Below are 71,034 nucleotides of genomic sequence, written 5' to 3' on the forward strand. Positions count from 1 at the left end.
CTAATATCAAAATGATTTAACCAAGGTCAAATAGACCCAACCCTTTTCGTAAAAACCTTAGAAAACGACATTTTTATAGCCCAAATTTACATCGATGATATTATTTTCGGTTCCACAAACTCTAAATTTCTAAAAGAATTCACCAAACTAATGGAAAATGAATTCGAAATAAGTCTGGTAGGAGAACTTAATTTCTTCTTTGGTTTACAAATTAAGCAAACTAAAGATGGAATTTATATTTATCAAACTAAATATGCTAAGGAATTAGTTAGAAAATTTGGCATGGAGAACTCAAAAATAATTAATACACCAATGGCTACAAATCCTAAAATTGACTCAGACTTAGAAGGTAAATCAGTAGATTTGAAATACTATCGAAGTGCGATAGGAAGTCTACTGTACCTAACTGCGAGTCCACCAGACATTATTTTCACAGTAGGTATGTGTGCACGATACCAATCTTGTGCAAAAGAGTCTCACTTAACCCTTGTCAAAAGAATCCTTAGGTATGTTAAGGGAACCCTAAATGTAGGACTATGGTACCCCAGATCTGTCACCCTTGACCTAACCGGCTACTCTGACTCAGACTATGCCAGATGCAAGCTAGATAGAAAAAGCACAAGTGGTAGCTGTCAATTTCTAGGGCAATGCCTAGTAAGTTGGTCAAGTAGAAAGCAACACTGTGTTGCTTTATCTACCACTTAAGCTGAATATATAGCCTTAGGTGAATGCACATCTCAGTTGCTATGGATGATGCATACCCTTAAAGACTATCAACTGGAGTATCATAAAACAAAAATCTCAATTGATAATATAAACTCAATAAATTTAACAAAAAACTCAATTCATCACTCAAGGACTAAACATATAGAAGTAAAGCACCATTTTGTAAGGGATCACAGAGCTAAGGGTGATATTGAACTCAACTATGTTGAGTCAAAATCAAACCTAGCTGACATCTTCACAAAGCCCTTACCTGAACTTGAGTTCAGCTCACTTAGAAGACAAATAGGAATGTGTTGGGTAGAATAGGTGTTGATTTTCAAATTCGTGGTCTTACTTCAAAACTCTTATTTAATCATCCTGTTCCTTTTAAAAATTCTAGGAAAATATTGGTTTTAAAATTCCAGCTTTTACTAGATTTTCAAAATGTGGATTTAGCCTAGGCTCAACCTTAGAAATCATGCTCCCCTAAGTTTAAGCCAGAGCATCTCACAAACACCTAGGCTTACCTTGCTTGTGTTTAAAAAAAAAAACATACAACGGCGTGAGATGCATAGGGTACAGTCTAGACTCAAGAATGCTTATATCTGTGCATCAATATGAGTCTGGGCGTTAAACACTAAGTCAACAGTAATCAAGTTAAGTTTTCCAGCACTAGTCAAATCTAACTGGATTTAGTGACTTAACTTGACTAACCAAGTGAAAGTTGTTGCCCTCTAGGTAATCAGCTAGTAGCTAAATGGTTAGACATGTGGCCGCAAAACAACGTGTTTGATATTTAAACCAGTTTGAGTTCACTCAGGCATGAACTTTAGGGCTCTGATACCTCTCAATAGTAAATAGTCTGAAACATATTGACTCATGCTTGGACCAACTGAATTTGAATGAATAACCTTACTTAAAGTTATTAAGGCATTAATTAAGGGGGGGTGATTTTGGGTTGGTCTTAAAGTTAGTTTTTCCAAGTTAGTTGTTCATTAAAGTAATTTTTTTTCTTCTTGGTTTTTAAAATAAAATTATCTTTGACTTGACTTAAAATTTAAAAATTAATTTTTCCTTATCTTCAAAAATTCAGGTTATTTTTTAACTTAGCTTTAAAATTAAAATTATTCATGCCTGACTTTTAAATTATAACTCCTCTAGAAGCTAAGCTAAGTACTTAATTAAGTTTTCTCTAACTAAACTGAGTTAAATTATTTTCTAAACTTAGCAACTTGGCAAGATACTTTCTCAACTCAATCATTTTTAAGCTGAAAACATAGTTAAGCATTTCAAATTTAGCTAAGTGGTTTTCAAAACATTTTTTTTTTTAAAAAAAAAGTCTTTTTAAGAAAACTATTATTTTCAAAAGCCTTTCAAATAAAGCTAAAGTACTTAACCAAATTTTTATCAAAGTCCAAGTACTTAAACTATGCTACTCTTTAGGGGGAGCTTAAAATTAAAGAGACGATTTCTCTCTTGTGTTAATTCCTTTTTGATTTATGTCAAAGGGGGAGTGAAAAGTCAAAGGGGAAACATAAACTTTAAATCGCATTCATGCTCATGGTTAACTTCCATTATTTATTCCTTTATTTAATGTTTTACTTAACGTTGACCCGAGGTTGCCATAATCAAAAAGGGGGAGATTGTTGGTGCTGTAAGCACCAGATGATCGAACCTGAGTTTTGATTATGGCAAAGGGCTCAAAGTTAAGCTGTGGTGTTATCTAACAAGGCTCATGGAGATTGCAGGAAAGTCCTAAGTGATACTTAGGCAAAAGTCCTAGCTGCGGCTAGACAGGTGAAAACCCTAGGGGGTGGTAACCCTAGGTCCTAGGGGGAGGTAACCCTAGGTGGAGGAAAACCCTAAGGGGTGGTAACCTTAGGTCCTAAGGGGAGATAACCCTAGGTGGAGGAAAACCCTAAGGGGCGGTAACCCTAGGTCCTAGGGGGTGGTAACCCTAGGCGGAAAGTCCAGTTGGTCTAGAGGACCGGACTGGCATCAGGTAAATCTCCTGAGTGGAGTAGGTGAGGGTGTGTTCCCCGTAGAGGGAACAGTAGGCGTCGGGTCAACCTAGGGTTTCCGGTCGGAAACCAGAAGTTAGACTCGGACAGTCCGAAGGCTGTCAATTCATTTGTTTACATATTATCCATTTTGCTCTAACTCTGTTTTGCAGGAGACTAACCTTTTTGTGCAGGGTTAGAAGTGACCGGGATCGATCGACCGAACCTTGGGATATGTCGACCGAACCCACAAGCCAGCAGATCAGATCTCCAGAGGTTGGACCGGGCTCGACCAGGGGATCGGTCGACCGGACCTCGTGATCGATTGACCGAACATGAGTTTGGTGTCGACTGGATCAAGCTGACTGGGCTGAGTCAGAACAGCTGATCGATCGACCGAACCTCAGATAGAGTTTGACCAGCGAAGCGAGAGGATCAGGAAGGATTGGATGGGAGAAGATCGCCTGATCGGTCGACCGAATATTGGGATCGGTCGACCGATCCGCGTCGGGTCAAACTTGATCCCGAAGCTTGGGGATCTGGATCAGACTTTGCAGAGCTATAAAAGGAGGCGTCGAGGTGCAGCTCAGATCATCGATTTCGAACAGAAAACTGCACCCTTCCGTGTGCTGCTGCTAACGCCTCAACAACGCTCTGCTACTCCAACGAATCACTCCAAAGTTCTCTGTTCTCTTTTTCGTTGGTATAGTTCCTTTATTGCACTTAATTGTACTCCAACTTGTAATCATCTTTCCAACATATAGTTGTTGCCCACCGAAAGTGGTCAAGGACCGCGGGCCTTCAAGTAGGAGTCGAGATAGGCTCCGAACGAAGTAAACCACTTGCGTCTCTGTGTGTTTGCATTTACTTTCCGCTGCGTTTCTACTCTTAGTTTTAAATCGCTAAAATAGTCACGAGCGTTATTCACCCCCCCCCCCTCTAGCGCTTTTGATCCTTCAAGAAAGTCAACAAAATGTTGATTTTCTGAATTCGGGTGCCCAAAATAGGATTTTATCCGAAACACGACGTGGCACATTCCGTTGCAATGGGGATAAAAGTTTATCCCTTCCAGATGCCTGGAACCCTTCCAGGTGCCCTGACTAGGACTATAAATACAGCCTTGGTCCTAGAATCTTAAAAAAAACACTTGTAATTGATTTCTTTTCAGTCTTGTTTTGTAATTGAGTGCTTCAACTATTGTAAGAGGCTTCTCCACCTGAAGGAGACAATAGTGAGTTTTTCATCTTTCTTGGATTAACAACCTCCCCGGTTGTAACCAAGGAAATCTTTTGTGTCCCTTCCTTTTTTTATTTAGTCTCTTATTTCTTTTATGCAAGTGTTGATTCTTATAAATCTACAAAGTTCGAGGAAGGTTCGTTTTCCTTTACAGGGCTATCACCTCCCTCTAGCCGGCCGCTTAGGGTCCTACAACTGCTGGATAAGGCCCAATCTAGAAGAAAGGAAAGAAGTATGAAAAGAAACCTCAAAATAAGCTGACTTTCTTTAACTGTGATAAGGATAGTCACTTTGCTCAGGAATGTACTAAGCCAAAAAAGATAGATCCATGTTTATCTTCTTTCCATGAGGATTATGTTGCTAAATCAATATTGTTAGCTAATTCTTATCATTGTGGATTATAAATTCATGAGCAACAAATCATGTATCTCGTGATCGAACTACATACGTGGAGTACCATTAGATACCAGCTGACAATAAATAGATATGTGGGAAATAATGCAAGGATTAAAGTCAAAGAAGTTGATACTTATAAACTCAACCTACGTGGTGAACATACCTTATTTCTACATGATGTCTTGTATGCTCCTAAGTTTCGACAAAATCTGATTTTCGTTAATAGTCTTCTTGATTTAGGTTATTGTATCAACTTTTATTGTCGTTGTGTGGAACTAAGAATTAACTCTGTATTAATAAGGCTTGGTTATATATCAAATGATTTTATGGTTATCGATGTAGAACCAAATATTAATTATGGTAATAATGGTTATTTTTTAAATATTGCTCTTACTAGCGATGTTGATGTAAATGATAGAAGTGTCACCTATGCGAGTGTAAAGACAGGTCGTTTCAATGAAACACTCATGAATCCAAGATGGTGTCCATGGCTGAAACGGAACCAACCATGAGAACCAAAAGTGGGTGAGAGAAGTCTCTATGTGGGTGTTATTGTCTTAGTATACACCAACAGCTGAGCAGTTCAAGACATCACGTTCACTGCGTAGCCTAGTATGCTCGATTGCATTCCACTACGGAAGGTTTAAAGCCACAAGCTACCTTTCTCGATGCATTGACTTATCGATTGGACTCTTGTAAAGTGTCAGCATGCATACATGCACTATATGCATTAATTTCCATTCATGTGGGGGATTGTTGGATACGATTTTGTAACTAAAATTTGTTGGAGTATATACTAAAAGACTAGCTTTTGTATAAACATTTATAAGAATCACATTGGTCAAGTGTCTATATTTATATATACCAAATGTAGATGTTCAATTAATTTATATTGTAGATAACATAGTCTGTGGTGTCACACACAGAAAATCGTGTTATCGGTTCTTTATAAATTATAAACTATAGCTCACGACTAAGATGGAAAGGAATAAACCATTGGAATAGTCGTAGTGTAATTAGGTATTATTTTATCTTGACAAATAGATTACACTAGTACACTCTAAGTGTATTGAGTAGGATCATTTAAGGTAAGTTCTTTTTATACTAATTTAATAAAAAAAACTATACCTTAGTTATTATGGAAGTGTGTGCTCTTAATCCTAATATAATAACAAGCACATATATTTAATATTTATTTCTTTGACTTATCAAAGGGTGAGATTTATCTCGATAAATCAAAATACCCGATAAGTTGGGAAATGATGTTACTTATAGTGTGACTTGTTGATTATAGAAGAAAACTATGTCCTAGTAATCTAGGTTGATAATGTCCCCAAGAGGAGCTCATCAAGATTGTCATGTTAAACCTTGCAGGTGGACTTAGTCCGACATGACGATAAGGTTGAGTGGTACTACTCTTGGACTAAGATATTAATTAAATGAGTTGTCAGTAACTCACTTAATTAGTGGATATTCGACATCTTAAACACAGGGAGACTAACACACTCATAATAAGAAGGAGCCCAAAAATGTAGTTTGAGATTGGTGCGGTAGTTCAATAATAATTCTTTAGTGGTATAAATTATTATTGATGAAGTTAAGTTGTGTGTTCGGGGCGAACACGGGAAGCTTAATTTCAGCGGGAGACCAAAACTAATTCCTCCTCTCGGTCCCTATCGTAGCCTATTATATATAGAGATTTATACCCACCACATACTCACCTTCTTACCCATCCTAATGGGGTCAGCCAAGCTATCTTGGAACCCAAGCTAGGGTCGGCCAAGACCAAGAGGATGAGCCAAGTTGGTGGCCGGCCAAAGCTTGGGTCCCAAGTTTAGGTGGCCGACCACTAGAATATTTAAAAGGATTTTTATTAAAATTATTTCTTATGTGGATATCATGGTTTTAAAAGAGAGTTTAAAATTTAAAATTTTCCTTTTATAGCTTTCTACAAAAGATTAAGAAAAGATTTGAAATTTTGCTTATTTGTAGATTGAAAGGAGATTTTAATTTTGAGAAAACTTTATTTTTTAACCATGATCATAATTTAAAAGAGAATTTTAAAAATTAAATATTCTTTTTTATTAGTTTCTACAAAAAATTAAGAAAAGATTTGATATCTTTCCTTATTTGTAGATTGAAAAGATATTTTAATTTTTAGAGATAACTTTCCTTTTTGGAAATTATCCACATGTTTAAAAGAAAGATTTTAATTTATAAAATTTCCTTTTTATAACCCACCATGAAGGGAAAAATTATTGGAGAATTTTTTTTAAAATTTCCGGAAACAAATTAGGAAGTTTTAATTTTTGTTTTAATTAAAACTCTCCTTGTTTTGGGGAAATAAGTGGCCAACCATTGATATTAAGAAAAGAAAATTATTTTTAATTAAATAATTTTTTCTTTTTCATGGCAAAGGAATTAAGGAAGTTTTTATTAAAATTTCCTTATTTGCCAAGACCAAGGAATATAAAAGAGGGGGTAAAGGTGCCTTCATGGTGAACAACTCTATTCTTTTCTTCCTCTCTTTTTCTCCTTGGTGTGGCCGGCCCTTAAAGGTTCTCCCTCTCCTCTTCTCTTCTTCTCTAGTGGCCGATTTTTTCCCCTCTTGGAGCTCTTGATGGTGGCCGGTTCAAGCTAGGAGAAGAAGGAGAGAAAGGAGGTTTTGTTTCTTGCATCCCTTGGAGCTTGGTGGTGGTGGCGGGACCTCTACTTCTCATGGAGAATTCTTGGTGGCCGAATCTAGCTTGGAGAAGAAGGAGCTTGGTGGTTCTCATCTCGGAAGATCATTGCCCACACAACGTCCGAGATAAGAAGAGGAATACGGTAGAAGATCAAGAGGTTATTTTGCTTACAAAGAAAGGTATAACTAGTAATTGTTTTCCGCATCATACTAGTTTTCTTTGTATAGTTATTTATGGAAATACCAAACACAAGAGGCATATGATTCTAGAGTTTTCGAAATAATTTTTTTGAGTTTGTGTTTTCTTCTTTTTCGAATTTGTGATTCGATTGTTCTTTTTGGTTAACCTAGAGTTATTTAAGGAAATAAATATTAACTTTCCTTAAAAGGCTTTGTCTAGGCGGTGGTGGTTGCTCCCATATCCAAGAAAGCCATGTGCCTCGCCATGCAGTCCTGGAAGCCAATTTTGGAAATTAATATTTATGGAATTAATAACTTAGGTAGATTTGAATCAATAGTGTTAAGTTACGCTTGCGATTCAAATCTAAACCATTAAGAATAGATAAGTTAAATTTGCAATCAAAGATGTTAAATTCCGTCTACGATTCCTAATTTAACTTCTAAAGAACACAATAGGTTATTTAAGGAAAGGTTCGACACTTGTATAAAATTTTTTGTAAAGTGGAACCGGTACGATTTTCTTAGGACTAACCAACAATTGGTATTAGAGCTAGGGTTTGCCTCTGTGTGTTTGGTTTTCAAATAGGTTATGCACATGTCATACATAATTTAGGCAGGATAATAGTAGGATGTGCTGACTTTATGGTTGCAGGCTCCAACTATTATGACATATTTTTATTGCGTGTGATTGAACCCTTGGACATGTCAAGGGCATTTAATTGTGTGTGCATGATTGTAAAATTAAATACAGCAGGAGCTGTATTAGTTATTAGGATTTTACATTTTTTGTTCGATCTAGAATATATATACATTCCTTTATGGAATATAGGATCGATGTATGTAAAATTCTATATTTATCGCGGATCGTATCCTTGCGGGCGTGGTGCTATTGGAGGACTAGAGGCGTAGCGGAATAAGACGCAAGATAGATGCGACAACTCGACCCGATGTCGGTGGCTAAAGATGGCAGCAGCTAGGGTTGGAGCACACGAAGGACAGTGATGTAAAAGGTCATAATAGTTGGAAAATTAATTTCCATATTTATTGCTTATATTTACTGTGATGTGTGTGCATATGATATATGCTAGCATAGGTTAAAATTCTTCACCTTAAATAACTAAGTGGGAGAGGGATTAGTATATTAATCTCACGGTCTCCATTACTGGTTTGTAAGTGATGCAACAAGCTTGCGTGTTGGCTCTGAGTGCCTCCCTCTACAACGGATGAGTTTGTTTGCGGATCACTAGATCAAACTTCCTTAATGGATGGTTATATGAAGTTATTTAGGATGTGTGTGATCTTCTCCAACTGAATGGGCACAATTCTATTTAATGGACTTAGTATCAAGTAATGGTATACACTTAGACACATTTAATAGTATCTTCCCCAACGGAGTCACTGCTATCACTTGTGTGACCAAAGGAAAATCAACTATTAATTTGTCATAAAACTAGGGTGACAAGATAATAAAATTAATGGGTTAAAATCCCTCTTACAAATGATTGATTTTGTATACATCCACACTAACGTGGCATACAAAATTAACTGTGTTTGAGATAATTTTATTTGTCATAAAGTTAGGTTGACAAGATAGTTAATGGGTAAAACCCTCCTCTTACAAATGATAATTTTGTGTACGTCCACACTAACGTGGCATGCAAAATTCACGGTGTTTTGAGGTGTTGGTAAATTTAAATAGTATTGTTAGAGGAATCAATATTATTTTAAATTTAGAGTCTTGACCAAATATTTGATCAAAGACAGATCAACTATTAATTTTATTTGTCATAGGTTGACAAGATAATAAAATTAATGGATAAAATCTCTTTTTAGAATTTGTATACGTCCACACTAACGTGGCATACAAAATTCACAGGGATTTTGAAATGTTGGTCTTGACCAAATAATCTTGTGATTCTTAGGTTTTCAAATGTTAGTCAATCCCCTAGTTGTTATACTATAGAATAGACTTAGTAGTCCCAATTGTAATGATTAGAAAACTTGGACATTAAGGTAGACTGTCTTCACAAAACTGAGAACAATAACGGTGTATTTTATTAGTTGTTGAAACATTTTTAGTGGTGTTATCTACCAGTACCTGGTGTGTAGATACAGGAACCACTGATTATGTCTGCAATTCATTGCAGGGGTTCCAGGAAATCTGACAACTATATAAATCACCGTCCACATGGGCACTGCTATAAAAGTAGCAGCTGTTGTAGTGGGAGACATAATTTGTAGAATCGCGATCCTACGCAGGATCGATTTAGGGTCAGGATCGGATCGGTCAGGATCGGATCGGTCATGATCGGATCGTAGAATCGTGTGATCCTACCAAAAACCCTTAAATTTTATCATACATGATTAATAATTAGAAAAAATACCTAAAAAACTCATTTACATATAAATAAATAACTAATTTTGTATATATATGCAATTATTTACACTCAACACATCAAATTACATTACTACATGTACAAATTTAAATTAACTTGTAATTCAACTATCATTCTCGCATAGTAATAATATTTATATTTTCATATCATAAAATGAAAGAATATAAAATATCTATTAACACAATAATAATAACACATACAATGTCAAAAATATTTCCTTGATTTATAAGATAATTCAATTTAAATGTCAACAAAGCATTTAACGTATATAACAGAAGTTATTGAATCTTTTGATTCAAATATGAATGTCAAAAATAATCTTCTAAACACTGGTTGATGCCACACAATACTAGACAATAGACTTCCAAAAACTTATTATTTTGAGAAAAATAAATGATAGAATATTATTGATAAAAAACTAACTCAAAAATAATTAAACATATATTTAAATAATTTAAAACTCTAATAAGATGAAAAAAAGATAATGGTTAAGGATAAACTTTGAAATTTATTAAAGATCTCTGAACGAGCTTTAATTTGATATATTATAGGCCTCGTGGTTAAATCCGAGTCAAAAGTTATGACCTCACAAAGCTTCCACCGATCCTGCTCCGATTCTGCTCCGATCCTACTTCGATTCTACCGATTCTGCTCCGATCCTACCGATCCTGCTGCGATCCTACTGCAAAAACGATTCTGCACGATCCTGGATCGATTTTGGGTTTCCGGATCGTAGGATCGTACGATCCTACGATCCGGATCGCGATTTTGCAAACTATGGTGGGAGATGTTTATCCTTTGATAGAAATAAAATATGGATTATTAGAAATTGTCTTTACGTACTAAGTTTAGAAAGAACCTGATTTCAGTTTCTAAACTATTAAAGAATAGATATTCTGTCTATTTTGATAACAAACTTGTTATCAAGAAAAATAGGGAAGTTATCTGTTCTAGTACGTTGGTTGACAATTTATAATACAATAACTCCCACGATGCAATAAATGGAAATTAATAACACATTTTCTAACTTTAAGAGAAAGTAACGTTTGGAAATAAACCAATTATATCTTTGTCATCTAAGGTTAGGTTATATTAACTTGAGTAGGATTCATTGGTAGCCGATGAACTTTTGGGTTCATTAGTGGTGGAAATTTTTCCAACCTGCGAGTCTTACTTGGAAGGAAAGATAACCAAGAAGCTTTTGAAACTAAGGGGTATAGAGTCAAAGATATGTTGAAATTGGTTCATTCTGATTTGTGTGGTCCTATGACTGTCCAGACAAGAGGTAGTTTCGAATATTTCGTCTATTTTATAGACAACTATTCGAGATACAGATGCATTTACCTGATGCACCGCAAGTCTAAGTGTTTTGATTAGTTCAAAGTGTATGAGACTGATGCGGAGAAATGTCAAGGTAAAAGTATCAAGTCACTATGGTGAGATCGTAGTGGCGAGCACCTCTTAGAAAAGTTAAGGAGTCACTTATCAGAAGTCGGGACTCAATCCCAAGCAACTGCACCTGGTACACCCCAACAGAATGGTGTAGAAGAAAGAAGGTATATGACTCTTTTGGAAATGATTAGATTGATAAGGGGTTATTCAGAAAATTATCAAAATCATTTTAAGGATATACACTGGAAACGGAAGTAAACATAGTACCTGTTGGGATCTTAGATGGCTAGAGGGGGGTGAATAGCCTCTTTGAAAAACACTAAACAGAAATTTCTTCAAGAACTTTGTTAGCACAGCACAGCGGAAGTAGAAAAACTAAAACGAAAGAAAACAAACACACAGCAAACACAAGGATATACGAGGTTCGGGGATAACTTGCCCCTACTCCTCGGCGTGTCCGTAAGGAGGACGACTCCTTGATCTTTCGGTAGATCACACCCCGGACAAGATCCGGCTAAAGATGTCTCCTTCTCGGTGGAGCAACCTCTCAACAAAGTCTCAGTTGATTATAGATTTAAGCACAAGACTTACAGTGGCTGAGAAAAATATTAAGATGAGCTTACAGCCACGCGGAGAAGAGAACAGAGCAGAGAGCGCACAATCAACCTTCACAGCAAGGAGCTCACAGCTTCACCAACTTGCTCTCTCGAAGGCTTGATCACAAAAGACAGAGAATTCAGAATACTCTTTCTGAACTCCTCTTCTTCCTACTTATGTCTCTCTGCTCGTATCACCGCCGTCTGCAGAATCGCTGCTGCCAGCAAGGCGTAGCCAATCACCTCTCCTCCTCTTCTGATTCTCTGAACACATGCCAATGGAAATCACTGGCGTCTCTGGATACCAACCAATGGGTAGAAGTCAAACTGAGCAGCCCAATCGTAATCGGATTTCGCCAGTGAACGTTGATGCCCCAAACGTATCTGTTGCAGCAAATTACAGTGAAAAGGGTACTTGTCTCCTTCTATTAATGAAGCTTAATTTGAATCCAAACATGAGAATGTGACCTGCAACCTGCAAGCTAGAAAGACTCACAGCAGATGGTTAAAAACAGATGGTGAAGACAAATACGGCAATCAGAAAAAGTACATGCAAAACAAACAATACTGTGGATCGGTCTGCAGACCGATCCATGCTTTCTGGATCATCTCTGATCGGTCTGCGGACCGATCAGGAACTAATCTGATCGGTCCCCATCGATCATATAGCGTGTTTGAAAATACGCGGCTCACGATCGGTGCGGACCGATCAGAAAATCTGATCGGTCCCGGCCGATCGGATAGCGTTCTTCCCAAACGTTTACGGCTTCGATCGGTCTCGACCGATCAAGAATATGATGAGGCTGCGATCGATTTACGATCGGCCGTCGATGGCGTTCGATAGCTGCGATCAATTCGATCGGTCGGCGGGCCGATCAGGTATAAAGTTTCCTTTGGATGGTGCGGCCGATCCGGTGTCAAGTTTCCTGGATCGGTCCGCGGCCGATCCACTCTGACTTCGGTCGGTCGAGCCCTCTCGACCTAGTGGGAAAGCGAGCTCCCTAGCTCTCTCGACTTCAGTCCTAGAGAACGAGCTATCGAGCCCTCTCGACTTCGCATGCCAAGCTTCCTTCTTGGACTTTTCAACACCAGATGTCCGATCACCCTTGATCCATCTGGATTTTCCCTTGCCTGGCTTCACTCACCAGGACTTGCACCTAGCTTCACTCACTAGGGTTTTCACCTGGCTTCACTCACCAGGATTTCCAATCTGGCTTCACTCACCAGGACTTTCCAACTGCCTAACATCCCAGTTAGGACTTTCTCAATCAGGTCAACCTAGTCAACCTAGATTAGTAATTAATCTGAGTTAAATATCTGATACAAACTTAAATCAGTGTCAACAGCAAAACAACATCCAGGTCAGACTGTATCAACAATCTCCCCCTTTTTGTTGTTTGACAACACGATTTAAGTTTAGATCAGAAATGCTCATTTACCCATAATTTTAGGGAAATCGGGATCCTCCCCCTAAGACGGATATACCACCAAGTCAATGACGGGAATCAAGATCCTTCCCGTTATCCTCTCCCCTAAAATCAAGCTTCCATACATTTCTAAACTTAGGTATCCTCTCCCCCTTTGTCAAACACCGAAAAGGTGCAAATGAGGTGACAAAAACTCAAAAGGCTCCCCCTTAATCCATACTGCCTTCTCTTAACCTACCCAGAGTTCCCTCTAAGGTCTCAATATGACAGTAAGAAAGACAAAAGATACAATCAAATCATGGCATAGGAACAGCATAAAAAAATACAGAAAATGAAGCATAATAAGAAGCAAGCAAATATAAAACCGAGTAGCATACATATATGAGTAGCATCAGAAGTGCAAACATCCAGGTCCGACATAAAGACTAAAAAATAACATCCAAAATACAGACAGCCAACAAACAAACTGTATCAATCAACATCCTCACACTGAGGAACACCACCATCATCGGCAGGAGGGGTGAAATCCTGAGGCGGCACGCTGGAGGATGAATAGCCTGGGTAAGACTGCGGAGGCGGGTAGCGTGCCATCCATCCCAGTAGCAACTGCTGTGTCACCACCTGATGACTACGCATATCATCGAAGCGCTGGTCAATATGCCCGCGCAGGTCATCGTAGCGCTGGTCTATCCGAATACGTAGTCCATCGAACTCAGCAGCCACCATCTCCTCGTGTCGATCAAAGCGACTCTCCAGCTCGGCGATCTGCCAGCGCAGATCAGGAGCAACCTGTCGTGGAGGTCCCGTGGTAACTCACCTAAAGCTCTCCCATCCTTCCACTGAACATCCCCATTTCGCCCTATGATTCCAGACTTGGAAAATGCCCGTTTCCCAAGTCGGCAATCCTGCCTGACCATTTTGATTATTCTACCCTTAGAGACATCAACCTGAAGAGTCTCAAGCCAATCAGTAATTATATGCCCATAAGGCATATAAATAGTGAAGCCGCTAGGCTGAGAATATGATATGATCGAGGAGTAGATACTCGACATGATATCAAAATCGAGACGCCGACGCAAACCATAGAGCATAAGACAATGATATGATCGGATCTCAGATAAGGGTTTAGATGTGATAGGTAGAAGGCAGTTCGTGACAATTTTAAAAAGAATGTAATCTTGAGGAGATAATCTCAAGGCTGCAAAAGTAGGGAAGTCAACATCTAGCTCATCTAGCCCTTGTCTAGGCTGTCTGAAGAAGTACTCATATATGTCGTCAGGTGAGATATCAAACGGTGGAAGTAATTGTTCTGGTAAGTCAGGAAATATCGAAAAAACATCACCGGAACACCTCCGACAATCGAGATACTCAAAGAAAGATGAGATACTGAAATCAAGAGTCCGCTTAGCAACTCTTGTTTTAAAACCTTGATCACTAGTCTCATGAAGGTTATTATAGAACTCAGAGACCAGGTCATAGTTGATATCTCGTTCCAAGTAGACTAGTGAATCGAGTTTGTAGTATGCTATGATTTCGGACACTTGTGGGCAAAATTCGTCCATGAATTTTCTATCCACGGACCTACAAGGGAGTAATTTGAAAGTCCTTTGTTGAAAAGCTTGCTCAGACTGGCGGTTTGGGAATCTACTGGAACTAGCTGGTTGGGGTCGAGAGGGAGCAGGAGAAGTTTTGGATTTGGATTTCTTGGTTGGTTCCTTAGAGGTTCCCTCACCATCAGTGGGTTTCTTCCTAAGGGGATACAATGTGGTAAAATGGGGCAATGAGTGAGCACCGGAGCCACCAACAAATAAGAACCGAGACAACAATAACAGAAGATCCAGTGAGAAATGAAAACACAATGCCAAGTTTTAGAGAGGTAGGAGTTACCTTGGAGCCATTGAACTCTCGGCTAGGGCTTCCGAGGGCTGGAGCTTCGGCGTGCAAGGAGAAGAGAAAGGGTGGGCTGGTGGGAAGAGTCGGCTAGGGTTCGCGTGAACGAGGGAAAGAAGGGATCAGGAGGTTTTAAGGGTTAAGATGGGTGTACAGTAAAGAAATGATCGGACGGTTGTCCGATCAGAAGGCATCCGAAGCCCCTGATCGGTCACCAGACCGATCAGGGAACCTCCTGACCGGTCTGCCGTCGGTATCGGTTCCGTCCCTGATCGGTCCACGGACCGATCAGGGAACCTTCTGATCGGTCCGTAGACCGATCGGGCTTCCCATCACTGCTAGTTAGCCACTGAACTCCTTCTGATTGGTCTATGGACCGATCAGATAACCATCAGTAGCATACTGATCGGTCACTGATCGGTCACCAGACCAATCAGATGACCCATGTATCATTGGATCGATCTGCAGCCCTGATCGGGCTGTAGCCCGATCGGTGTCTGATATTGAAATTTTCAGTGATTTCAGTAACCGAAATCCTTAGATATGTTTGATAGTTCGTAGAAGTTTCTCCAGTAAAACTTTCAAAATCAATATCTAGAACCCTGAGAATCTACAAGCATAACTATGTCCTAACGATGGGCTCTTATGGTGTGAATTTGTTTATAATTTGAGACTTTCAAATTCGACTACAAACACTGAGATTTCAGACAAGTTTCAAGTTTGTCAAAATAGACAACTTGTCCTAATTTGCAATCAAGGCATGAAAGCTGAAATTCTTGATTCTTGTTATGTTTAGTTTCAAGTTTGTCAAAATATATCCAATTTATTATTATTTCCTTTAATAACCTATCGTTTTATCAATCAAAAGTCATGACATGAACCAAACAACAATACCAATCAACACATCAACCATCAACCATGATTAGAAAAATTTCTAGGCAAAAGTCCAACCAAGATTCCTTGGTTGGAATATATGAGTAAGATCTAGGAGCCAAATACACATGAATTATGTAATGGCCTTCCCCATACTCAATTAATGTCTCCTCAACCTAATTATTCAAGGGATGCATGATACATTTTGAATAATTAGGTTGATCCTAGCATCTCACCCCATTTCTAGCAAACAAAAATATTTTGTTAAACCTTATAGTTTGTGTGAGATGTTCCCAAGTTGCCCAAATTATTGTCCCAATTACTCTTGTCATTTTAATAGTCCTTATTGATCATGGTGAAGTTCTAATGACCTAAGGAGCCAAACACATTCCCAACTCCCTCCTTAAATGACTAAATTCATTTTCCGGAAGGGGTTTGGTGAAAATGTCGGCTAGGTTTGACTTTGACTCCACATATGTGAGCACAATGTCACCCCTAGCTACGTGATCTCTAATGAAGTGATGACGCACTTCAATGTGCTTGGTCCTTGAATGATGGACTGGATTTTTAGTTAGGTTGATCGTGCTAATGTTGTCACATAGCACTTGTACACCCTTATAAGAAAGTCCATAATCCTCTAGGGTGTGGATCATCCACAACAACTGTGATACACTCTCTCCCATGGCAATATATTCGGCCTCGGTCGTGGAGAGAGCAACACAATGTTGCTTCCGACTTGACCAACTAACTAATGATGAACCTAAGAATTGGCAACCCCCACTAGTGCTTTTCCGATCCAATTTGCACCCAGCATAATCGGAATCGGTATAGCCTATCAAGTCAAAAGACTCTGTACGAGGGTACCATAGACCTACTCGAATTGTGCCTTTAAGGTATCTCAATATTCTCTTAACTGCAATTAAATGAGATTCCTTGGCACAGACTTGATATCTAGCGCACATGCCCACAGCAAAAAGTATGTCTGGTCGACTAGCTGTGAGATATAGAAGACTACCAATCATGCTTCTATATTGCGTTAGATCAATTGGTTTTCGACTCTCATCATTATCAAGGCGAGTGCTTGTCGCCATTGGAGTGGACACTTCCTTAGAGTCACTCATATTGAATTTTCTAAGCATCTCTTGAGTGTATTTTGCCTGATGGACATAAATTCCATCTCGAGTTTGTTTGATTTCAAGTCCAAGGAAGAATGTCAATTCTCCTACTAGACTCATCTCAAACTCACTTTCCATGTGAGAAATAAATTCATTCAAATAGCCCTTGTTATTTGATCCACAAATTATGTCATCAACATATACTTGGGCTACAAAAATGTTTTCACCATCTCTACGTAGAAATAGTGTTGGGTCTATTTGGCCTCTTACAAAACCCTTCTCTAGTAAATATGTTGACAACCTCTCGTACCAAGCTCGTGGTGCTTGTTTAAGCCCATAAAGTGCTTTCTTGAGCTTGTATACGTGGTTTGGAGCTTCGGTACTCACAAACCCCGGTGGTTGTTCAACATATACCTCTTCTTTGATGAGACCGTTTAAGAAAGCTGATTTGACATCCATTTGATAGAGCTTGAAACCTCTATGTGCAGCAAAAGCTAGCATCAGGCGAATGGACTCTAATCGGGCCACGGGAGCATAAGTCTCATCATAATCGAGACCTTCGACTTGACTATAGCCTTTGGCTACAAGTCTTGCCTTGTTTCTTACAACTTCTCCCTTTTGATTTAACTTATTTTTGAAGACTCATTTAGTTCCAATAATGGTGGTCTTCTTAGGTCTAGGAACTAAGTCCCACACTTGGCTCCTTTCAAATTGACCTAACTCATCTTGCATAGCTATGATCCAATCAGGATCGTGCAATGCCTCATCAACTAATTTTGGTTCAATCTCTGAAATCAATGCAACTTCATTAGACTCATTTCTGAAGAATGACCTAGTCCTAACCCCTTGTTGAATGTCTCCGACAATTTGGTCTTGGGGATGACTAGAGGCTATCCTAGATTGTCTTGGTGTTGATGGTGCCTCATGAATGGTCTCACTAGCCACAGGCAAGGACTCAATATCTGGCAAAGGATCAGATTGAGTTCTTTGCTGCCTTTGCTCATCAACATCAGAGTCAACTTCGACTCGTTCTTCATTTTGATCATTCAAACTTAGATTTCTAAGTTCAAATTGAATTTCTCCTATAGCCCTTGATTGATCATTTGAGTTAGGGATTTCTTCAAAAGCTACATCAGAGGACTCTTCAATCAATTTAGTCCTATTGTTGTAGACTCGATAGGCTTTGCTGGTGAGCGAGTACCCAACCAGTATCCCCTCATCAGCCTTGGCCGAAAATTTTCCAAGATGGTCCTTGGTATTTAAAATAAACACCTTACAACCAAACACCCTAAGATGTTTAATTGTAGGTGGTTTCCCAAACCAAAGTTCATGGGGAGTCTTTCCTAAAAACCTATGTATCAGGATTCGGTTTTGCACATAGCAAGCTGTATTCACAGCTTCAGCCCACAAGTAACTCGGTAGTGAGTACTCATTGAGCATGCTTCGTGCAGCCTCTTGTAAGACTCGGTTCTTTCTCTCCACAACCCCATTTTGCTGTGGGGTCCTTGGAGTTGAGAACTCATGTCTATACCCTTTTTCTTGACAAAATTCTAAAAACCTATGGTTTTGGAATTCACCACCATGATCACTTCTAATGGTTTTAATTGTTGTTGATTTTTCATTTTCAGTTCTTCTACAAAAAGAAATAAAAATATCTATGGTTTTATCCTTAGTTTTCAAAAAGAAAGTCCATGTATATCTAGTAAAATCATCAATAATTACTAAACAATATCTACTACCATTCAATGAAATAACATTGTTACAATCAAACAAGTCCATATGTAATAAGTCTAAGGCAGTAGATGTACTTACAATGCTTTTACCTTTATGAACACCTTTTGTTTGCTTACCCTTTTGACATGCATCACATAGTTTGGTCTTGTGGTACTTGATGCTGGGTAAGTCTCGCACTAATCCTTGGTTGGCCAACTTCCGGATGTTCTTCATATTGACATGTGCCAACCTTCTATGCCATAGCCAAGACTCTTCTTCTTTTGACATGAAACACTTAATCAAAGCATTAGTAGCACTTTTAAATGATACTTGATAAATATTATCAACCCTTGTGCCTACTAGTACCGTGTCAAGTGTGTCAATGTGTTTAACCAAACATTGACTTGAATGAAATTCAATTGTGTAACCCGTATCACACAATTGACTGACACTTAGGAGATTAAAAGTCATCCCCTTGACTAGAAGGACATTCTTGATATGGAGACATTCGGATATATGAATGTCTCCAACTCCTACAACCTTAAGACTACCATTGTTACCAAATGACACATTACCTCTATTTTTATTTTGAATGGTAGAAAATAGTGACTTGTCCCCGGTCATGTGCTTGGAGCATCCACTATCAACAAACCAAGTTGATAGACGCTCCCCCTTTACCAATGCCTACAAGACACGAAAGATAGATGTTTTAGGTACCCAAATCTTGGGACCTAATGCATCTACAATGAAAGACTTAGGCACCCATGCCTTTGTTACCTTCTTCCTAGTCTCATGAACCCTAGAAACATGCGATCTATGAAATTGGGTTCTTGACACTAAAGAAATAAAACTAGACTCCTTAGGTTGGTATCCTAATCCAGCCTTGTTGTAGACCGCCCTTTGGGCATTTAGAATCATGTCTAAGGTCTTAGAGCTGGTTGAGAATTTCTCAAGCATTTTCTTGAGCTTCTCAATTTCACCCTTCAAGGTTTTGTTTTCATCCTCTAGGGCCTCTTGATAAAGGTCATCGACCTCATCTTCCCTAAGGGCCCTTAATTTCTCTATTTCATCTTTTAGCAGTTTAGTTTCTGTTTTTGATTTTTTAAGGGAAGTAGACAAATGTGCAATTGTTTTATAACACTTTTCTAAATGGGGAGATGTTACCTCTTCATCATCCGAAGATGATGAAGTCGCGGCTGAAGAGCTTGAGTCCTCACTCTCGGACTCGGACTCCTCTCTTGCCATGAGGGCTAACTGCCGTGTACTCTTCTCCCTCTTCTCTTCCTCAGATGAACTTGAAGAAGACTCATCCCATGTAGCTTTTAGAGCCTTCTTCTTCTTGACTCTTTCCTCCTTCTTTTTGGCTCGTTCCTCCTTCCTTTTTAATTTCGGACACTCGCTCCGATAATGTCCCTTTTGCTGCACTCATAACATGTAACATTAGTTTTGTCAATATTTTGTTCACTAGGTTTACCTTTCCCTTTGTATCTTCTGCTCCTTCTCATGATTCTTCTCACGAAGTTGGCCATCTCGCTTGATGATGATTCACCTTCATCATCGGACTCGGAGGAGGATGAAGATGAAACAATTTCTTTCTCCTTCTTCTTTTCTTTCTTCCTTCTGCCCTCCTTGCTCTTTTCTTCTGCAACCAAAGCAATACCTTTCTCTTTTTGCCCTTTCTTAGCAAGTTCATGTAATTCCATTTCACAAAAAAATTCATCTAACTTAACAATGGAAAGATCCTTGGATACCTTGTAGGCATCCACCATAGATGACCACAAGGCATTCCTAGGAAAAGCTTTTAGAGCATACCTTACGAGGTCACGGTTTTCTACTCGTTTATCCACCGAATGGAGACCATTGATGATCTCCTTGAACCTTCCATGTATCTCACTTACAGTTTCATTTTCCTTCATGACAAGGTTCTGTAGTTGGTTTAGGAACAAATCCCTCTTGGCGATCCGAGAGTCTCGAGTCCCTTCTTGGAGCTCGATGAGCTTGTTCCATAGATCATTCGCACTTGTGAAAGGACCAACCTTGACAAGTTGATCCTTGGCTATCCCACATTGCAAAGTGACAACCGCCTTGGCATCGGCTTGTCCCTTGCGAGTTTGCTCGGTTGACCATCTCGATGAGTCAAGTTCCTTACCTTCTTCATCCTTTGGAGGTGAGAATCCCTCCTTGACGGAGAACCACATGGAGATATCGGTCTTGAGGTAATACTCCATGCGACTCTTCCAATACTGGAAATCTGCTCCATCGAAGAACGGTGGTCTGTTGGTGCTGAATCCTTCCTTCATGGCCATCTTGTTGCTCCTTGGAATGTTAGTCCAGATGAAGAGCAGCTCGTTCTCTAGGACCTTAGATAAAGTCGGAAAAGGCTAGGGAGCTCATTTCTTCAAGAACTTTGTTAGAGAGGACTAGAAAAACTAAAACGAAAGAAAACAAACACACAGCAAACACAAGGATATACGAGGTTCGGGGATAACTTGCCCCTACTCCTCGGCGTGTCCGTAAGGAGGATGACTCCTTGATCTTTCGGTAGATCACACCCCGGACAAGATCCGGCTAAAGATGTCTCCTTCTCGGTGGAGCAACCTCTCAACAAAGTCTCAGTTGATTATAGATTTAAGCACAAGACTTACAATGGCTGAGAAAATATTAAGATGAGCTTACGACCACGCGGAGAAGAGAACAGAGCGAGGCGCACAATCAACCTTCACGAAGGAGCTCACTTCACCAACTTGCTCTCTCAAGGCTTGATCACAAAGAGAGAATTGAATACTCTTTCGAACTCCTCTTCTTCCTACTTATGTCTCTCTGTCGTATCACCGCCGTCTGCTGCCAACAAGGCGTAGCCAATCACCTCTCCTCCTCTTCGATTTTCTGAACACATGCCAATGGAAATCACTGGCGTCTCTGGATACCAACCAATGGGTAGAAGTCAAACTGAGCAGCCCAATCGTAATCGGATTTCGCCAGTGAACGTTGATGCCCCAAACGTATCTGTTGCAGCAAATTACAGTGAAAAGGGTACTTGTCTCCTTCTATTAATGAAGCTTAATTTGAATCCAAACATGAGAATGTGACTGCAACCTGCAAGCTAGAAAGACTCACAGCGGATGGTTAAAAGCAGATGGTGAAGACAAATACGGCAATCGGAAAAAGTACATGCAAACAAACAATCGTGGATCGGTGCGACCGATCCATGCTGGATCATCTCGATCGCGGACCGATCGAGAATTAATCGATCGGTCCCGGACCGATCGAGATAGCGTTGTTTGAAAATACGCGCAGCTCTGGTCTGCGGACCGATCAGGAACTAATCTGATCGGTCCCGGCACCGATCGGATAGAGTTCTTCCCAAAGCGTTTACGACTTCGATCGGTCTCCGACCGATCGGAACATCCGATGAGGCTGCGATCGATTTCGATCGGTGCGCACCGATCGATGGCGTTCAAAGCTGCGATCAATTCGATCGGTCGGCACCGATCAGGTATAAGATTTCGGATCGGTCGCCGACCGATCCGGTGTCAAGTTTCCGATCGGTCTGCAGGCCGATCCGACTTCTGACTCGATCCGGTCGAGCCCTCTCGACCTAGTCCGGAGAAACGAGCTCCCTAGCTCTCTCCGACTTCATCTGGTCCTAGAGAACGAGCTACCGAGCCCTCTCTGACTTCGCATGCCAAGCTTCCTTCTTGGACTTTTCAACACCAGATGTCCGATCACCCTTGATCCATCTGGATTTTCCCTTACCTGGCTTCACTCACCAGGACTTGCACCTAGCTTCACTCACTAGGGTTTTCACCTGGCTTCACTCACCAGGATTTCCAATCTGCCTGGCTTCACTCACCAGGACTTTCCAACTGCCTAACATCCCAGTTAGGACTTTCTCAATCAGGTCAACCTAGTCAACCTAGATTAGTAATTAATCTGAGTTAAATATCTGATACAAACTTAAATCAGTGTCAACAGCAAAACAACATCCAGGTCAGACTGTATCAACAGTACCTTCTAAGTCAGAACTCCCTACACCCATAGAATTGCAGAATGGGCGTAAGCCTAGTCTGAGACATATTCGGATTTGGGTGGTCTAGCACATGAGAGACACTGATAAGATTGGACATGAGTTCACTTGTTTGTGAGTTATCCTAGAAAAATGAAAAGAGGTTTATAGACCTTAAAATCGGAAGGTCATTATTGGCACCAATGCTCGATTTTAGAAAAGGACTATACTATGAACCACAAGTCCATGAATAAAAAAATTGTTCTTAAGGAAATTGAAGGACACGTCTAATCTAGTACCAACTGTACAAGATGAAATATCACAAGAAACTGCAACGCGTATCACAAATGATACACAATTACAGAAAGTGTCTCGTCATAGTGGGAGGGTTGTTAGGCAACCTAAGAGATTCATGTTTTGGGAGAGTCTTTAAACCTGATCCCTGGTGAACATGAACCTGATTCCCAGACATATGACGAAGCACTCCAAGATAAAGATACAACATCTTTGTAAAAGGCAATGAATACAGAATTAGAATATATGTATTCTAATAAAATTTGGGAGCTTATAGAACCACCAAATGGTGTAAAAGCTATTTGGTGTAAATAGGTCTACAATAGGAAAAGAGGGATAGACAGGAAGGTGGAAACTTTCAAAGCAAGGCTTGTTGAAAAAGGAAATTTTTTCGCCGGTAGCCATGCTTAAGTCTATCCGAATTCTTTTATCTATTACTTCTCATATGGGCTATGAGATTTAGCAAGTGGATGTCAAGACAGCTTTCCTTAATGGAAGTCTTGAAGAAAACATCCATATAAAGCAACCAGAAGGGTTCATTGCAAAGAGCAAAGAACATCTTGTGTGTAAGCTCAAACAGTCTATGGACTGAAGTAAAGCTTCAAGGACTTGGTACATTCGGTTTAATAAAGTAATCCAGACCTATGGATTTATTTTATAACTGAATGAGTTTTGTGAAAAATATGATGGAAACGTGATGGTATTTTTTGTACTATACATAGATAACATTTTTGGTAGTTGGAAACAATATCAAAGTGTTGTCATAAGTAAGGGTATAGTTGTCCAAACAATTTGATATGAAGGACTTGGGAGAATGCATATATTCTTGGGATCAAAGGGATCGCAAGAAAAGAATATATTTTACTTATCCCAAGCTTCATATAACGAAACAATCTTAGCTCATTTTGGCATGTATAACTCCAAAAAAGGTTTCTTACCTTTTAGGCATGGAGTAGCTTTATCTAAAGAGATGTCTCAGAAGACATCAAAGGAAATAAAGGACATGAAGGTAGTTCCTTATGCTTCGGCTGTAGGAAGTCTAATGTATGCAATGCTGTGTATGAGACTGGATATCTCTTTTGTCGTGGGCATGGTTAGCAGATATCAAAGTAACTCTGGACAAGGACATTTCTCTGTGGTAAAGCATATATTGAAGTACCTTAGAGGCACTAGAGATTATATGCTAGCTTACAAGGCAGATAATTTGGTCCCTGTGGGTTACATGGATTTTAACATCCAATCGGAAAGGGACAATAGTAAGTCAACCTCAGGGTTTTGTGTTTACTTTAGGAGGTAAAGCCATAACTATGGAGGAGTGTTAAGCATAGGTGCTTTTCAGACTCCACTATGGAAGTTGAGTATGTGGCAGCCTCAGAGGCAGCCATAGAAGCTGAGTGACTCAGTAACCTCAAGACGGACTTAGATATGATTTCTGGTTTGTCCAAAAAAAAATTATTACAATTTATTATAATAATAGTGGTGCAGTAGCAAACTCGAAGAAACCATAAGTCCATAAAGCAAGTAAACACAATAGAACGCAAGTACCACCCAATACGAGACATCGTATAATGAGAAGAAGTTGTTGCCGCCTATATTGCATCGGATGATAACCTGGAAGATCTTGTCACTAAGGTCCTTGAGGCAAGAGCTTTTGATGGGCATGATAAAGATTTGGGAATCAGATGTATGGCAGCATTTATGGCAGGATAGTCTTTTAGTATAAGTGGGAGATTGTTGGAGTGTATACTAAAAGTCTAGCTTTTGTATAAACATTTATAAGAATCACATTGGTCAAGTGTCTACATTTATATATACCAAATGTAGATGTTCAATTAATTTATATAGTAGATAACATTGTGTGTGGTGTCACACACAGAAGATCGTGTTATCGGTTCTTTATAAATTATAAACTATAGCTCACGACTAAGATGGAAAGGAACAAACCATTGAAATAGTCGTAATATAATTAGGTATTAGTTTATCTTGACTAATAGATTATACTAGTACACTCTAAGTGTATTGAATATGATCATTTAAGGTAAGTTCTTTTTATACTGATTTAATAAAAGAACTAGACCTTAGTTATTATGGAAGTGTGTGCTCTTAATCCTAATATAATAACAAGCATATATATTTAATATTTATTTCTTTGACTTATCAAAGGGTGCGATTTAGCTCGATAAATCAAAATGCCCGATAAGTTGGGAAATGATGTTACTTATAGTGTGACTTGTTGATTATATAAGGAAACTGTGTCCTAGTAATCTAGGTTGATAATGTCCCCAAGAGGAGCTCATAAAGATTGTCATGTTAAACCCTGCAGGTGGACTTAGTCCGACATGATGATAAGGTTGAGTGGTACTACTCTTGGACTAAAATATTAATTAAATGAGTTGTCAGTAACTCACTTAATTAGTGGATATTCGACAACTTAAACACAGAGAGACTAACACACTCATAATAAGAAGGAATCCAAAAATGTAATTTGGGATTGGTGTGGTAGTTCAATAATAATTCTTTAGTGGTATGAATTATTATTGATGAAGTTAAGTTGTGTGTTCGGGGCGAACACGGGAAGCTTAATTTCATCGGGAGACAAAAACTAATTTCTCCTCTCGGTCCCTATCGTAGTCTCTTGTATATAGAGATTTATACCCACCACATACCCACCTTCTTACCCATCCTAATGGGGCCGGCCAAGCTAGCTTGGAACCCAAGCTAGGGCCGGCCAAGACCAAGAGGATGAGCCAAGTTGGTGGTCGGCCAAAGCGTGGGTCCCAAGCTTAGGTGGCCGACCACTAGAATATTTAAAAGGATTTTTATTAAAATTATTTCTTATGTGGATATCATGGTTTTAAAAGAGAGTTTAAAATTTAAAATTTTCCTTTTATAGCTTTCTACAAAAGATTAAAAAAGATTTGAAATTTTGCTTATTTATAGATTGAAAGGAGATTTTAATTTTGAGAAAACTTTCCTTTTTAACCATGGTCATAATTTAAAAGAGAATTTTAAAAATTAAATATTCTCTTTTATTAGTTTCTACAAAAGATTAAGAAAAGATTTGATATCTTTCCTTATTTGTAGATTGAAAAGAGATTTTAATTTTTAGAGATAACTTTCCTTTTTGGAAATTATCCACATGTTTAAAAGAAAGATTTTAATTTATAAAATTTCCTTTTTATAACCCACCATGAAGGAAAAAATTATTAGAGAATTTTTTTTAAAATTTTCGGAAACAAATTAGGAAGTTTTAATTTTTGTTTTAATTAAAACTCTCATTGTTTTGGGGAAATAAGTGGTCGGCCATTGATATTAAGAAAAGAAAATTATTTTTAATTAAATAATTTTTTCTTTTTCATGGCAAAGGAATTAAGGAAGTTTTTATTAAAATTTCCTTATTTGCCAAGACCAAGGAATATAAAAGAGGGGGTAGAGGTGCCTTCATGGTGAACAACTCTACTCTTTTCTTCCTCTCTTTTTCTCCTTGGTGTGGTCGGCCCTTAGAGGTTCTCCCTCTCCTCTTCTCTTCTTCTCTAGTGGCCGGTTTTATCCCCTCTTGGAGCTCTTGATGGTGGCCGGTTCAAGCTAGGAGAAAAAGGAGAGAAAGAAGGTTTTGTTTCTTGCATCCCTTGGAGCTTGGTGGTGGTGGCCGGACCTCTACTTCTCATGGAGAATTCTTGGTGGCCGAATCTAGCTTGGAGAAGAAGGAGCTTGGTGGTTCTCGTCTCGGAAGATCGTTGCCCACACAACGTCCGAGATAAGAAGAGAAATATGGTAGAAGATAAAGATGTTATTTTGCTTACAAAGAAAGGTATAACTAGTAATTGTTTTCCGCATCATACTAGTTTTCTTTGTATAGTTATTTATGGAAATACCAAACACAAGAGACATATGATTCTAGAGTTTTCGAAATAGTTTTTTTGAGTTTGTGTTTTCTTCTTTTTCGAATTTGTGATTCGATTGTTCTTTTTGGTTAACCTAGAGTTATTTAAGGAAATAAATATTAGCTTTCCTTAAAAGGCTTTACCTAGACGATGGTGGTTGCTCCCATATCCAAGAAAGTCATGTGCCTCGCCATGCAGTCCTGGAAGCCAATTTTAGAAATTAATATTTATGAAATTAATAACTTAGGTAGATTTGAATCAATAATGTTAAGTTCCGCTTGCGATTCAAATGTAAACCATTAAGATCAGATAAGTTAAATTTGGAATCAATGATGTTAAGTTCCATCTGTGATTCCTAATTTAACTTCTAAAGAACATAATAGGTTATTTAAGGAAAGGTTCGACACTTGTACAAAAAATTTTGTAAAGTGGAACCGGTACGATTTTCTTAGGACTAACCAACAAAATCTTGGTGCCATCAATCGTTGAAAGTCAAGTTTGACTTCAAAATCGAAATCTACATTTCACGTAGATAAATCTGGACTATTAATTTGCTCAAAACCGATTAAGAGTGAATGAGAAATTAATTGTTTAAAGATGTGCTCAAATTAACATTAAGGAAAAAGATGTGGTTTTAGTCCTACATCGTTAACCGGCGAGAGTCAGCATTTCCTTATATGTGTTGTTATGTTAATGTTATTAATACAAAAGCACAAGTGCTCTCTACCCTTGGGCGAGCAGGTGCTCGCACCTGCGAGCCGGCCACCCGCGCAATGGGCACTTTGTTGGCGCACGACTGGATTGGGCGAACAGATGGTGACCGTCGGATCAAAGATGAGGACAGATCGCAAGTAGATGCGATCTGGAGCATCGAATTCTAATCTGGTGTTGAAGAGGAAGGCTTTATCTGAAGCGTCGGATTAAATGTTGTAATCTGACGGCTGAGATCAAGATGAGATATGAAGAGTTATAACTCTTCAGATCAAGGGACGAGATCATATCAGAATCTGAAGAGTTATATCTTTTCAGATCTGATGGTTGAGATTAAAAGTCATCAGAAGAGTTATATCTCTTCAGATATGATGGTTGAGATTAAAAGTCATTTGAAGAGTTATATCTCTTCACATATGATGGTTGAGATTAAAAGTCATTTGAAGAGTTATATCTCTTCACATATGATGGTTGAGATTAAAAGTCATTTGAAGAGTTATATCTCTTCAGATCTGATGGCTGAAATCAAAGGACCTTTAAAGAGTTATACCCTTTCAAAATGAGCGATCCAGATTAGTCCAAACCAAGGGTTACTTACCTCTTCACCCAATATAAATAGATCCCTCTCCTTCTTGGAAATCATTCATTCGAAAAGCATTTGCATCCAAACCATTCGTCCATCTCTTGCATAAGAAGAGTCCAAAAAGCCTACGAGAAGGTTCGTCGGTCTCGAAATTTGAAGTGCTACTATTTTGAGACATCGTCGTTGTATCTTGGGAACGAATTGCTGCTATCCGTGAGCACCGTAGCGGAGCAATATCGTTTTACGGAGATAGTGTCGAATACTAGCCTCGACGACAACTCAGTTTGTTTCCTCCCGACAACAATCTCTCGAAAGTCCCGACAGTCGACTAAAATCGACTATGTCAAATACCGAGGAGCAAATCCAGAGGTTCGAGGACCTCACATAATATTATTTGTCCATGCATTTTACAAAAAAGATGGAAGAAAGTTTTGCAATTATAATAGTATATGTCGATGATTTAAATTTGTCTTGATTGCAAATTAAACATTTACCATAAGTAATATTTGTCCATTAATCCTCGTACACACAAAGAAAACTAAAGTACTTTTATAAGGATAATGCACATGCATTGCCTTCCCCAATATTTATTCGATCACTTGACATTAAAAAAAATGATCTTTTTTGTCCACTCAAAGATGGAGAAAATATTATTAGTCCAAAAGTATCATATCTTAATACAATTGGTGCATTATCATATCTACCAATTACACTCGCCCAGATATTGCATTTTCTGTTACCCTTCTAGCAAGATGTAACTCTTCTCTAATTGGAAGACATTGGAATGGTGTAAAACATATATTTTATTTTCTTCATAGTATAACATACATGAGATTATTTTATTCAATAAAATCATATTTATCTTTAATAATATATGTAGATGTAGGTTATCTTTCAAATCCACATCAAGCTAGATCCCAAACAAGTTATGTGTTTACACAAGGAGACATTGCTATATCATGGAAGTCAACAAACAAGTTTTAACAGGGGCATCGTCAAATTACTCTAAAATTATTACAATGCATGAACCAAGTCGAGGATGTATATGGTTGAGATCTATGACTCTATATATTCAAAAATCATGCAAACTAACAACAACTAAAGGGAGGTTATATTAAAGGAGATAGAATAAACATATTTTATCAAAGTTCTTCTACACACATGAACTCCAAAAGAAAGGTGATATTAATGTCAAGTAAATTCATTCTAGTGACAATATAATTGATTTATTCACAAAAGCATTGGTGACGTAGATACTCAAGTAATTGGTGCACAGATAGGAATGCATCAAATAAAAGATTTTTTGTGATTAAAATCAAGGGGAGTATCTACTTTTGTATTCTTTTTCGTTCGTTCAAGCTTTTTCCATTGGGTTTTACTACAAGGTTTTAATGAGGAAGCGTCGTATTCTCTGTTAATCATCTAAGGAAGAGTGTTATAATAGATGATTGATTTGATTTGATTGTTGATTGAAATATCATTATATTTTTTATTACAGTACTATTCTACCAATCTTAGACCGATTGAATAAAATAATTCTCTCTTCTTCTAACTATAACTAAATTAATCTACTTTAATATTAATTAAATCACAGAGGATTATTTTTAGGTTAATTAAAATATATTTTAAAGCACCCATATTTAATGTAATCTTAATGGTAATTTATTAAAAACACTCAACTTTAAAAGAGTCAAAATATGTACCTAACTTTGATAAATGACCATCCGACTTAATCTATTTTTTTAAATAATAATTAAAACAACAAAATAATATTTTTTTATAAAAAACACCTTAATATATTTTATTTTAAAAATATATTTACTCTAATATTATCATAATAATTATAATCATAATTATTATAATATTTTTAATAATAATTGATACAAATATTTTAATAATAATAATTTTAATTAAATTAAAATATTTTTATTTTATATTATAATAGTTGTTGAAATTGTGTCCATTATTATTTTATTGGGATTAGAGTATTTTTTAAATGAGAAATATATTATATTATTTTCTATAAAAATGAATTCAAAATAGGTTAATTTTTATTATTTAAAAAATATTTAATAAAGTTAGATGCAGTATGATCGTAAATGAATCGAACGTTCATGCTTGTATATATTCGTTCAATATACATAAAATCTTTAAATTAAACAAATAAATTTGAACACAAATATGTTTAATTTGTTAGTGTTTATAAATAATATTCATAAATAATATTTCTATATAATGTTCATAAAAATTTTCCACATGTAATTAGAATAAATAAAAAATACTTATAATAAATAATTCATCAATTCAACATTCTTAGATAAAAATTTTCCACATGTAATTAGAATAAATTAAAAAATACTTATAATAAATAATTCATCAAATCAACATTCTCAGATTGATTCTATTAAAAAAAATTTATCTATTAATTTATAGAAATTGAGATTGAATTTTTAAATGCTAAAGAAATTGAGATGGTGCCCTATTTTCCTCCTGGGCAATAGGGAGTAGAAGATCAAATTGTCGATGGATCGATATACATTCATTTATAATCCACACAAAATTTCGACTTCAGAAATGCTTATATTATCACCAAACAAATGTAAGTTTTTGCTTCAAAAAGTATTTATATTATCACAACAAAATATTATATATTATCACCAAACAAATGTAAGCTTTTGCTATATTATCACAAAAAAATAATGTAAACTTTAGCTACTAAAATATTAATGTTATCACAAGAAAACATTTTATTTTACACGTACATACATCACAACATATTTTCTTATCGACTTTAAAATTGTAAAATTTATACAAATTAGCATGAAAAATTTATGTTATAAATTTCTAATTAATCTGCAAAAATTATACATATTTACATGATGAAGTTGTTCTATTACATTAACTACCAAACAGACTACATATGAACAACTTTGGACGTCCATTTACAAAATATCAGCCAACACAATATACATCAAAATGAGACAATCACTTCTCGATTCTAAATGAATGACATAATTTTCATTCTCATCTAACTCTTCAGCGTAAGAAGTGATTGCTTGAGCTTACAAATTTACCGATATCCCCATCTCCAATCCTCTCGATCTTCCTCTTCACTTTGATAATTAGAATCTTCAAAGTCAGACTCTTCATCACGATAATCATTCCATGGATTGTTCTCAGCTGCAAATAAACAAGTATTAATATTAACCAATTTTAATGAGTCAAATTAAAAGGAAAGAAAATATATAGTTATACCATTTGAATCATCACTTTCATAATCAGATTGTGACGGACCATCATAATAATCGTCCTCTACATAAACTTGCAAACTGTAGCAATCATACATAAACATAATGATCAAAACTAAATTTTAATTGTTAGTTCAAATTAATCAAATGTCCAAACTCATACAATGGATACTCATCAATATTACCCGTATCTATGTCCACACCAACGCCCATAGTATATATGTCGTAAACAAAGTTATCTGTTCAAAAGAAATAAAAGGGACAATTTAGCAGCAGATCATAAAGAATCTCATGGAAGATCTTAAACTACATATAAAGTTAATCATAGTATGTAAATTGGATTTCTTGTTTCCAAGCATAAAATATAACATAAGTTGTCATTGGAAGATTTAAAGATGGGAGAGAAGATGGAACCTTCCGTAGTTGCTTTGTCATGTTCAATCTCTTCAGCTGCTTGTGGAAGGAATTCCCATAGAAGTGGTAAATACTTATCCAAACTTGTACCACCAACCTCAGGAGCAACTCTGCAATATTCAGAAAAAAATTTATATAAACAAGAAAGATACACTAAAGAAGCAATAGAAACACTGAATATTAAACATACTTGGGATTTGGCACCCTTTGGTGAGTTTCATCCTCGACATCAACTCGAACAACATCATACAGATGACATTTTTCATGCAAAGAGCATTCTTCTGCATCTATGCTTTCCCTCTTATTCCATATTTGTTCAAATCGAGCACTTCTAGCAAGATCCTATAAGATTTAATAGGACTTAGCCACATTATCTTAGGAATAAAATCATCCAGATTCAATGTTGCATAATTTTAGCAATGAATTGACAATGAAACATCTCTTGATAAAACCAATATAAATGTGCAAACAAACAACTAATAGTCAAAATCATTCCAATGATCTTGTAATATTCAAGTGGGTCCTATATATCGAAAAGAATAAAAAATTTATGATACTAATTGAGCAGTTGATTTGGCTGGGAGGAAATTAATCCACCAACTTTCAAAAATAACAATTAGACATATGATAATAAAATGTGAAAGTATATAAGAGTAAAACTGTGTTTACATTTACTCACTATAACAATGAAAAACTCTTTTTTATCGCAAGCACATTATTGATCTTGTCATGTGTATAACTGGTGCATCTACATAAAATTATTTAGGTTGCATACTTCTAATAGACTGAATCTAAATGTGTAAAATGATAAAACCTAAGTCTAAGATATGTAAAATAAATATTACATTAGAAGATATTTAAGACAAAAATTCAGATGTGCATATTTCATGCATCGGAAAAATTACAATAACAAATCAATGACATGAAAGAGTAATAATCTACCTCATGCTCTTTTATAGCCTTGGCCCGCAATTGATCATGTTTCTGTTGGCACAGAAAGTGCAACAAGAATGAATATATTATTTGAGGCAAAAAAAAATGCTGAATATTCTAAGATTAAGTATAGTTATTAAACTAGAAAAAATAATAATGGAATCAAAGTAGCCAAATCAAGAGCCAAAAATCTGAAAGGCCAGGAATGATAATAAAAAAGAGTCCAATAATTTGTTTTTGCATGTGATTTTAGAAAACATGCTCAATATCATTTGATAAAATAATTTTCTCAGCTCTTTGTAATGTGAATTTTACAAAAGATTAATAACCAATTCTATGTGAGAATTATGTGCTGGCAAAAACATCCTTTAGGCGATTTTTATAATTAAGGTAGGAATCATAATACAATACATGGCAGAAATTACATAAAATTGTGTGTCATTTTAGCAGTGTCGATAATAGCAGATATAAATCAAAGGAAAAATGCAGCAGTGAAATGGTAAACAATTCTGCAAGATTAGGTTAGGGTAACATCTTTTCATGGATAAAGTAACATAAGAAATTGAAGTGATAACATTACCTTATCAGGTTTATACAAACTTCTACGCTCCTTGGATCTCTCCTTAAATTCTTTTATATTTCTGGAAGGTTGATGCTGGTTGAAAAGAGAGAGAGAAAAAGAGAATATTACTAACAGATTCAACAGATGAAATCTAAACTAATGAATTACAATGGCAGATTAGATGTTCAAATGGCAGAATATGTTATATCATATACCTCTATAACACACAGATAAAGGGAAGATGATAGTAAATATCCTGTCGATGGAACAATAAATATCCTAGGAAATATTTGGCTGGCAAACAAAATCAATTTTTTTTTAATAAAGAGAGAATAATTGTGGGAATAAAATAGACACAGGAAAGCCTCAAAAATTTGGACCTTCTTCAGCTACTTTTGTTTCAAAAACATCATTTTTTAGCAGGCAAAATAGCATTCATATTTCTAAAAAAGAAAAAAGTTATTACAAGTTAAAATGAATTACAGATTATCTGACTCACTGCAAGTAGGAGCATCATAAACAGTTAATATAAACAAGTGGAAGAAAGAGGAGCGTGTTAAAGATAACCACCTATCATATCAAATGACATAGGAGTATACAAAGAGTAACAGAGATTAGGTGTTAACCAGAAAAGAATGCAGCACATCTTTGACAGACTGGGAGTGCCCAACTGTCTCAAGACGCTGAACTAACATCTTCTTACTTGCAAGCTCATTGAGAACTGCATTTTAGAAGCATCGTTGATGAGAAATTTTCAGTCATATATGTTCACAGAATAAGCAGCCAATCAAAGCTACTTATCAGAAATTACAAAGCTAAACACAGAACATGAGGGGCTATCATTTTTAAAACTTAGTCAATTACAAACTTAGAAGAAGGAATTCCTCAGGCCTTTCGAGTAGCGTTATATTTAAATCATCAGACATTATACAAGAGTTCATGATTCCCTTTCACCAAAACAGAAAAAGTCAACCCATGTGATTCAGGAATTACAATTTACAAGAAGAAAAGTTGAAACATGAAGACAAAAGGAACTTAATAATGCTATACAAAGATCACTTTCTTTTAACAATGACATGATATCTTCATGGGTAAAACCTAATGAACAAAACATTCACAAAAATCCATCACCCTAACTTTTCTGTCCGAATCAAATTTCTGTCATTTATCTAATGTTCAAGTGTACGAAGTGCACCCGATTCAAAGTTCTCAATTAGTCATTTCAGCATCATGATTACAAAATTCATAATTATATTCAATATCATTTATAAATTAATATAAGCTACAAGCAGACAACTATATCATTTATAAATTAATATAAGCTAATAGCAGACCATTGATGTATGCTACCCCATTTCAGTTTGACTCATTGTTTCCATGTCCCTAGCATACAAAGAACATAGATTATATCTGGAAACCATTTTCGAGTTCCTCCATTTTCAAGTAGCAACAACTCAATAAATGCATGCATTGAAATAATGATAATCCCATTAAAAACAGCAAAAAAGAAAAGTGAAGGTTATACCTTTTCCTGTGCCGCAATCAGATATGGAGAGATTTCCAAGACCCAAGAATGGTTTTTTATGTGGCCTTTCATTAATCTCCAACCCTGAGGGCATAAAAACAAAAAACAAAACCACCTTTATCTCCCATTCTAATATTATCCAAAGAGAGAAAAAAGAAGACAAATAACATACAGAAGGAATCAAGTTTTGCTTGGGAGGCCTTCCGCTTAACCCTTACGATCACCGGCTTTCCAGTGATCGAACTCAGTGGAAGAGGCTTTCCTGTGAACAAACTCAGCGGAGGAGGGTTTCCTGTGATCAAACTCAGGGGAGGAGGGTTTCCTGTGATCAAACTCAGGGGAGGAGGGTTTCCTGTGATCAAACTCTGGGGAGGAGGGTTTCTTGTCATCAAACTCAGCGAAGGAGGGTTTCCTGTAATCAAACTCAGCGGAGGAGGGTTTCCTGTGTTCAAACTCAGCGGAGGAGGGTTTCCTGTGTTCAAACTCAGCGGAGGAGACTTTCTAGTGATGGAACTCAGAGGAGAAGGCTTTCCGGTGATGGACGGAGGAGACATCGAACCCAGAGCAGTATGCTTTCCGGTGATGGAACTCAGCGGAGGAGGCTTTCCGTTGATCGACGGAGGAGACATCGAAGGTTAACGCCCGGAGAATAAGAAACGACCGGAGAACAAGAATCGCCCAGAGAATCGCCTCCGGAGAACAAGAATCGCCCGGAGAACAAAAATCGCCGGAAGAAAAGAATCGAGGTTTCGGTGAATAGGTTTGTGAGAAAAAAGACTCCCTGTTATGCTTATTTATCGGCTAGGCCACCCGTAACCGGGTCCCATTTACCCGTTGACACGGTTACATGGGCCCCAACCGGAACTCACCTATTGACTGAGGGGACAAATGAAAAGGCCAGATAAGTTGCAGCAGGGTCCATTTATTCTGAAGTATCTCTCGTTAGCTTTCGAATGAGAGGTCCTTGAATCCCTTAGCTGAGATTTTATCAATTTAAATTAGTTTAAGGGTGATTTTCAAAAATGCTTCCAATAATTATTAGTTATCGTTAAAATATCACTAATAACGTATTTTTATTCTTTAATTATCAAGAAATACGGGAGGAAAATAGGAAATATTTTAATAATAAAATAAAATTTATTATGCATTTTATTATTCTACTATTTAACCCGCTTCTTATATTATTATTTTTTGTACATGCCTCGAGTATCGGGGTATTAAGGACCAAGGTAAACCGGTCATTGTCTACAGATAGCATTGACTAGAGACATTCTAAAGACTTGGTCGATACAGAAGATAGCTCAATACACCCCCTCCGAGTCGTGGCAACTCAGTCAATATTCCAGCCACATCATTCCGGTCGTTCCGTCTTATCAACTTCCAGGCGGGATCACTCACTGTTACAACTTGCATATTGTCGAGAACCAATGTTTCTCACCTCCGAGTATTTGGTTATGCAGTATAGGTCGTTATCACGCCTACACGAAGAACCAAAATGGATCTACAATGTAGATTTGGAATTTACGTGGGATATAATTCACCATCTATTATTAATATTTGGAGTTTTTGATAGGTGACTTGTTTACTATAAGATTTGCAAATTGCTACTTTGATGAAATGAACTTTCCAAGGTTGAGGGAGGAAAATTGTATACTAAAAAAAATGGAAAAAAAAAATTATTAGAATGAAAGAAATATTACCTCATTTTGATCCCCGCAACAATCAATATGAGTAAGAAGTGGAAAAAATCATTCATTTGCAAAAAATTACAAATAAATTGTCTGATGCTTTTGTTAATACAAAAAATATAACAAAGTCATACATACAAATATAGAATACTCCAGTAAACATTAATGTCCTAGGACCATCAATTACTCTACCTGTAAATATATCTAGAATACGCTAGAAACGTGGTCAACCAATTAGTTTGAAAGACACTGTATCTCAAAAAATAAAGATACAAGAAAGGAAAAATCAAAAACTCCAGAAGAAGCAATTCTAGATGATAAAGTAAGAGAAATCAGCAATTCTAGATGATAAAGTAAGAGAAATCAATGAATCAGATGCGTATAATGTTGTTTTCAAAGAACCATGGAAACAATAAGGTTTCAATAAAATATGACCTTTGACATCATGCAAAATAATAAAGATCCGGAACCACAATTTATCAAAGATGGTAAAGAAAGAAATAACTGACTAAAATGAAAAGTCACTATACAGACTGAACTAGAATCTCTAAAAATGTAAAGTCTTTAGGTTTGTAATTCAAACACCTAAATATGGCCTTTCTGCTTTTTGATTAGTTTGGTTGTATCAGAAAGACTAGACATGCAACTTATGGATGTAGTCACTACATATAGATATAGTTCACTCAATAGCGATATATACATGAAAACCCCTGTAGGATTTAAATCACCAGAAACAAATGATGTAACCCCCCAAGACCATATTCTCAATAAAATTACAAAAATTATTATATAGATTAAAGTAATCAGGGTGCATGTGGTACAATCGTCTAAGTGAATAATTATTATAAGAAAGGTATACAAATAATATTATTTGTCCGTGCATTTTACAAAAAAGATGAAGAAAATTTTGCAATTATAACAGTTTATATCGATGATTTAAATTTGTCTTGATTGTAAATTAAATATTTACCATAAGTAATATTTGTTCATTAATCCTCATACACACAAAGAAAACTAAAGTACTTTTATAAGGATAATGCACATGCATTGCCTTCCCTAATAGTTGTTTGATTACTTGACATTAAAAAAAAATGATCTTTTTTGTCCACTCAAAGATGGAGAAAATATTATTAGTCCAAAACTACCATATCTTAATGCAATTGGTGCATTATCATATCTACCAATTATACTCGCCCAGATATTACATTTACATTTTCTGTTACCCTTCTAGCAAGTAACTCTTCTCTAATTGGAAGACATTGGAATGATGTAAAATATATATTTTGTTTCCTTCATGGTATAACATACATGAGATTATTTTATTCAATAAGATCATATTTATCTTTAAAAATATATGCAGATGTAGTTATCTTTCAAATCCACATCAAGCTAGATCCCAAACACGTTATGTGTTTACACAAGGAGGCATTGCTATATCATGGAAGTCAACAAACAAGTTTTAACAGGGGCATCGTCAAATTACTCTGAAATTATTACAATGCATTGTGGCAAAAGGCGAATACACTCGCCCCCAGCGCCCCCACCAACCCGTCACAGGGTCAACACGGAGGAGGTAAATCACAGGCGGCTACTAGCCTTTGAAATAGTGACTACTACATAAAGGAGGTATTTACCTCGGCTTTGTCGAGATTTGAATCCCAGACCTTATTGTGGCAACACCTCATGCGCTAGCCACTAGACCCATCCGAGGGGACGAAATTATTACAATGCATGAACCAAGTCGAGGATGTATATGGTTGAGATCTATGTCTCTATATATTCAAAAATCATGCAAACTAATAACAACTAAAGGGAGGTTATATTAAAGGGGATAGAACAAACATATTTTATCAAAGTTCTTCTACACACATGAACTCCAAAAGAAATGTGATATTAATGTCCAGTAAATTCATTCTAGTGACAATGTAGCTGATTTATTCACAAAAGTATTAGTGGCGTCGATACTCAAGTAATTAGTGCACAAGATAGGGATGTATCAAATAAAGGATTTTTAGTGATTAAAATCAAGGGGAGTAGCATTCTTTTTCGTTCGTTCAAGTTTTTTTCAATGGGTTTTACTATAAGGTTTTAACGAGAAGGCGTCGTATTCTCTGTCAATCATCAAAGGAAAAGTGTTATAATAAATGATTGATTTGATTTTATTGTTAATTGAAATATCATTGTATTCTTTTATTTATGTACTATTTTACATATCTTATTAATATGGGTGTTTACTAGACCGATTGAATAAAATAATTCTCTCTTCTTCTAACTGTAACAAAATTAATTTACTTTAATATTAATTAAATCACAGAGGATTATTTTAAAGTTAATTAAAATATGTTTTAAAGCACCCATATTTAATGTAATCTTAATGGTAATTTATTAAAAACACACACTCAACTTTAAAAGAGTCAAAATATGTACCTAACTTTGATAAATGACCATCCGACTTAATCTATTTTTTTTAATAATAATTAAAACAACAAAATAATATTTTTTTTTATAAAAAACACCTTAATATATATTTATTTTAAAAATATATTTACTCTAATATTATTATAATATTTTTAATAATAATTGATACAAATGTTTTAATAATAATAATTTTAATTAAATTAAAATATTTTTATTTTATATTATAATAGTTGTTGAAATTGTATCCATTATAATTTTATTGGAATTAGAGTATTTTTAAAATGAGAAATATATTATATTATTTTCTATAAAAAAGAATTCAAAATAGGTTAATTTTTATTATTTAAAAAATATTTAATAAAGTTATATGTAATAGGATCATAATAAAGTTTGAATACAAATGTGTTTAACTCGTTAGTATTTATGAAAAATGTTCATAAACAATATTTGTATATAATGTTCACAAAAATTGTAATTAAAATAAATTGAAAAACGTATATGATAATTCAACAATTTAATGTTGTTAGGTTGATTCCATTAAAATAAATTATCAGTTAATTTATAAAAACTGAGATTGAATTCTTAAATGCTAAAAAAAAAAAAAAAATTTGAGATGGTGCCCTACTTTCCTCCTGGGCAAAAGGGAGTAGAAGATCAAATCGACGGTGGATTGATATACATTCATTTGTAATCCACACAAAATTTCGACATCAGAAATGCTTATCTTATCACCAAATAAAAATGTTAAGTCTTTGCTTCAAAAAGTATTTATATTATCACAAACAAAAATATTATATATCATCACCAAACAAATGTAAGCTTTCGCTATGTTATCACAAAAAAAATAATGTAAAATTTAGCTTCAAATATATGAATGTTATCACAAGAAAATATTTTATTTTACATGTACATACATTACAACATATTTTCTTACGACTTTTAAATTGTAAAATTTATACAAATTAGTATGAAAAAATTATTTTATAAATTTCTAATTAATTTGCAAAAAATATACATATTTACATGATGAAGTTGTTCTATTACATTAACTACCAAACAGACCAACTTTGGATGTCCAGTTACAAAATATCAGCCAACACAAAATATACATCAAAATGAGACAATCACTGTCTCGATTTAATACATGCACAATAAACTAATTGACATTTCCATCTCCAATACTCTCGATCTTCCTTTACTCTTCACTGGTAAGTGATAACTTTTGTCGTTTATAATCTTAATCTGAGTCAGAAATCTTCTAAATGAATGACAGAATTTTCATTCTCATCTAACTCTTCAGCATCAGAAGTGATTGCTTGAGCTTACAAATTTACCGATATCCCCATATCGAGTCCTCTCGATCTTCCTCTTCACTTTGATCATAATCCGAGTTAGAATCTTCAAAGTCAGACTCTTCATCGCGATAATCATTCCATGGATTGTTCTCAGCTGCAAATAAACAAGTATTAATATTAACCAATTTTAATATGAGTCAAATTAAAAGGAAAGAAAATATAGTCATACCATTTGAATCATCACTTTCATAACCAGATTGTAACGGACCATCATAATAATCGTCCTCTACATAAACTTGCACACTGTAACAATCATACATAAACATAATGAATATCAAAACTAAATTCCAATTGTTAGTTCAAATTAATCAAATGTCCAAATTCATACAACGGATACTCATCAATGTTATCCGTATCTGTGTCCACACCAACGCCCATAGTATATATGTCGTAAACAAAGTTATCTGTTCAAAAGAAATAAAAGGGACAATTTAGCAAGGAGCAGATCATAAAGAATCTCATGGAAAATCTTAAACTACATATAAAGTTAATCATAGTATGTAAATTGGATTTCTTGTTTCCAAGCATAAAATATAACAAAAATTGTCATTGGAAGATTTAAAGATCGGAGAGAAGATGGAACCTTCCGTAGTTGCTTTGTCATGTTCAATCTCTTCAGCTGCTTGTGGAAGGAATTCTCATAGAAGTGGTAAATACTTATCCAAACTTGTACCACCAACCTCAATAGCAACTCTGTAGCATTCAGGAATCTTTTATATAAACCAGAAAAATACACTAAAGAAGCAATAAAAACACTGAATATTAAACATACTTGGGATTTGGCACCCTTTGGTGAGTTTCATCCTCGGCATCAACTCGAACAACATCATACAAATGACATTTTTCATGCAAAGAGCATTCTTCTGCATCTATGCTTCCCCTCTTCTTCCATATTTGTTCAAATCGAGCACTTCTAGCAAGATCCTATAAGATTCAATAGGACTTAGCCACATTATCTTAGGAATAAAATCATCCAGATTCAATGTTGCATAATTTTAGCAATGAATTGACAATGAAGCATCTCTTGATAAAACCAATATAAATGTGCAAACAAACAACTAATAGTCCAAATCATTCCAATGATCTTGTAATATTCAAGTGGGTCCTATATATCGAAAAGAATAAAAAAAAATTATGATACTAATTGAGCAATTGATTTGGCTGGGAGGAAATTAATCCACCAACTTTCAAAAATAACAATTAGACATATGATAATAAAATGTGAAAGTATATAAGAGTAAAACTGTGTTTACATTTACTCACTATAACAATGAAAAACTCTTTTTTATCGCAAGCACATTATTGATCTTGTCATGTGTATAACTGGTGCATCTACATAAAATTATTTAGATTGCATACTTCTAATAGACTGAATCTAAATGTGTAAAATGATAAAACCTAAGTCTAAGATATGTAAAATAAATATTACATTAGAAGACATCTAACACAAAATTCAGATGTGCATATTTCATGCATCGGAAAAATTACAATAACAATTCAATGACATGAAAGAGTAAAAATCTACCTCATGCTCTTTTATAGCCTTGGCCCGCAATTGATCATGTTTCTGTTGGCACAGAAAGTGCAACAAGAATGAATATATTATTTGAGGCAAAAAAATGCTGAATATTCTAGGATTAAGTAAAGTTATTAAACTAGAAAAAATAATAATGGAATCAAAGTAGCCAAATCAAAAGCCAAAAATCTGAAAGGCCAGGGATGATAATAAAAAAGAGTCCAATAATTTGTTTTTGCAAGTGATTTTAGAAAACATGCTCAATATCATTTGATAGAATAATTTTCTCAGCTCTTTGTAATGTGAATTTTACAAAAGATTAATAACCAATTCTATATGAGAATTATGTGCTGGCAAAAACATCCTTTAGGCGATTTTTATAATTAAGGTAGGAATCATAATACAATACATGGCAGAAATTACATAAAATTGTGTGCCATTTTAGCAGTGTCGATAATAGCAGATACAAATCAAAGGAAAAATGCAGCAGTGAAATGGTAAACAATTCTGCAAGATTAGGTTAGGGTAACATCTTTTCATGGATAAAGTAACATAAGAAATTGAAGTAATAACATTACCTTATCAGGTTTATACAAACTTCTACGCTCCTTAGATCTCTCCTTGAATTCTTTTATATTTCTGGAAGCTTGCTGCTGGTTGAAAAGAGAGAGAGAAAAAGAGAATATTACTAACAGATTCAACAGATGAAATCTAAACTAATGAATTACAATGGCAGATTAGATGTTCAAATGGCAGAATATGTTATATCATATACCTCTATAACACACAGATAAAGGGAAGATGATAGTAAATATCCTGTCGATGGAACAATAAATATCCTAGGAAATATTTGGCTGGCTAACAAAATCAATTTTTTTAATAAAGAGAGAATAATTGTGGGAATAAAATAGACACAGGAAAGCCTTAAAAATTTGGACCTTCATCAGCTACTTTTGTTTAAAAAACATCATTTTTTAGCAGGCAAAATAGCATTCATATTTCTAAAAAAGAAATAAGTTATTACAAGTTAAAATGAATTACAGATTATCTGACTCACTGAAAGCAGGAGCATCATAAACTGTTAATATAAACAAGTGGAAGAAAGAGGAACGTGTTAAAGATAACCACCTATCATATCAAATGACATAGGAGTATACAGAGAGTAACAGAGATTAGGTGTTAACCAGAAAAGAATGCAGCACATCTTTGACAGACTGGGAGTGCCCAACTGTCTCAAGACGCTGAACTAACATCTTCTTACTTGCAAGCTCATTGAGAACTGCATTTTAGAAGCATCGTTGATGAGAAATTTTCAGTCATATATGTTCACAGAATAGGCAGCCAATCAAAGCTACTTATCATAAATTACAAAGCTAAACACAGAACATGAGGGGCTATCATTTTTAAAACTTAGTCAATTACAAACTTATAAGAAGGAACTCCTCAGGCCTTTCCAGTAGCGTTATATTTAAATCATTGGACATTATACAAGAGTTCATGATTCCCTTTCACCAAAACAGAAAAAGTCAACCCATGTGATTCAGGAATTACAATTTACAAGAAGAAAAGTTGAAACATGAAGACAAAAGGAACTTAATAATGCTATACAAAGATCACTTTCTTTTAACAATGACATGATATCTTCATGGGTAAAACCTAGTGAACAAAACATTCACAAAAATCCATCACCCTAACTTTTCTGTCCGAATCAAGTTTCTGTCATTTATCTAATGTTCAAGTGTACGAAGTGCACCCGATTCAAAGTTCTCAATTAGTCATTTCAGTATCATGATTACAAAATTCATAATTATATTCAATATCATTTATAAATTAATATAAGCTACAAGCAGACAACTATATCATTTATAAATTAATATAAGCTAATAGCAGACCATTGATGTATGCTACCCCATTTCAGTTTGACTCATTGTTTCCATGTCCCTAGCATATAAAGAACATAGATTATATCTGGAAACCATTTTCGAGTTCCTCCATTTTCAAGTAGCAACAACTCAATAAATGCATGCATTGAAATTATGATAATCCCATTAAAAACAGCAAAAAAGAAAAGTGAAGGATATACCTTTTCCTGTGCCGCAATCAGATATGGAGAGATTTCCAAGACCCAAGAATGCTTTTTTACGTGGCCTTTCATTAATCTCCAACCCTGAGGGCATAAAAACAAAAAACAAAACCACCTTTATCTCCCATTCTAATATTATCCAAAGAGGGAAAAAAGAAGAAGACAAATAACATACAGAAGGAATCAAGTTTTGCTTGGGAGGCCTTCCGCTTAACCCTTACAATCACCGGCTTTCCAGTGATCGAACTCAGTGGAAGAGGTTTTCCTGTGAACAAACTCAGCGGAGGAGGGTTTCCTGTGATCAAACTCTGGGGAGGAGGGTTTCTTGTCATCAAACTCAGCGAAGGAGGGTTTCCTGTAATCAAACTCAGCGGAGGAGGGTTTCCTGTGTTCAAACTCAGCGGAGGAGGCATGGAACTCAGCGGAGGAGACTTTCCAGTGATGGAACTCAGAGGAGGAGGCTTTCTGGTGATGGACGGAGGAGACATCGAACTCAGAGCAGTATGCTTTCCGGTGATGGAACTCAGCGGAGGAGGCTTTCCGTTGATCGACGGAGGAGACATCGAAGGTTAACGCCCGGAGAATAAGAATCGACCGGAGAACAAGAATCGCCCAGAGAATCGCCTCCGGAGAACAAGAATCGCCCGGAGAACAAAAATCGCCGGGAGAAAAGAATCGAGGGTTTCGGTGAATAGGTTTGTGAGAGAAAAAGACTCCCTGATATGCGTATTTATAGGCAAAGCCATCCGTAACCGGGTCCCATTTAACCGTTGACATGGGTCCGACCTGGAGCTCACCTATTGACTGAGGGGATAAATGAAAAGGCCCAAATAAGTTACAGCAGGGTCCATTTATTCTGAAGTATCTCTCGTTAGCCTTCGAATGGGAGGTAATTTTCAAAAATGCTTCCAATATTTATTAGTTGTTGTTAAAATATCACTAAAAACGTATTTTACTATTTAATTATCACGAATTACCAGAGAAAAACAGGGAATATTTTAATAATAAATAAATTTTTGTTATAATAGATAATTGTATTTAAAACACGGAATATTTTAATAAATTTTATTAAAAATAAATATAATTATATTCTTCCATTTATATACATTCCATCTATCTTATAAATAGAGGTATTTAATAAAATAATTTAATAAGATAATTTTCTCTTGTTCTACTATTAAATTATAATAAGTTATCGAGTGCTATTATACTTTGAAGTAACACAAATTTTAAATTTATATTATGCTCTCTTTGGAAAAGCACAAATTTTAATTTTATATTAATGCTCCTAAAATAACATATTATTTAATTAGATTTAATATTAATTCTCTTGAAGTAGTATCATCCTAATTTATATTAATACTCTGAAAAAAAAACATAATTTTTAATTTAGGTTGATGCTCTTCATGTAATACAATACGAATTTATGTTGATTTATTAAGATATCTATAATTTAAAAATATAAAGATATAAAATTTATCAATATTCCTGAAAATATTGATTTAAGATATAAGTTTTATCAATGTTGCGATGAATATTGATAACCTAACATATATCAATATTCCTAAAAAATATTGAAATATATATTAGTTTTGATTATATTATCACATACTTTTTTTAATTTTTGTTTCCTTTTAATTTTTGTTCCTATAATATTTTTGTGTAGAAATAAATATTTGATTACTTAATATAATGTGTTTTGATCCTATTATAACATGCTTGTTTAATATTTTTTTCCTTTAAATTTTTATAATATTTTGTGTTAAAATAAATATTTGATTGCTTCAAATATTAACACATTTTGTTTTAGAAATTATTTTATTCTATTTTTTTTTTAATTTTCTTTTATGGTTGTTATGATAAATATCACAAAGTTTGAATTTGAAACACTTAATTAGAAAAAAAAAAATATTTGTCATAGATTTTGCATACTAAGATCCCACCTTGTCTCTAAGAGGGTAGGATACATTAAAAAAAAAACAACTAATCCTTATAGGATCATGCAAAAACACTTATTTTCTTTCGTCACTATCTTGATGATAGATTGAAAATTTATTGTCTCATTGTAAAAAAAAAAATCACAAGAACTTTGAAAAAACATGAAAGAAAGGCATCAGAGAATTATAATTCGCCCAAAACCCCGTTATGAATGGATGCATCTTCCTCTGCATGATTTTAAATATGTAAGCTATTATAACTCGCATTATTCAAGATTAACTCCAAACTCACAATTTACAGAGAGAAAATTATTATCAAAATTTATTTTAAAAAAACTTTCTCTACTTTTTATGCACAAATGTGATCCTACAGCAGCAACATCGTGATCGTGGATTTTAAAAATATTATGAGTTTATCTCATGCCTACTAGTTGTCGAACGAAATAATAAGCTACTCATAAAAAATCATTAATTGCATCCAACTGCATCTACACCGTTTCCGAAAGCAAATGGAATATCATTCCCCGAAGTGAATGATAACTCATTTCAAAATTATAAAATTGGGATAAGTCATGGGTGTGACCGTGGGCGTGGCCAAAAAAAATTATCAGCAATAAAATCATAAAAGACTTAAAATAAGCCACTAGTAGTGGATATCTAACAATGAAGAAAACAAGGCAAAAACACAAAAGAATATGAAGATGAATGTTTTAAATGTAGGATGAAGGGGAATTAGTCTCGTACCTATCGTACAACAATACATCTTGTGGATCTATACTAAAATTGGTCAAAGGAAAAGGAAAAATAGAGAAAATTTTTGTTGATGATTATGATTCAATTGGCATAGCCCATTTGGATGTCTCTATTTTTTTTTTTACCCAAAGATGACAATACTAATCCTTTGATTGGTGGTAGTGTGCTAGAAAATATAGAATGATTGTCCTTCCGTTGCAATGTATTTTCTATTTGAAAATTTAATTTTCTTTTAAATTGTCCATATAAGTTACTGTTGTGCCCAAAGGATGCTCATATATCTGTACAATGGTATGATATTGTCCACTTTGAACCTAGGCCCTCATGGCTTTGCTCTTGGCCTCTTCTCAAAAGATCTCATGTCAATGGAGATATTTTACGTCCTTTTAAACCCATGATCTTTATCAAATCTTTCCAATGTGGGACTTTAATTGAACCCCAACAATCCTCCCCTCAAACAAAGGACCACAATTATTCTCATAATCTGCCCCCCCCAATGAGCATTCAGTCATCCAGACCTGTTCTAGGTCTCCTTGCAAGCAGCTGGATCCGGTCAATCTTGACCTGCTTAGAGACTATCCGCGAGCATCCGGTCACCCTGATCTGCTTCGGCCCTCCTTGTGAGCATCCGATCACCCTGACCGGCTTCGGGCCTCCCTGTGAGCATCCGATCACCCTGACCTGCTTCGGGCCTCCCTGTGAGCATCCGATCACCCTGACCTGCTTCGGGCCTCCCTGTGAGCATCCGATCACCCTGACCTGCTTCGGGCCTCCCTGTGAGCATTTGGTCACCCTGCCCTACTTGCCTCCCTGCAAGTATCTGATCACCCTGACCTGCTCCAGGCCTCTCCACAAGCATCTGGTCACCTTAACCTACTCCGGGTTCCCCGCGAACATCTGGTCACTGTGACCTACTTCGAGCCTCCTCGCAAGCATTCAGTCACTCTGACTTACTCCGAGCCTCCTCGCTCATCCGGTCACCCTGACTTACTCCGGGCCCACCCTCAACTTTGTTCAAGGTCACCCCATATTGCATCAGGTCTAGACCATGGCTCTGATACCATTTGTTGGATCGTGAAGAACGTTAGAGGGGGGGTGAATAGCGATCGTCAAAAATCAAGAATTAAATTGAATACGCAGCGGAAAGATAACAATGGAAACAATGCTAACAAATTAAGTTTTACTTGGTTCGGAGCCTTTATCGACTCCTACTCCAAGGTCCGCATGTGAGAGTGCTTCCGGTCGACAATTCACTAATAATTCACAAATATTTTACAAGAGAAATACAATGAATGTATAATTTAAGTGCAGAAATAAACAAGTATACCAACAACTTCTTAGAAATCTGGAATGTTGTGCTTTCAGTTGTTGGAGTTGCGTCACTCTATCGTTAGAGTTGTGTTGCTCAATCATCGGAGTAGCGTCACTCGACCGTGAGAGTCGCGTCATGGAGTCGTAGGAACTTCTTTGGAGCAGCGCGTAAGAAGGCAATCACAGAAGAAAGTTGTGCGTTGTGCTCTTGGTAGAAGGCTGCTTATATAGGCAGTTCCAAGCACCTAGATCCCTTTCGAGTGCCTGGACCGTGACGTCAGTCAACCAATCAACGTGCTCCAAGCTGGCGAGTAGATAAGCCTTGAGCATTTCGGGCGCCCGAACCAGTTCCAGGCGCCCAAATCCCTTTTGGGCGCCCAGACCACCTTTTCCAGCAAACCTATTTCCTGTCATAAAAAGTTAGTTTGAGGCAAATAAAATTTATACTGCCCTGTAAAACAAAGTTAGCACAATATATAACAAGTAGAGTAGTAGTTAGATTCTGTCTCCTCGAGACCAGAATCTAGTCAAGATCTCAACTTAGATTTCCAAAATGGATCTAAGTTGGATCGACGCCCACTGTTCCCTTAAACGAGGAACGCGTCCTCACCAGGTCACTCCCCTCCAGTGACTTACCTTAACTTATCTCTTTGCCAGACATCCGGTCAGGCCGTCGACCTGTCTGGATTTCGTGCCAACTATCCGGTCGACCTGTTGACCTAGCTGGACTTCGTGTCAGATATCTGGTCAGCCCGTCGACCTATCTAGACTTCGTGCTAGCTATCTGATCGGCCCGTTGATCTAGCTGGACTTCGTGCCAGATATCCGATCAGTCCATCGACCTATCTGGACTTCTCTTGCACACTTAGTTAACTCGTTAGATCACAATAAACCTAACTTAATATTGTGATTTGGTATTTTGCTAACTTAATCCACCTAACTCTCCCCCTTTGACATTCATCAAAAATAGAAATAGACAATTCATGGAAAAAATTGTTAAGTAAATTAATAAAAAAATCTTGACAATAGAAAATGTTCAAGATTACTTGGGAAGCTAACTTATAAAATAAGTTAATTTACTTGAGGAAAATTTTTAGAGATATCTTATAAAGTGATTCTCAAAAGTAAAAACTTTATGTCAGGATTTTCAGAAATAAGTTGATTGTGGAATTATTTTCCAAATCTATAAAGTTTTCAAAATATAATATTTTCAAAAGGTATAGAAATTTGATAATTCTAAATATTTGTAAAAATAGCTTTAAATGTTAGAAATTTTGAAATTATTTTCAAAATCTACTACTTTTTCATAAGATTTTCAAAAGAAAAGTTTTTACAAAAATAACTTTAAGGTTAGAAAATTCAAAAAAAATTAAAATAAAAACAAGAAATATTTTGAAAATAGCTAGGTTTTTTAAGATAACATTTGAAAAAAAAATTCAAAATTGGAATTTTGAAAAAGATATGAGGGATGTTTTTTTTAAAAAAAAATGAATAAAATAGTAAAACTGAAGTAAGATGTTTTCAAAACTATCTTTTAAGGCAACATTTTAAAAACTTAAATAGTTGTCAAACTGATTTTTGAAATCTATCTTTTAAAACACTTTTAAAATTTGAAAGGCCAAAAAAAACTTTACAGCGTTGAAAATGCTAGTAGTTAAAAAAAATGAAGCAATTTTCAAAGAAAAATTTATCCATTTAGTGCTTGACTAAGATGAAAAACTTAATCTATTACTGTTAGTTTAGTTTTTAACGCCCAGACTTGTATTAATGTCCTGATATCAGCATCTTAAGTCTAGGCAATCTGCCTATGCATCTCATCCCTTTCTAAGTTTAGCAATACACAAACAAGGTAACCCTAGTATGTTGGTGAGATGCTCAAGTCCAAGATCTATAGGAGCATGGTTTCTAAGGGTTTGATCTAGACTAAGGCTAAAAGTAATTTTGAAAATTCTAAAAATAAGGAAAGTTTTGAGAAAAATAAATAAAGAATTTTACCTTAGAATTTTAAAGAATATTTTTGAAAATAATTTTGAAAGTAATAGTCCTAATCTATTAATCATAATATGACAAGTCAATATCTGAAGTAAAACATAAATAAGTCAATATACAAGGACAACGGTCAAGGCCAAATACACGTAGATAACAGCAACCTAATCTACTGTGATGATGAGGAGGGTGGTCTAGAACCTAAAGAGTGTAACATCTCTATTAGTTCAGTGTGATGAGTCCGGTTATCCTCTCTAGAGCTGGATATGTCCCGTCAAAGATCGGAGACATCCTGGCGCATGTCTCGTCCAAGATCGAAAATCTCCTGTTGCATGTCCCGTCGAAAATCAGAGACCTCCTGTCGAAGACTAGTCACAACTGTCTCAAGGCCGGTAACTCGGTCAGCTAGAGTGCGAGGGGCGGGACATGGTGCTCGAGTTGGAGGCAGTGCTGGAGTAGGGGGATCGCCAAAAAGTGCATCCATGAACTCATCCACCCCTACCTCCTCCCCCTCAGCATCTGGCTGTTTCTTGACGTCCGGATCAGGCTGGTGTTGGGCCCTCCTCCGCCAGGACAAGACACCCTCATCATCTATATGAATACCACCTAAAGAAAAGTTCCTAGATCCTACCATGTCAAACTCAGCTAAGGCTCTGGCATCACCTCTGGTGACATCAATATTTAAAGAGACAATGTATACAGTCAAGATGTGATAGTAGAGCATGTGAACCCGTATGTGGTGATAAGTCCAGATGAGTAAAGAATGACATGAAAAATATGTAAACTAATATCTATATCTAGTCTATGACAGAAAGCATATAGTAGAAATGAGTGAAAGGGACGCATCATCGCGACATCGCGAGTGGTTAACGACAAAATGCAAGAGACTAAGACCCTATAAAGGGCATAGTCCTGGACTCTAAGGGAGACCAACCTAAATAGGGTAACTGTGGGTACTCGCTCACCCCCAAAAAAATATGAGTAGATCATGTCAAGTGTAATATGTGAGTAAGGATCCAAATAGTGGATCCCTGGGGGGATAGCACTGAAAAGTGCATGCAAATGGACGTAAACCTAAAAAGGTCCGAATGATAGTAGGGGATAGCTTGATATCAGTACTAGCTACCCTAGTGGTGTATGTAAGGTCATCTACTCTAACTAGGTTGTTGTACAGTTCATCACATAAACCTTTGTTAACTGAACTGGTACAGTAAATCAGACGCTGCAAGTTGTAGTAGTCAATGACCTCTACAACAGGAATGCATGAACGCATAAAAAACTATTTATCTAAACACCTAGTCCATATAGGCATGTATATAGTAGTAGTAAACCTAATCCTAAGTTCCTCAGTAGGAAACCTAGGGTCAGTACTAGCAGCAGAAGGCCTAGCACCCGGATTAGAACGTTTCCTAATTTATTAAAGAAAGCTGGACTAAGCATAAAATAGTAAAATAAAACAAAGTTTTATTCCTTTTGCGTTAAAGCCCGGTGAAGGCCTTTGCAAAAGAAAAAGGTGGAGATGCAAGTCTTTGGGGGTGCCCTTGCTGCCCCTTTTATAGGGCGGTCCGGGCACCTGAAGCAGGGTGGCGTGGCGGGGTGGAGCGCTTGGAGCATGTTCCGGGCGCCCAAAGTCAAATACCAGGGGCGCCCACCCCTGGTTTCTGACTTTTGACCTTTTTTTAATTTTAATTTTAATTTAATTTAAGTTAATTTAATTTAAAAGTTAAAATTTAAGTCAATTTAAATTTTAAGTTGATTTATTTTAATTTTATTGTTAAGTAAATTTTAAGTTAATTTGAATTTTAAGTTAATTTAAATGTTAAGTTAATTTTAAGTTAGTTTGAATTCTAAATTTGAATGTTAAGTTAATTTAAATTTTAAGTTTATTAATTTAAGTTTTTTAAATTTAATCTTAATTTAATTTAATTTTAATGTTAATTTAATTTAATTTAAATTTAAATTTAATTTAATTTTTACTCTTGGGCTCTTCCCAAAAGGTCTCATGCCAATGTAAATATTCTACATCCTTTTAAAGCCATGATCTTTAACCAAATCTTTCCAATGTGAGACTTTAATTGAACCCCAACAATCCTTCCCTCAAACGAAGGACCACAAATTACTCTCATGGTCTGGCCCCCCGTGAGCATTCAGTCATCCTGACCTGCTCCGGGCTTCTCCACAAGCAGTTGGATCTGATCAATCTTGACATGCTTCGGGCCTATCCACGAGCATCCGGTCAACCTGACCTGCTTCGGGCCTCCCTGCGAGCATCCGTCACCCTGACCTACTTGCCTCCCTGCAAGTATTCGATCACCCTGACCTGCTCCAAGCCTCCCCGTAAGCATTTGGTCACCTTAACCTACTCCATCTTCCCCGTGAACATCCGGTCACCCTGACATACTTTGAGTCTCCTCGCAAGCATTTAGTCACCCTGATTTACACCGGGTCTCCTCGCAAGCATCCAGTCACCTTGACCTACTCCGGGCCCACCCTCAACTTCGTTCAAGGTCACCCCACATTGCATCGGGTCTGGACCATGGCTCTGATACCATTTATTGGATCGTGAAGAACGTTAGAGGGAGGTGAATATCGATCGTCGGAAATCGAGAATTAAATCGAGTACGCAGCGGAAAGATAACAATGGAAACAATGCTAACAAATGAAATTTTACTTGGTTCGGAGCCTTCGTCGACTCCTACTCTAAGGCCCACACGTGAGAGTGCTTTCGATGGATAATTCACTAATAATTTGCAAATCTTTTATAAGAGAAATACAATGAATGTATAATTTAAGTGCAGAAATAAACAAGTATACCAACAACTTCTTAGATATATGGAATGTTGTGCTTTCAGTTGTTGGAGTCACGTCACTCTGTCGTCGGAGTTGTGTTGCTCGGTCGTCAGAGTAGCATCACTCACCTGTCGGAGTCGTGTCGTGGAGTCGCAGGAACTTCTTTGGAGCAGCGCGCAAGAAGGCAATCGCAGAAGAAAGCTGTGTGTTGTGCTCTTGGTGAAAGGCTGCTTATATAGGCAGTTCTGGGCATCTGGATCCCTTTCGGGCGCCTAGACCGTGATGTCATCCAACCAATCAGCATGCTCCAAGCTGGCGAGAAGATAAGCCTTGGGCATTTATGGCGCCCGGACCAGTTCCGGGTGCCCGGACCAGTTCCGGGTGCCCGGACCAGTTCCGGGTGCCCGGACCAGTTCCGGGTGCCCGGACCACTCCGGGCACCCGGACCACCTTTTCCAGCAAACTATTTTCCTGCAAGAAAAAGTTAGTCCGAGGTAAATAAAAATTATACTGCTCTGCAAAACAAAGTTAGCACAATATATAATAAGTAGAGTAGTAATTAGATTTTGTCTCATCGAGACCGGAATCTAGTCAAGATCTCAACTTAGATTTCCAAAATGGATCTAAGTTGGATCGACGCCTACTGTTCCCTCAAATGGGGAACGCGTCCTTGCCAGATCACTCCCCTCCAATAACTTACCTTAACTTACTTCTTTCCCAGACATCCGGTCAGTCCGTCGACCTGTCTGGACTTCGTGCTAGCTATCCGGTCGACCCATTGACCTTGCTGGATTTCATGCCAGATATCCAGCCAGCCCGTTGACCTATCTGGACTTTGTGCCAGCTATCCGGTTGGCCGGTTGATCTAGTTGAACTTCGTGCCAAATATCTGGTCAGTCTGTCAACCTATCTGGACTTTGAACCAGCTATCTGGTCGGCTAGTTGACCTAGTTGGACTTCATACCAGATATCAGATCAGTCCGTCTACCTATCTGGACTTTTCCTGCACACTTAGTTAACTCGTTAGATCACAATAAAACTAACTTAACTTACTTTGTCATTCATTAAAACCTGAGTTAGACTGTTAGTGCAACCTGCACCAACAAATACTATTTTAGGTCTTTATTTAATAGGGTCTTTATTTAATAAAGTGTTTATTTATAAATCTTGCATGAAATTGTATTGGAATTATAACTCTTTTACTTATACATTTGCTCTTTAAGATTAATGATGGAATATCAAGATGAATGTCTAGCAGATAGTGGTATAATCCACATCATCCTTCAAAGCAAAAGGTTTTTTTAGTTAACATTAGCTAAAAATAATGTTATAATAATATTTTGTGTATCAAAAAATATTGAAGGTCATGGAAAAGAAAATATCATTTTACAAAATGATACATCCTATATATTTAAAATGTACTCTATACTAACAAATCCAATAGAAATTTGCTTAGTTTTAAATGGAAATAATATTGAATACCTTGTATGATATTTATTATATCTGACCAGAAGAAAGAAAGATGGTGTGCACTTCCTTTTGTAATGTATTGTATAACAATGAAAGCAGTTGAGACAAACATAATAACAAACCATAAGTTTGTTGATAAGCACTGTTTTATATTATAACACAACTAACTAAATCATCCTGGGGCAACAATGATGCGAAGAATAATAAATAATTCACGCGAACATCCTTTAAAGTGTAGAATTGATGGCACGTGAGAGAGGGGGGGGGGGGGGGGGGGGGAATCACGTGTATTTAAAAACTTTTATTTCCTTTTTGAAACCAAGTTCACAACAGAAGAATTAAACTAAGTAAGCCAGAAAACAATGCGAGAAAGCCAACGTAAATATTTTACTTAGTTCAGAGCCTTCGACAACTCCTACTTCAAGACTCAGACCCCTCTGACCTATGGACGGATAATCCACTAAATTCTCTACCGGTAAACTCTCGATAGAGTAATCAAGTATAATAAGAATAAAGGATAGTGTAACACTCTACACTTCCTTTAAGTAAGTATATTAAAATAAACAACAATAAATTTGTTACCAACACGAACAATGGAGATCCGGGTGCATTTGCGTGTTAGTGTCAGTCTCAAAGCAGCACGCCAGTATGAAAGTCAGAGCGAATGATATTATGAAGCTTCTGGTTGAAGTCCTTTTTATAGTCCTTTTCCAGGTGTTCGAACCACCTTAGGTCACCTCCAATAAGGCCTATTCAATCTTGAGACTTGGTTGATTTATCCATTCCTGGGCGTCCGGACTCTGTCTGAGCGCCCGAACCCTGTCTGGGCGCCCGGACCATTGATGTGTCCACCCTTCGTCAAAGCTCTATCTTTGAAAGTTCATCCATCTCCGGGTTCCTGAACTGGTCTGGGCACTTGGACTAACGTATGTTGGCCAATCAAAGTATGCCACCTCAGCTAGCTAGTCACCTAGTTTGACCCCTTTCCAAGCTCTTGGACCAACTTTAGGCGCCCTTGGGTGCCTGAACTATATCCGAGCACTTGGAGCCCTTTTCTATCCATTTGATTTCCTGCATCACAAGATTAGCACAACAAAATATAACCTGCAAAACAGAGTTATCATAATATTAAATGATATTATTAATCAGATCCTATCTTCTCAAGATCAGGATCTAGTCATAGTCTCAGCTTAGACTACCTAAATTGCTCTAAGCTGGACCATCACCTATAATCTCACTAGGACTTATTTTCACTGGATTGCTCTCCTCCAGTTACTTACCTCCACTTACCTGTCAAATATCTGGTCATCCAGACTTGTTTGGACTTTTTCTGGTTCTACTTAATCAATCTGATCTACTAATACTTACCTACAATATTAAGTTAGCACAATAGATATAAACCAATATTAAGAATTTACTGGTCTGGTCGACCGTGCGTGGTCGACTGGAACTAGTCAGTCACACATGCTTGGAGTTTACTCCTTCAAGATTTCTCATTACCTAGAAAAAGCTTCATTCACTAGAACTTCCTATTGGATCGAGACACACGTGAGGAGGGGAGTGAATCACATGGTTTTAAAAAACTAATTTTTTGTTTTAAAAGATAAGTACGCAGCAAAAATGACACGAAAACAAAAGTAAATAAAAGGCACACATTCAGTTTTACTTGGTTCAGAGCTTCGGCGACTTCTATACCAAAATCCAGGTCTCGCGGACCTATCGACGAGTAATCTACTAATAACCTCTTCTAGAACTGCCTGAAGAGGGGATTGAGTATAAAAAATAACAGGACAAGTGTAACACACTACACTTTACTTTTCAATAGAAATTAAGTACATAATTTAAATTATCGTTACCCAACACTTTTCTAGGATGATCATCTTAGGCTCGATGTTGGATGACTCCTCAGTAGTAGTCAGACGCAGCAGTGTCATCGCAGAGCAACATCGGGAAACCGAGCAGTCAGAACTTTAAACAGACATGTAGAAGCTTGTGGAAGAGTTGATTGAGAAGCCTTGATCAAGATGCTCTTTTATAGAGTGTGGAAGGCGCCTTCCATAGCCCTGAAGGCGCCTTCTATAGGCAAAAGTCTACCCCGCTAAACACTCGTCCTTACCGTTGATAAAGTTTAATTTTATCCGATGGAAAGCGCCTCCCAAGCCTTCGAAGGTGCCTTCCATGAATAGTACTCAAGGCATCTTCCGTCGCCTGGAAGGCGCCTCGGGTAATGTTTACCCGAGGCCTTTTGTGTTCTATTTCCCAAGCCTTCGAAGGTGTCTTCCATATCCAAAAGTATTTTTCGCCTTAATCATTAACCTCCTCATTTTGTATCTCCAATGGTGAATGAGATGTTGTGTCAACTCCTCTGTTACTTGATTCTTCTCCTCGAGATCGTCTTTGACTATTTTGGATTAACTTTCACATTTTTTTTGTTTGCTTTTTTCGAAAGTTATCTACAAATCATAATATAGAAATATGGATAAAGTTTGAAGTATAAAATCAGAAATTGTCATAATGTTCAAGCACAATGGTCACATTTCATCCATTACTTTTTACTGAAAAAGATAAGCAGTCTGGAGGGTAAATCACACTCAACCAACACAAATACTAATTTTTAACCACTCCCTATTTTTATTTTTTCAAGCAAAGTTAAGAGGTGGAAAGTAATATTTAGAATAATAGAGCTCAAAGTTCTATGCACTTAAGATCAACTAACAACTTCTAGATCCTATATTCTCCTATGAGATATAAATTCAAATCATGGCATTAAATTAAAGCTACGTAACACAAGGGTCAATATGCATGGAGTGTGCTGCCTACTATAGCCATTATTTGCACACTTGACCTATAGTGCAAATCCAAACATCTTGTTTGTTTCTTAGGCTAGTCCATATGAAGTAGGACATTATTAGTAAATGGAACAACGATTAACTCTTTGGCAGAATTCATTTGTAAATGCTTGTTGAGTTACAAAGATTAAAGACATCAAGGTTCACTGCCTTTTTAGTTAAAACATGAGCTGAATCTATCAATCAGTATCACTTATATTACAATCATTTATATCATAATCCTGATACAAGCTTTGGACGGAAACAAAGATTCAATAAGCACATGGTCGTTTAACAAACACACGAACATGATGCAGCATCTAAAATATGCATGTCATCGATCATGCAGGCGTACTCTTGAGAGAGTAAAAATTTGGATAGAAAACTCAGCGAAGACGATGATGAAAGCGATTATTAAGGGGAAAGGAATAGAGAGGCACACTATAAAAAGAAAACTGGAAATCAGGCTGATAAAGCCCAACATGTGTAGTCCCTTTTAAAAGAAGAAAATGAAAAACATCAACTAAATCCTCATCCGGAATTTATCAACTAGTTTCAGTCGTTGGCCATATAATAGTAGTTTTATGTTCTTGTTCGTCACTTTAAAGAGTCAGACACTGCACACCAGATTGGCCTGCCGAGCAAGATAGTGATGTTGATAAGCGATGGACAACTGGAGATAAATACCAAAGGGCCATATCAGGTTCTATCCTTGTAACGAGATAATAAAGGTTAAACCTTCAAAAGTCAATACATAGAATTTCTAAGTAAAGTTGATCTACTTGATGGCTGCTCATCACCTCTTTTGACCTATCCCAGTTGCAAAGAAAATGAAAGATAGAACTCAAGGCAGATTTACTGAACAAAAAGTCCATCACCATGACATTTGAAAACAAACACACGACTTGCTTTGTTCCTTCCATGGAGTGGTCTCATGGGGTTTTAAAGTCTTCATATACTCAAAAGTACAACATATCAAATTGGCATTGTTTCTGGCAAGCTAAGGACCAGCAAGACAAGATTGCTACAGAAAAATAAATTTATCTTTTAGGTGAAAGGTAAAAATCATTTGGTTTGTTGGTTGACATTAAAACACATTGAAGTTGATTGACATTTTTACAAAACCATTGGCAGGTCTCAATTTACATTTTCGAGCAACTAGATTGGCATGATAGATGGTTCTCCTACAAGAACACAAGAAATATTGGGAATGACAGCTCAAATTATTTGCTCTTTCTAGTGAATATCAGAAATATGTCTACTCATGTATACACACCTAAGAATTGAAAGGTCTGAACAGTCAGCTTGATTGTAAGGTCTGAAACTTCCTTAAGTTGTTCCTGAATCATTCTAGTGCTAAATGAAACCCTCTACCAAGCTTAATTCTTCATGGTTCAAGGCAAGAATTACTTTAAGTTCAAACTCTGAAACTGGAAACTAAGAACCCAAAAGTTCATAAATCAGTTTCATAGCTGAATTACCCTTTTGGTTCTTTTCCAGTGCAATGTGGAAGCACCTCTCTAGCTGGTGGGGAGTTGATTGTCATCAGTAGAAGAAAAATGTCGCCCATATAAAAACCAGAACAGGAAGGAATTAGAGTGCCAACTTGCTGCTGTAATTAGAAGATTCACATCAAGTTAAGAGACTATTAGATGACAAAGGTTCTTCATTGTTGAATAAAGGAGACAACAGTAGGGTCAGCTGCAAATCCAGACCAAATTCAGAAGGAGAGTAGATCCGAGATAAAAATTCATAATGACGTTCATCAAATTCCTTCCATGCTTGAGAATCAGCTAGATGCCTTAGATTTCCATCCGAAACACGTTTTTTGAAATGCCACTGCATATTTTCAGACGTTTTGGATGACATGAATAACCGTTGCAATCTTGGTTTCAACGGAAAAACCAAAAGACTTTTGCTAGAATTTTAACCACAAGATCTTTTTTTCCACCTTTATTTGACCTCCTAGATGGTTTTTGTAAATTTTTCCATCTTAGAAGGTTACACACTTTGCAAGTCTGTTCATTCTCACTTCCCCCCAATAAATCATGCAATCATCGGGACAAGCATGTATTTTTTCATAATGAAGTTCTAAACTAGAAATTAATTTCTTTGCTTCATAAAAAGACTTAGGCACTTGAACTTTAGATGGAAGTACTCAACGAAGGAAAACCAATAATGTCATAAATGACTTATCACTCCATTTTCCATTCACTTTCAATTGAAATAACTCAACAAGGAATGTCAATTTAGAAAACTCTGTGCATCCGGTATATAGTTGTTGTTTCCCTTCCTCTATTAATCGATAAAAAATTTTCACATTAGACTTCATCGGTGTATGACTCATTGATGCACCAATGTAATTTTCATTACTTATAGATCCTTCATGCATTCCAAAGGCATCGTGCAACATTTCTTGTACCATGGGTTCCTGTCTAGTTACTTCATAAACTTGTTGCACCAAATCCTGAAATTCAATCTTATCATGATCTTGTACAATTAGTTTTTCTCCATGAAAATTCCAGATGCGATAATCTTGTAAGATACCATTTATCATCAGATGTTCATGTAATGTCTCACGATCATGACCCAATGAGTTTATGCATTTGGAACAAGGACATGGTCTCGTGACTTCTAGAGTCGCATCACCAAATACATAATATAAAAAATATAGGATTCCCATTCGATACTCAAGATTGCCATGTGGAGCAGCCATCCATTCCTTATGCATGATTTGATCTTGTTCAATAATTTATAAAAGTTTTCAACTTAGAGGGAAAAATATGAAAATGAAGCTTAGCATCATAAACAAGTTGTAAGCAAAATAAAAAAATAAACTTGAAAAATAATATGAATAACTTAGACAAAAAAAATAAATTAAGGGATTCAATGGAAAAATTTACAAATCTACCACCCTAACACAAACCCTAATTAATTACAATTTTATCACTATTAACACTTTAAAAAAAATTATTACCTTGCAAAAACTAAACCAAGAAATAACCTTGAGAAACAAAATCAAAGGCAATTTATGAAGCGAATGTGGAAGGATACGGCTAGGGTGCAATTAATCTGATAGTTTGCTAGAATAGAGAGGGTCGCTGGGCAAGAGAGGGTCACTGGAACAATTAGGGTTGCTTGAACAGAAATGACTAATGGAATTGTGAAAATAATATGAGATGTGATCTTGTTTTTTTTTAAATCTCATATGCAACCTTTAGGAGTGGTCTTAAACCACTGCTATAACAAACATATAGAATCAATTTCTCAAACTGATTCTACATGTAGTCAACAACAGCAATTTTCCAACCGCTTCTAAAAATGAGCAACCGAACTGGTTTTAGAAGCAGTTTAGTTGGACCGGTTATATTGGTTATGCTTTTACAACCGCTTGATCAATCACTGCTAATTTTTCGATCGTGATGTCTATTTTTTTTTTATAGTGAAAGTAGCTGAATATGTAGATCAAGTCAAGCAGATACACAATATATATAAGTGTGTTGAATACAATCAAGTCTAGTCATCATCGGCAAGTGGAGGTGGAAGCTGATCGGTCACTCGTAAAGCTCGAAGGATCCACTGCATCAGTAGGTCTAGCTATTGAAATCCGGTGGTCATCTCCTCCCGGAGAGAGGTAAATCCAGTGGTCATCTTGCCCGGGAGAGAGGTGAACCCCTTCGAGACTGACTGCCGGATATGTGCAGAAGACTCCTCAAGTCTAGCAAGTCAGTCCACTACAGATAGCGAAGTAGAAGGCTGGGCCGAGGTCAAGAGCTGGGTCGGAAGAGGTTCAAAGAGCTCCTCAACCGTAAATGTTAGCATCTCCTCCCCCTCGGCCGGAATGATAGGTGGAAAATCCTCCTCGGCATTATCTAGAATGTTTGGCTGAGGACCCACTCTCCAAGCTAGTCCCCCCTAAGCGGTAATATCTTTATGCACTAATGTAAGGTGATGCTAACCAATCTCATCATATGCGCTAAGGGAAGTAGACATACCCTGAGTCATATCTACCTTTATGGTCGAAAATATAGAAGTCAAGATGTGATAGTAGGGCATATAAACCTGTCGTCTAGTGATGAGACTAGATGCATGGATGACATTCTAAAACATATGTAATGCAATGTCAATGTCTAAGCGCTGGCATAGTGCGTAAAGGAATAAAGAGTGGGAAGGACGATCATCGCAACATCACGAGATGTAATGGGCAAACTACAAGTGGTCAGAACACGATACAGGACATAGTCCGGAACCCTAAGAGAGAGAGACTTGAAGTCAGTCACAATTAGGGTCGTAAACGAGCCAAACCGAGCCGAGTTTAAAATGAACCAAGCTTTTGAAATGATTGTTCAAGTTTGGCTTGGTTTATTTTCTATGAGCTTGAGCTTGGTTTGTTTAGACATTATCGATCTCTCAATTCAAGCTTGGCTTGAGCTTGGGTCGAGCCTGGTTCGTTTAGATGTTATCGAACTTTCAATTCAAGCTTATTTGATTGTTTGAAACTTTTAGCTATTTGATTGATTATTGAGCTTCATAATTCAAACTTATTTATTTATTTTATTTTATTATTTATTTAGCATATTGATAAGAGTTTTATTAACGAATATGGTTCGTGAACATTATTTATGAATATTGTTCACGAACATTAACGAGCTGAACACATATGTGTTCAAACTTGTTTGTTTAGTTTAACGAGCTATTCAAGCTTGTTTATTTAATTGATCTTGTATATATTGAATAAACATAAATAAACTCTTACCAAGCCGAGCAACAAGTTTATTCATGAACAGTTGGTTCATTTATAGCCTTAGTTACAATGGGTACTCTCTCCTCCCCAAAGAAATGCATTTGGATAGTATCCAATGTAATATATGAGTAGTGTTCGCCAAATGGCAAATCCCTACTAGGGTAACACAAGAAAGAGCTGGCATACCTTCTAAATCCTAAACTATCATATATCCAATAGAATGGGGGAGAACCTAAAGTCCTTACCACCTACTCTGGTGGAGTATGTAAAGTCATCAATCTTAACTAGGTTGTTATAAAATTAGACACATAAGTCTAAGTTTACTAAATGACTACAATAAACTAATCTATCTAATTAATAATAGTTATAATAGGGGCACTGTATCTGGTAAAGAACAACTGACTTAGAAACCTAGATTTTAATGCAATGTACGAACGCTCTAGGAAATATAGCCTAAGCCACTCAGTAGGAAATATAGCATCGACAGAGGGGATACTGCTTGAACTAGGCTAGGATGGTATAACATTCCATCATTTCCTAATGTAGTTTATACATGCAAACATTTAAGAAAAAGCATATGAATAAAGAAAATAACTAGATAGGTACAGTTAGAGGGCACCTAGGAGGCATTGTTGCTGTTAAAAATCTTGGAGGAAAAAGTGGAGAAAAAGGTAGAAAAATCCAGTTGGAAGGCGCCTTGCCGTGATAAGTTTTGCAAACAGAGAGAGCCTCTATTCGCTGCAAAAATCTGGGTTAAAGGCGCCTTCAAGTTAATGAAAGACGCCTTCCATGCATTATGGAAGGCACCTTCAATTGGTTGGGCAAGAATTTTCTAGCCCTTCCGAGGGCACAATCGGAGGTGCCTTCAATGACGACCTTTATTTTTAGTTTTAATTTAATTTTTTATTTTTAAGTTTAAATTTAATTTAATTTAATTTGATTTAACTTAATTTATTTTATTTTATTTTATTTTATTTTTATTTTTATTTAATTTCATTTTAATTTTAATCCTTATTCATTTCACCCGACCTATATTTTTAATCAGGGAATTCTATAATTTTGTGAGATAAGTTAAGTTAAATTTCAGAGTTTTGTTTAACTTGTGTTAGATTCAAGTTTTACTTTGAGTTCAACAAGCATATATTCTTTGGATAAACGTCTAAGCTGTGGTGAGTCACCTGAAAATCATTAGAGTAACTACGCCTTTAAAATTTTCTAAATAGTCCTGTCACTTAGTACAAAACTTTGGTCTAACTAGTTAGGATTAGTAAGAGGTAGCTTCAGTTAGTTCCACTAAGCCAAATATATCAGGTCGAAGTCATATCTTTCTAGACATGTAAAGGCAGAGCTTCTCTAACCTACTATCTGATGGCGCAGCGGGGCCGACAATAGGAGTTGAATTGCCTGTAAAATGAAATGTCTTTCTCGTTCTCTCAACTCAGATTAGTAGTAACAGTATAATTATAAAAATTAAATTAAACAACTACAAAATGAAAGAAGAGACACAAGATTTACTTGGTTACAACCTAGGTGGTTGTTAATTCAAGACAAATGAAAAGCTCTTAAAAGTCTCCTTCGATGAAGGCGGAGAAGCCTCTTACACTCATTGAATGCTCAGACAGTTGCTAGGAAATGAATACAAGAGTTGATACTTAACTCCTATGTCCAGGGGTCTTTTTATAGCCCCTGAAAAATCTTATCCATGGCTGGAAGGCGCCTCTAACAAGCTGGAAGGCGCCTCCAGCAAGGTAAGAAAGGATAAAACTTTATCCTTCACGAACAATAGTTTTTGCTCAGTCGAAGACGCCTCCAAGTGTGATTGAAGGCGCCTTCTATAAAGGGTTGAAGGCGCCTTCAATCCACTTTGAAGGCGCCTTCAGCAGCTACTACTGAGCTCCAAGTCTACTTTGGCTCTTTCGTTGCTCCACTCACTTGGGTGATTTCGGCCAACCGGAATAGGGCTCACCTAGCCTTCTCCTCGAGCAGTCTTCCTCCCCGGCTTCTCGTCCTTGGGATCACCGCACGTGTCCTTCTCGTTTGCTAGTCTCCTCGTCCCTCGGATGCGCCGAGCCCATTGACTCTCTTCCCGTGTCATCCTTCTCGCTAGCTGCGTCTTCCACTCGACTTCTTGTGTTCCTAAACTCCTTCACACTTAGACACAATGATCAAATACACAGGACCTAACTTAACTTAGTTGATCACATCAAAACTACCATGGGGTACCAACAATCTCTCTCTTTTTAATGTGCATCAACACAAGTTCAAGTTAGGATTTTTTTTAAAAAAAATATAGCATAATAATATGAATGTATAAAGTTGCAATAAATTTGAAACAAATTAGTTTTGTAATTTTTTTTTTAAAAAAATCTAACTTCCCCTTAATCTCCCTGAACTTTTACTTATCTCCCCCTTTAATCACATCAAAAATATGAGGAAAAAAATGGCTAAACATTCATTAAGAATTTGAAAAAAAAAATGTTGAAAAATAATTTTATAACAGTTAACCTTTAAGACAATTAAATATTCATTTAAGTAATTGGCTTCTAGGATGTGGCGAGACACTAGGCCTTTTTGGTTATTGGAACAACAACTACTTCTAGACAAAGCCTCTTAAAGAAAAGGAATATTTTTTTTGAGTATGCTGAATAGATTATAACAATTTAATCTAAGCATGATCTTGGGACCCAGTGTAGGTTCCTTCCTACTGGATTTACTAAAAATTTAGGGGATACATAATTTCTAGAAATTTTTCTAATTTGACCCCTATGGTTTCTGATATACCAATTTAGCTGTCTGTAATTTAAATTTTGAAATCTTTTTTGAGTTAAGCATGCATAGTCATTTTCTATTTGAATCTTTAATTTTTCATTTTCTATTTTTAAGCAATCATACATTTCTAGGGGGCATGACTTTGCTAAGTTTAATTTTAACTTAGCATTTTCTTTTTCTAGATTTACTAGATCCTTAGAAAGAACTTTAATAAATTAAAATAAATTTTCAAGAGGTAAGGCATGTACCTCACTTACCTTTTGTTCTGATGCTCCCCCTTTATTGCTGCTCATCTCTGAGGAACTTTGAATGCCCCTCCGGTGATCTGCCATTAGAGCTAGTCTGACATAGGCCTCGATCTCGGACTCAGAGGACGATGTCTCATCGCATGTTGCCTTCAAATTCTTGTGCTTTGATCTTGTCGATCTTTTGCCCTTATCTTTCTCTCTTTTCTTTAGTTCGGGGCAGTCATCCTTGATGTGCCCTTCTCCTTGGCAGTTGTAGCATCCTACCTTCCTTTTGCTTCTGAAGTCCCTTTTTGTCTGCGACTTGAATCTATTAGATTTAATAAATCTATTGAATTTCCTTACCAATAATGCTGCTTCATCTGCGTCGATTGAATTCTCGGAGTCTTGATCTGGTTCGTCCTTTTGGTTGGCTTTTAGTGCTATGTTATGGGATGTGTTTTCTCCTTTGTTCGCAAGACTGCACATCTTGATTCATGAAGTTCAAAAGTGGAAAAAGATTTTCTAATGAACTAACTTCAAGATCTTTAGATATGTAAAATGAGTCGACTATAGATGTCCACTCGGGTGTCCTAGGAAATACATTTAAAGCATACCTTAACGAATCTCGGTTCGTTATCTTTTCTCCGAGATTTATAAGTCCAGTGATGAGTTCTTTTATCATCGAGTGCAGATGTGCAACTGTTTCACTTTCTTCCATCCAGAGGTTCGACAGTTGGTTCTGGAGCAGGTCTCATCTCGCGAGCTTTGCTTCAGAAGTTCCTTCATGTAGCTCCAAGAACTTCTCCCAAAGTTCCTTTGCTGACACGTAATCTCCGATCCGATTTACTTCCTGGGATGGAAGCACGCTGAGTAGGTGGAACTCAACTCGTCCGTTCGCTACAAAATCTGCTTGCTCCTTCTTAGTCCATTGGTATTCTTCCTTTTCATTTCCTTGGGAGTCTTTGGGAGCTACAACACCATATTTAATTATTAGCATAATTTCTAAATCAGTTTTGAAAAATACCTCAATGCGTTTCTTCCAAGACGTAAATTCTCCCTTGACCTTCAGTGGGAAGATTGTCGGTCCGGCCATCGTTTCGGTGCTTCAGGCGACGGTTAGTCCTTCTAAGGTGGTTAGGCTCTTATACCAATTGATGATACAGCAGGGCTGACAATAGGAGGTGAATTGCTTGTAAACGAAATGTCTTTCTGATTCTCTCAACTCAGATTAGTAGCAACAGTATAATTATAAAAAATTAAATTAAATAACTACAAAATAAAAGAAGAGGCATAAGATTTACTTGGTTACAACCTTGATGGTTATTAATCTAAGACAAATGAAAAGCTCTTAAAAGTCTCCTTCTATGAAGGCGGAGAAACTTCTTACACTCGTTCAATGCTCAGACAGTTGCTAGGAAATGAATACAAGAGTTGATACTTAATTCCTATGTCCAAGGGTCTTTTTATAGCTCTTGGAAAATCTTATCCATGATTGGAAGGCGCCTCTAACAAGCTGGAAGGCGCCTCCAGCAAGGCAAGAAAGGATAAAACTTTATCCTTCGCAAACGACAGTTTTTGCTCAGTCGAAGGCGCCTCCAAGTGTGATTGAAGGCACCCTCCATGAAGGGTTGAAGGCGCCTTCAATCCACTTTGAAGGTGCCTTCAGCAGCTACTACCGAGCTCCAAGTCTTCTTTGGCTCTTCCGCTGCTCCGCTCACTTGGGTGATTTCGGCCAACCGGAATAGGGCTCACTCGAATCAATTTTCCGGCCTTCTCCTCGAGCAGTCTTCCTCCCCAACTTCTCATCCCTCAGACCGCGCACGTCTTTCTCATCTGCCGGTGTACTCTTCAGCAGCTCCTCATCCCTCGGATGCACTAAGCCCGTCGACTATCTTCCCGTGCCATCCTTTTCGCTAGTTGCATCTTCCACTCGACTTCTTGTGTTCCTAAGCTCCTGCACACTTAGACACAAGGATCAAATACATAGGACCTAATTTAACTTGGTTGATCACATCAAAACTACCACGGGGTACCAACACTTTCATCCAAAACTTTTCTAGTACTTAACTTTGTCCTAATTATCCAGCTAGGTAAATTATTATTTTGAAAGTGTCAACTAATTTGGAACCTCTCTCTGAATTATTGAACTTTAGGTTTAGGTTTGGGTGATTTACTTTATAATTATAATATACTTGATTATAGTTTGAGTTTAGATTAATTTCATATTTATTTGATTTAAGTTTAGTTTTTAATTTATTTGATTTGATTTTATTCTTTAGGTCCTTCTTGTTGCATCCAAAGCACATGGCATTTGCCTTGTTGTTGGTAATGGACTTGATCTTCTGTAGATCCTGCTTGGTAAAGTCTTTTTCTTTCTCCTAGTGAACATCTTTCTTACCAGGTTCACTAGGTGTTCTTCATCATCTGAGTCTGAGTCAGACACATCTTTTGGTTCTGGTTTAGTTCTGGATTTCTCTTTGGACGATCCTGCAACAAGAACAATACCTTTCTCGACGAGTTTAACGTTAGTTTGTTCATATAACTCTAATTCATAGAATAATTCATCTAATATTAATTTATATAAATTTCTCAAAATTTTATAGGCATTCATGATGCATGCCCACAGTGCATTTTGAGGAAATGCATTTAAAGCATACCTTATTAGATCTCGGTTCTCCATTTGGTAGCCGATTTTGTGGAGCCTGTTGAGGATGTCCTTAATCCTTGGGTGCAATTGACTTGCAATCTCTCCTTCCTACATTTTGATGTTAAATAACCTATTTAAAAATAAATCTCTTTTAGTTATTTTTGCCTAATTGGTCCCTTTATATAGTTCTATGAACTTGTCCCACAACTCCTTTGCGTTCTCGTGTGGTCCGACATGGTTCAGCTCCTCCTTCGCCAGATCGCATTAAATTATGTTGAGGACCTTGAAATTGATTTTGACTTTCTTATTCATCTCTGGATTCTAATTTTCTAGATCAATTGGATCTCCGGTGTTGTGGTCGACTGACACCTTGTATCCTTTGGTGATACTAAACCATTAATCTAAGTCAGTCTTCAAGTATACTTCGATTCGTCTCTTCCAGTAGGGGATGCCATTATTGGGACACTCCGGAGCTAAGGGTGAATAACTTCTCGCGCTTTGTCAAGGATGATGTATAGCGGATAAATTCAACGCAAAGCTCCCCAATGCTAACAAGATAGATTTACTTGGTATTCACCTCAGAAGAGGTGACTAATCCAATGATCCGACCCTCATGCACACTCTCCGCTATGAAACACTTCTTCTCAAAAATAATCCGGAGGCAGAGAAGCCTCGTACAAGCTCTCAATACAACAAGAAGAAAAGAGAAGCAAATACAAATGAAATCTTACAAGATTTACAATAATGAAACCCTAGCTTGCTCTCTTCTTGTTTGGAGACACCTCTTGATACTTGGAGAATGCAGCAGCACTTTTGCTCTAAGAGCCTTCAAAAATCACCGGCAGTCAGCTTGAGAGGAATCGAAAGAATTATTGTGAACACTGACGCTGAAACCCTTTTAACGGGCGCACAACGGCTATATTTTCAACCTTAAACGATTACTCTAATCACTTAAGTGTTCTTAATCAATTAGCCTAGTCGATTAAGAATCTTTCTATTTGCGCGCGTATCAGCCATAAGCGATTAAGCTTCCCTACTTAATCGCCTACCGTAGCTAATATTTCCTTGCAGAAAACCTTAATCACTTAGCTTAAGCAATTAAGCCATGCTGAATCGCTTGGGCTAAGCAATTCAGCTAGCTTTTGTTTCCTTGCATCAAATGGCTCTTAAGCGATCACCTTAATCGATTGGGCTATGGTAATCAATTAACCCAATCGATTACCAAACCCTAATTTCTAGGGTTCCCTTACCAACATCCGATCAATCGTGACCTGTTGAAACTTCTCATTGCCTAGCATATGGTTAACCTTGACCTGCTAGGGCTTTTTCACCAAGTGTCCGGTCAATTCTTTGACCCACTTAGACTTTTCCCCTTGTGCCAAGTATCTGATCAATCCTTTGACCCACTTGGACTTCCAATCACCAAGTATCTAGTCAACCATTGATCCACCTAGATTTCCACATGTCGAGCTTCACTCACTAGGACTTCCCACCTGCCTAGCTTCACTTACTAGGATTTTTCACCTGACTTCACTCACTAGGATTTCTAACCTGCTTAGCTCCACTCACTAGGGCTTTTCACTTGGCTTCACTACTAGAAAACTAGGCTTTTGAGACAAAAATTTTAAGACAGTGACAAAATTCGTCTCAAATGCCAAGTAATTAAGACAGTAATAGTAGATGTCTCAAAATTTTACATGGAGACATTAATTTTAAGACAGTATTTAAGATTTTGTCTCAAATTCAACTAAATAAGACACCTAATAAAGACGGTTAAAAATATAATTATATAAGACATTCAAATAAGACGGTAAAAAAGTATTTGTCTCCAATTATCTTGAATATGGTTCGTCGGAACGGTCACGATAATTGTTATAGACTATACCGTTCTAGTTCCAATATCATTTCACGAAACGGTCACGACACGGATCGACTATATATATATATATATATTATAATAACATAGAAAAATACATCTATAAATTTAACTTAATAAAATTTTGTAATTTATAATTTGTGTTTAGATTATTGATAATTTAAAATTTTAAAAAAAACATATTAAATATTTAATAATATACTATCATTTGATAGGCCTACGATATATATACTAAAATAAATAATAAGTTTATTATATATCTAAGTTAATATAATTAAATGTGTTAAATTTGTTATTTTAACATTAAATTTACATTTGTTATTATCTGGGTTTAAAGGGATTTGGTTAATAAGTTTATTATCTATGTTACCTTTAATATAATTAAAGGTTTTAAGTTGTTTATTTTACCATTAAATTTATATTTGTTATTATCTGGTTTAAATGGGTTAGGTTGTTTTATTTCTTCCGTGCGACAAACGAAAACACGGCGAGCGAAGAGGGCGACGGAGGCAACGACAATCTCCACGGCAAATCTCAGGTACTTCTTTAGTTTTTCTCTTCTCTCCGCTATTGAGATTGCCTCTCCTACCGCATTCGCCGGCGTCGCGCGGTTGCTGCTGCTCACGCGACCAACTCGCACCCCCTGCTCCTGCCCTGCCACTATGTCGCACAATGCTTTGGTCGCGGTTCCTGCTGTGCACATGGCCATGGGAGACTCCTGCTTTTCCAAGATCACAGCGCGGCCACTGCTGCACCCAAAGCATTGCCGACAGGAGTTGGCAGTAGACTCATGGGCTAGCTTTTCACAGGCTCTAACCCTGCAACATGCATTACTAGTGATGGTTTGCTAAACTATCTTTAGCAGATCGATTAAATTATGCTCATTTTAAGTTTTCATTGGAGGTATTGCAACAAATTTTATCTGTCATACAGTTCACAATGGCAATTACATTCCCAGGTTTTATTAGCTGAACAGGCGATGACAGTTCAAATTACCCTTTTCTTCCTTTGGAACTTGCTATGAGTTTGTTTTTCAGTTGAATGTTTAGATCTTGCCGTCGATACACTTTTTTTTGTTGAAGTAAGATAAAATTCCCATTGTTCATCAAAATGTGGTAACAAATCAATGAAAAGGGAACGACAGCAAAGGAACAAATTTAGAATAAGGGTATACCGTTTAGAATGGCTTTTCTTTGTAATAACTTTCTTTTGCCAACTACTATTATTTTTATTTAATCAAGTCATTCAAATTATTTCAATACAACTTACAATTTTATTTTTTTTCAAACTGTTGCTAATTCGAGATAGATTGTTTGATGTCAATTTAGTTAACTGGTCTGATAATAAGTAATAACATCGGATGTTTTCTTGTATGTGCTTTTTTAATCTGTTTCTATCCTCTTTTCTACTTGTAACTATTTTACAATTGTATCTATTTAGCTTTTATATCAGTTGTATCAGAAAAATGTAGGAAAGTTGGCACAATTTATAAGCGTTGATATCGTGAAGTGTTGATTAGAAGAAATACTATGAAGCTATTAGCTATACCTCATGTTTTCAAGTCGTCGACAAGAAGAACTACAATGTGCATTTTTTTTAACATACTTCTCATGATTTCTAGAATTTACAAGAAGTATATTCATCTTTAACTATTCTGCAAATGAATTTTTGTTTACAAGAAAAATAAAAGCTAAATTGATATTATTATTATGTCTTATTATCCACTTGAATTTTTATTTGTTGCACTCATTTTTGTCTCTTGCACTCTAGATTTAAAATTGTGAATACAAGTCAAGTCTTTCCTAACTCTGATTCCTGGATCTGTCCCTGAGTAAATCAATTTACATGGTATATATCTTATTGCTTTTAATTTG

General features: G+C 36.4%; 2 protein-coding genes across 4 annotated transcripts; both read right to left on the reverse strand.

Annotated features, from left to right (window-relative positions):
• Positions 1-30,901: 30,901 nt before the first annotated feature.
• Positions 30,902-35,509, reverse strand: LOC121967369 (RNA-directed DNA methylation 4-like). Of its 2 annotated transcripts, none has more exons than XM_042517534.1 (10): positions 34,935-35,509; positions 34,763-34,846; positions 33,864-33,958; positions 33,256-33,330; positions 32,685-32,726; positions 31,933-32,084; positions 31,743-31,852; positions 31,492-31,567; positions 31,336-31,409; positions 30,902-31,260 (listed from the first exon to the last, which is right to left on the reverse strand). In XM_042517534.1, the coding sequence occupies exons 1-10, from the start codon at positions 35,389-35,391 to the stop codon at positions 31,151-31,153; spliced, it is 1,275 nt and encodes a 424-aa protein (XP_042373468.1). In that variant the 5' UTR covers positions 35,392-35,509; the 3' UTR covers positions 30,902-31,150. The 2 variants fall into 2 exon arrangements, 1 of the variants encoding a protein (XP_042373468.1); XR_006107733.1 differs by having other exon boundaries at positions 30,903-31,260; positions 31,514-31,567.
• A 4,360-nt stretch (positions 35,510-39,869) lies between these two features.
• On the reverse strand, positions 39,870-44,517 carry LOC121967370 (RNA-directed DNA methylation 4-like). 2 transcript variants are annotated; one of them, XM_042517536.1, is made up of 10 exons: positions 43,998-44,517; positions 43,823-43,906; positions 42,924-43,018; positions 42,318-42,389; positions 41,749-41,790; positions 40,996-41,147; positions 40,807-40,916; positions 40,552-40,627; positions 40,393-40,466; positions 39,870-40,317 (listed from the first exon to the last, which is right to left on the reverse strand). In XM_042517536.1, exons 1-7 carry the CDS (start codon positions 44,383-44,385, stop codon positions 40,862-40,864), a joined length of 888 nt encoding a protein of 295 aa, XP_042373470.1. In that variant the 5' UTR covers positions 44,386-44,517; the 3' UTR covers positions 39,870-40,317; positions 40,393-40,466; positions 40,552-40,627; positions 40,807-40,861. The 2 variants fall into 2 exon arrangements, with proteins under 2 accessions (XP_042373470.1, XP_042373469.1); XM_042517535.1 differs by having other exon boundaries at positions 42,318-42,392.
• Between the last annotated feature and the right edge of the window lie 26,517 nt (positions 44,518-71,034).

The sequence above is a fragment of the Zingiber officinale genome, chromosome 3B, assembly GCF_018446385.1.
Source record: "Zingiber officinale cultivar Zhangliang chromosome 3B, Zo_v1.1, whole genome shotgun sequence".
NCBI lineage: Eukaryota > Viridiplantae > Streptophyta > Magnoliopsida > Zingiberales > Zingiberaceae > Zingiber > Zingiber officinale.

What these genes read in the sequence shown, in the direction of transcription:
- LOC121967369 (XM_042517534.1), bottom strand. Translation starts at nt 35,391, where the DNA reads ATGTCTCCTCCGTCGATCAACGGAAAGCCTCCTCCGCTGAGTTCCATC. An exon ending in TGATTGCGGCACAGGAAAAG is followed by an intron (nt 33,959 to 34,762) that starts GTATAACCTTCA and finishes TCTAAAATGCAG; the next exon opens with TTCTCAATGAGCTTGCAAGT. An exon ending in TGAAAGTGATGATTCAAATG is followed by an intron (nt 31,261 to 31,335) that starts GTATAACTATAT and finishes GTTTATTTGCAG; the next exon opens with CTGAGAACAATCCATGGAAT.
- LOC121967370 (XM_042517535.1), bottom strand. Translation starts at nt 44,385, where the DNA reads ATGTCTCCTCCGTCGATCAACGGAAAGCCTCCTCCGCTGAGTTCCATC. An exon ending in AGCAAAACTTGATTCCTTCT is followed by an intron (nt 43,907 to 43,997) that starts GTATGTTATTTG and finishes TTATGCCCTCAG; the next exon opens with GGTTGGAGATTAATGAAAGG. An exon ending in GTTTGTATAAACCTGATAAG is followed by an intron (nt 41,791 to 42,317) that starts GTAATGTTATTA and finishes CTGTGCCAACAG; the next exon opens with AAACATGATCAATTGCGGGC.